Raw genomic sequence first — 65,409 nt, 5'->3', positions numbered from 1 at the left:
CATTCTTTCATGTCAAATTAGATACCTCTGTTCATTCAATTTTGCGTTTTTTGCACAGATTTTAAACCTCCACACAGCATTTTTTTTATTGATATTATTGTTGCCGTTGCAGAGTCAAACCCCCTGTTCAGCAGTTCAAAACCATGATTAGGGGTTTAGCGAATTTGGCAACACATGGCTTTCCATACATGGCTTCAAAAGAAAAAGAGAAAAAAAAAAGCAACCTCGCACCCCATAATCGACAAATCATTAATTATCAGTGTTTTATGGACTTCCACGATCACGTATTTATGGTTGCCAGCTTTCCTGTTAAACTCGGCCGATATTTGCGCGTGAGCATTGTTTTTAACCCCGATGTAACCTATAGGCCATGGGGTGAGCTGGTTTTTTCGCTTGTTTCGTTCCGACAACTGCGGCACTAAAATTTCTCCACAGCTACGTATAAACAAATAACCAAAAAGGCTACAGGAAAAAGTTCGACACAAACCCTCCTGCAGTATTTTGGTAATTTAGGGGGAAACAGTGAACTTTTTTGTCACTGAGGAGCTGAATATGTACACTTTGCCATGTACGATATTCATTCGCGAACGCTCATGTGATGTATGTTATCCAATCCGAATCGAGAATTATTGTTTACGAGTCAAAATGGCCGCCCCCTGTGAGCCTGTCGACGCGTCTACGTCGTCTGCTCAGCCGAAACTTATTATGCGTTATTATGCATGTAACATCGATGAAGTTTGAAAATTTCACGGCTATGACAAACCGAAGATAGACGAAACCTATTTTGTGTGCCAAAGAGTGGATCAAATTGAGTGGGGGAGACCGTGAAATCGCAGACCAGAACGAAGTGATTCAGCTGCTCAGGGGGACTGACTGCAACCTACGTAGTAGGATAAGTTACAGGTTAGTTTACGTGCGTACAGTCGAGTCGTAGCAGTCGACACCGCAGTGCAGTCTCACTCATAATGTTAATGACCATGATGACTACAAGTACAATTGTACAACGTTTAATAGCTATGTTATGAACGTTGCTTGTGTAAATCTTCATGTTATAATGGGCGCTAATGCAGTAGCTTAGCCGTTAGCGTGTCTGTTACTTAGATAAATTATCTTGAATTTCACCTTGGCATGGCATAGCGCCGTTATAATGTCGCCTAGATGTAATTTTACATGTTGTTCTATGTAACAGTTACAGCCCAGGTTAGGTTGATGTAGCTGATCGGTGATATTGTTTTGTAAAAGTCTTGACACACAGGACTGGATTGAAAAAGGTCTAAACTGCATGTAAATTTATATTTTCATAATCATGGCCATGGAGTATTAATATTAAAAATCCATCCTGTTTCTCTCACCCCGAAATTGGCGAATCCTCCCTCAAAACACAGATTTAGCATCTCATTAAATTAACTTATTAATATTGGATATAAATAGATCTAAAAGACCAACAATGACAATAACATAATTGCAACAATTAAACTCCCTAAAACATATGATTACCATTATGTTGTGCCAAACTATAAAGCAGTGGGTGGTGGTGATAGTGAAAGGCCAAGGATTACTAGTATTAATGATGATAAGGCAGTTGTATTCATAATTATGATAATTGATATTGCATGTGATCAGGTGCTGAAAGCTGTAGATGTAATTTAAAATCAGTAATTGCACTGCAAGTACAAGTTGAAGTAGTTGATGATGACAATGATCATGAGGTGTTAATGATTACCTGGCATAGTACTAGGGCCTGTGTATTGGTAATTACAAGATTCAAATATTGGCAGTCAATAGTCTACCGTACATTTAATGATGTATTGAGTGTAATGTTCAACCCCTCCCTCTAGCATTTAGCCTTTTTTCCCCCTAACAAAATCCAACGGCTAATCATTGCTGTTCATTTCTCCATTGTATTAAATAGGATTCCATGAAACGTGCTACAAGAGGATTATAGATAGCAAACGCCTGAATCTCGCTAGGAAACGAAAGCTGAAGGAGGAGCCTGGTCCGTCAGCAGGAGCATCTGTTTCCTCCCCTAAGACGCTCACATCAAGATCAAGATTTTCTTCTGGAAGCTCTTCAGGTTCTGCTGTGTTGACTGTGAAATGCATCATTTGCAACAGAGTCAACCTGCTCATTACTTGCCAAGGGAAATAGGTTAATATGATTGATATTGAAGCATGAAAACATTGTCATGTTACTATAAGTTGTCCTTGATAAAATGGAGCAATATATAGGCCTATGCACCACTGAAACATTCACACACATACACAAAGAACTTCAGTGCAAAGTTCAGAAACAACAGAATGTACTGTATATGCACCAATGCTTTGGTCAATGTGATTGATATTCAAGAATTGACATCTTACCAAAGTTGTGCATGATAAAATGTCTTTGTAATACAGATTGCTTCCTGTATTTTGAATGCCAATGTTTATGCAACATGTTTTGACTCCTTGCCTCAGTATGTGATTGTTCGCCCTTTAGCAAACATTTCTGCCCACTATTATGATTTGATTAGGGCTGAATTATTCTAAGAACAAAGATGTTTTCCTAAGTGTGTTTTTTTTTCATAAAACTGAATGAGTACGATTAAAATTTGTTTCTCCCACTCTGGGGAAAAAAATATGTAACTATTATTAATACTGAAACAGAATGTTCATGTAGAAAGGTCAGTACAATGTAGGTGTGAGTACAAAATCAGTTTGCTAAAACTACTACACACCAGCCAAATGAAAATTGTGCATAAGTTGAGTCAGGTTTGCACAGATCCTCTGATATTGGATGTTAATTGCAATGTTATCATAATTTTTAATGCCAAACCTGTTTTATTCTCTCCAAGATTTTCAGGTACACATTGCCTCCAATGCAGAATCCAACAGTTTTCACTCATGAATGGGTAAACTATAATTTTGCCTTTATTTTATATATTGGCATTTTTCAAAACTTTTACACCCTTTCAAGGATATTTGGACCATGGAATGTTCCAGGAAATTTATTAAAACTAGAAAATTTGACTGATTATCATTTTGAGCAATCTGACATGAAAGGAGGTAGTGTCCCACCATGTTGTAACCTAATGATAGCAATGAAAACTTCAGGAAATTTTATGAAGATTAAATTTTCTAGTGCTAAAGTAATGTATAATATTTCATGAACAACGTGATTGCTATGTGATCTAAGTATATTAAAGCTTCTTAAGAAGAAGAAGAAGAAGAAGAAAAGAAAAACATGTTTACTGATAAACAATATGATCTGTTTAATAGTAATGTCTCATGTGTGTAAATGAGTTTGTATGTGTGCGTGTGAGTGTATATAATATGTCAGCGTTTTTATGCACCTGTGTATGTGTAATGCACTGATCAGCACATGTATTATGTCATTGTGTGTGTTCATGTTTATGATAATCTTTTTTATGATGCTGATGTGATAAATGGCCAAGGCATGTAGAATAATATTTTAATACACTTGGGTATATTGAATCTTCATAACTATGTGTGTGCGTATGTGTGTGTGCATGTGAGGGTGTGTGTGTGTGTGTGTGTGTGTACAATAAGATTCTCCCACATGCACGCGGACACACACAAAAACAAACACACTGATTTTTTTTCTTTTTTTTTTGCCTTGAATGATTAGTCATTTGATTAATAACATGTCTTTGAACAGAATATAAGGCATTTGCCTTGACCAGCTGACGGTCAGTCAGTGCTCTCTCTCATATGGTCTTGAACCACTTTGCTGAGGCTCTTGTCCTCCTTTGCATAGCCAGCATCAGGAAAAGCTGAAACATGAGATATAATGCAACTATTAAACCAAAACTTCACTTTTTTTTCTAGGTATATGGCTAAAAGCAGTGCTTTACAAATGTGTATAAACTGATATGCATTTCAGCTTAGAAACACTATGGGAACTATACTGCGGCTAGCAGCCCCATACGCATAACTGCGGCTAGCAGCCCCATACGCATAACTGCGGCCAGCAGCCCCATACGTATAGCGTCATGGGGCTGTGAACTGTAGCATACAGGATCATGACGGATATTTTATCGCGGACAAATATCAACTTAAAATCGGGAAAAAACCTTCAATTTGAAGACTTATTAATAAATTTGAAGTATTGATAACAGAGTTCGTGCAAGGTTTGCTTCTGCAAATAGTTCCTTTCTGTTCAAATTGATGACTAAATGTAACTCGGTCGAGAGGAAACTGGGAGAGCTACACTGAATTGACGGCCAGCGCATGCACACACAGACATCTAATATCCAGTCAATGGATACAAATTTGTGCGCAGTGATGTGTGCGCCTGCGCTGACCGTCAATTCAGCGTAGCTCTCCCAGATTCCTCTCGACCTAGTCATATTAAGTCATCAAATCGAACAGAAAATGACTAATGTAGAACCAAACCTTGCACGAACCCTGTTGTCAATACTTCAACCTTACTTGCAAGTCTTCAAATTGAAGAATTTTTGTTCGATTCAAGGTTGACATTTGTCCGCGATACTTCCCTGTCATGATCCTATATGCTACAATCCGCAGCCCCATTACGATATGTGTATTGGGCTGCTGGTCGCAGTTTATAAAATATGGATTTTCGCAAAAACTGCAGGATATTTCGAGGAGAACTTTTTACAGTATATTTAGGATGTACAAAACATCACATTTCCGCATTCAGAAAGTAGTGCCAGTGTTGCTGGAACGAAACCCATTTTCTAAGCCTCTTTTTCAGCTTCACCCCATGGCCTACTACAAGGAAACTGGGGCAGAGCAAGTTGAGGCGGAAGCGATGATGCAGTAGCTGATCTGTGTGCTGTGCACGTGTTTGTGTCTGATCCCGCCATCATATCGGGTTCTTCGATAATGATCCATGTGTAGACGTGTCGTCTGCTAACACTCGGAGTGTCTTTACACCTGTGTCGTCGTCAGTGACCGCCCTCCCCCATCTACTAGTACTTCAATATTTTGTCACAACATGTATAATCACAACTGACAGTGTCACTTCAGCTCAAACACGTCTTGCAGTGAAGGTGGAAAATGGCGTTTCGCATGATAGAGTGGCGCCTTCACAAGACTTTTAGCCAAACGCTTCGAGGTCCAGGCCGCAGTGGATTGCTGCCTGCAACGGTAAACTGCGCCAGGTCGTTTTGTGGTAGCAGCAGGCATCGCAGCGATACAAACAAATTGTAAGGCGCCTGTTGAATGTTTTATAGATATTATATGATATAAAAGCCTTTTTATGTTCGAAAACTAGTAAAGCACAAGTGCGACGGTGCATGCTGAGACCGCTTATTGTCATGTTCTGATGTCTCTTGTACATAATGTTACGCCAATAGCAATAATGCTTTAGGTTCAGGATGTCCCTTAAGCTACAGTTCTCTGCAGGTCGAAGAAACCGTCCCGAGTACCCTATAGTCGTCTAGAAACTGTGTGTATGTGCATTTTGTTTAGTAGGGCCTATTCATGCAGGTATCGCAGGGATAAATTCATAAGTGTATAGATCCCTAAATACATTAATACTTCTAGTTGCAGAGGGTTCCCCCATGCATGTATACTAATGGAGATGGTCGACAGGTGGTATGAATCTCTGAAAGACATTCCGAGCCTTGGTGTATAACAGCCATCGGTTCCAATTATCCTCTGAGTCATAGACGGAGAAGTTATATGTGTGGTTATTTCATAACATTATGACATGTATGACGAACCACCAAGGAAAATAGCGATACATCGCAAAGACACGGGGATGCGCGAAAAGAAATTGCGCTAATATTAATGAAATAAAGTTTAAATTACTGGATTGAGCATGTCCGAGCACTAATCAGACATAATTATGGATTCAAGAAAGACTTATATGCTCTAAGATTATACCTTATCAGTTTTAATTGTCGGAATCAAGCGGAAAAGTGATATTTCCGGTGAGGGTTCAAATTCGAAACTTCACAGCATACAATTTTAATTTCCACTTTTGCATATACTGGACGGGATTGACTTTGGTTCTTTTTTTTTTTATTTCGTGATTAGGGGAAATTTGAAATAATGATATATGAAAGGAATAAACACGCAAACTATTTATGTCAGAGTGCCATATAAATCTTTAGATTGCAGAGAAAGATGGCGGACGTCGAACATCAAAAGCACAAATGCACCTGTGGAGTTCTTTTGGGCATCAACAGCAAATTGACGGCTGCTTGAATAATAGCCACTTGGAACTCGAGCTCTTGAATCTCCTTGGTTATGGAAAAATCTGTGTCACATTCGATTATCATTATTATTATACAAACAGTTTTGTTTGCTAAATGTCTTATGATCCACAGAGCCACGTCAGGTAGCTTGAACAAGAGATGGAAGGACAAAGCAGAAACTTTGATCATTGGGGGTGGGGCTGTAGGTACAGCCATTGCCTACAACCTGGCCAAGGCTGGTATGAAAGACGTGGTGCTGCTGGAAAAGACAGAACTCACTGCAGGATCAACTTGGCACGCTGTGAGTCGGTTTAACATTCAATAAACTTTTTATGGTGTTAATTTCTGGCTTTATAGGGGAACAACACTCTATCAAATTAAGGTTACATTGATTACCAGAGCAAGGCCATGTGAAACAACAATAAGAGCTTCATTTACTTTACCGTCAGATGAAAAAATGAGAGCTGAAGGTGTTGTGTGTGTGTGTGTGTGTGTGTGTGTGTGTGTGGTTTTTTTTTTTTTTTGGTTTCGTAGAACTTTTGTAAATTTGTAAACTAATATTTGATTTGTTGTGAATTCATAAATCTTGATACGTCAAGTAAGAAACAGTGTGAAATGGTCACATATATTTTGTTCACATTTTAAAGAAACTTTCACTCTATAATATTTTTCTCAGTCAATTCTTTAATGTACAGCAAAGGAGCTTTGTTTCCCTATACAGTTAAGCATGTCACCTGCCTATCATGTCCTTGTTGCTGCATGGTTGGCACACTCTGCTCAATGATAATTTTGATAATAATGATAATGGTAATACTGTTAGGTGGTCTTATTCATCCAGGGTAGCCTCTTTAGTGTTAGCTCTGTTCTCCAAGAGGGCCGTGCCATTATTATTACCCCGGTATTGTGTACCACGTACTCATTATTATACCCCTGAGTCGAAAGAGACATTCTGAGTCAAAACATTTTGTACAGAGACGGTAAAGCACTTGATGGACTTGAGACTTAATCAAATTTCAAAGGCAAGAGTCTTCGCACAGCCACCACACCAAACTACTCCCAGCCTTATTTTGCTAATTTCTGATTCGTGCACAGTTAGTGAAGGAGATGTAGTCTCCTATATCTTGTATATATAGATTTCAGAAGGGTAATTTGAATGTCAAACGTGGACTCTGACAGAAGAGAAAAACTTGCGAGAAAAGTTTTTGTTTTTTCTTCGAAAAGAACAGCAGATAGCCACGTTGTGAAGTTATAACTGATACGTACAGATGATTAACTTTTAACCTGGATAATATTATATAGAATTACGTATTGCGGTCATATGGATGATGTCGCCCACTATCACACAAAGTTCTCATAGACGTGTAGACATACAGTGTATCACATGTAAAACTACAAATTCTTGTATACGTGCCCGAATGCTTGCATGTTGATACGTCATATAAAGTAAAACGATGTTTTGAGCATTGTTCTTAAGATCAATGTTTACTCATACAAGGTCTTTTAATGTCTCAATACTCGCCTTAATTGTGGAACATTATTTTGTATGATCACACAAGCTCGTTTATGTCTGCCAGGGATTGTTTCTACTTGTGTGTATAGTGATCTGAAGGTCACACACCATTATGGCAATTGAGCTATGTTCAAACATGTCCTCCATTATCCTGCTTGAGGTACAAAGGTCACAATTAAAAAAAAAAACTTCATTCGAACGCCATTCTATATTGTATCATTGCATTAATGAATGAATATTCACATACCCATATAAAATTTACTTGCTCATGAATTCTTTTCTACATGCGCTCAGGAGAATGATATAGTGTCAACTCTGTTCATCGTACTCGCGAAGAGAGGTACATTTATGGTCCAGTTCATACTTGAACAATCTTTCATAGCAAACTAACTTACGTGCATACTTAAACAGCAAAAAGAAATAAATAAATAAACAAACAAAAACAAACAAAAACAAAAACAAAAATATATAGGCTGTCACTAAAACGTGCACCAACTTCCACACGCAAACCCCAAATTCCACACTAGAGAAAAAAAAAATGCAAAATGTGACCAGGTTTGAGGAAATCTTTCGATCCTATCTGATTAAGGCCGTGTTAGATACAGTGGTTATCGATATCGTCCTTTTATTCACTCAGATCAATAGTGTCCACACAGATATCGAATATGGGAAATATAGCCCCATCCATGACTAGGAAGAAGCCTTAATCATTTACACCAAACACGTATACTTGACAATGCAGAATTTTTGAACATCATCAAACTTTTGTATCGAAACTACCTGTTTTCAGCGACCACCTTGTCAAAAAAAAGTATTATGAACTATTTCCCCCAACATCAGACCGGTTCTATAGTGTAGATAGCCCTATTGCTATTCGAACACAATGACTCTTTGTTAAAAGTTGAAATATCACTCGCCATTTGTTGTTGTTTTTGTACTTTGTGAATGTGATTTGGAAAATACCCCAGCACATTATAACGCCCAAGAACAGGGACCTAGTAGATGAATTGCTAGTCTTTGAGCCTGTATCCTATACATGCACCTTTAATCGGGTTCAGGTATAACAGAGAAGGGGGGAACGCTGTTTGTGAAAGGTCCACGCCTGTCACGCTCCGAAGATTATTTTGAATTGTGCTATTATGTCTGTGAGTTCATTCTCACATCGTCATGCTGAGTGATTGTCTGACGTATGTATTTAGAACGGCGTAAGAGTAGGAAGGTTAAAAAAAAAAGCTTAAGCGGGGTTCCCACTATCACGATTGGCGCCACGATAGAAATCGTGGTCTTAATCGTGCAGCAAGCGGGATGATCTTATCAGATTGTATCAGATCTTAAGGTCAATCGTGGTAATCGCGTTAATCGTAGGAAAATTTTGGACGGTTCAAAAATTTTCTACGATTATCACGATTAGTTTTTGATCGTGATCGTCGCATCAGATCGTCTAGGATCGTATCCAAACGCAGCAAATCTCTTCTAATCGTGCTTCTTAATCGTGTTGATCGGGATCGACTTTTCCCCTTTACTTCCGCTTATCATTATTATTATTTTTTGCCCATTTGCCCTTATTTTACTCATAAATTGATTTATTTTGTATTCTGATAGGTGGTAGCCTGCATCTTTAGATTATTATTTCCAAACGGTAAATTGTATGACAGTGTGGGGTTTAATTGTCGTAATTTTTAAGGTACATTATCAAAATCTTTTTTTTTTAATGATTTCATAAAATGAAAGTTGTATTACAGATTTTTAGATGTTTTCATACATTATGTTAATGATGTTTTTATTAGAACTAATGAGTTGCTATTACCATTATGCAGACACAGGATAACAGAATATGGGATAACTTTTGTTACGAAAACAAAAAATGAGCAAAAATAAACTGGCAATTGTATGTCTGCACGTATTGACTAACGTCAGTACAAAGATGAGAATAATTTAATGAATCGTGCTTGAATGGGTACATATCAAAGGCAAATGGTTATTTTTTAAAAGTATATTACATAGTGTTGTTTTTTTTTTTTGGGGGGGGGGGGGGAGGTGAGTATCCTGCTGTTTGTGTATTGTGCATAGTAATTAAGAGTTGTTTCATCAGCCGTCGTTTGACCCCATTACATCTATTTTGACACTTTTCAATGTCTTTTTTTGTACGTTTGGTAGAGCATAATTTTAGAGGAAAATGGTTATTTTCAACTCTCATTATTACTGCAGATGTAAAAGTGACCATTGTCGTGGATGTGAGATCACTCGTATGATTATGACAATGAAGATCACTCTTATTATTTTTCACAGTTAGTTATTCAATAAGTGTAGCAATATACCCCTGCGAAATAATTTTGCGTAAAACCTCCTTTTTTGTTAAAAAGTGACATCATTTTGATTAGGGAGTCACTTTTCTGTTATGTGTGTGTATCAGTTATGTTAAACATTGTTAAGTAAAACACTAAATCAAGCCGAATAAACCAAACTTTGAATAACCCATGAAATAACTACATTTTGAAATAAAAAGGCATATGATACATACACTTTGCGAATATGAAATCGAACACATAAGCAACACTATCCATTCGGAAAACTTTCTTATATCGAGCGTATTTATCACATAATACTATGTTACATAACATTCAAAACGATCCCATCCTCTTTCTTAGCGCTCATTTCATTATATAATTATTTTCTTCATGTATTGGAGAGAAAGGTCATTTTGTCTTGCTGGTTTTTTTTTTCTGGGGAAGAGGGGCAATCATCTGATCTTATGTATTTGGGTTCGTTGTTTCATTCTTTTTTGTTAGGGGGAGGGTGAGCATGTCGATTTAATAATCTATTAATTTCTTTACGTTTAATATCAGACGAGGGAATAACTGAGGTTATGGCTGGCCTAGGTGCTGCTTTCTCTCTGATAACATAATCGTCATTAGCAATACTGCAAAGGTTACGTTGTCATCATCGTCAACCTGTCAAGCCTTGCCATCATCAATGGTTGTGGATAAAATTAATAGGCCTAATCACTCTGCATAATTTAAGGGAAACAATGAAATCCATCGTCAGCCAGACTATAATATTCCCATTCGGGTCCAATCGCGCCTTAAATGGGGGTCGCTTCTGATCCCGATCGTAAAAGATATCGTATCTTATCTCAGCAGCCCGTATTGGTTCGCGATATTCGTATTCGAACGTATCAGTACGTTGCTGCACGTACCAGATTGGGGATCCTGATCGTAATGGTCATGTTAGATCGGTACCAATCGTGAACTCATTAAGGACAGGCCTGTCAGATCGTATTTGAACGGCAGACCAGATCGTGACAGATCGTATCGCTTGAAATAGACCAATCGTGACCATATCGCATCCAAGCGTACCAACACGTATTGACTCGCATAACCTCGTATCCAAACGTGAAATTTCAGACGAGTTCAACAAATTTTCCACGATCAGTTACGAATGTCTAATCGTGGCGTTCGTAATGGATCGCACGATAGTGGGAACCCCGCTTTATCGTAGACACTACGGTACAATGATTACAATTATTCGTATTCTGTGTATCAGTGCGAGCTTGAACTGATTACGGCAACTTACAGAAAGTTCGCATGAGCCTATTCAGAGCGCATGCGAGCGTATGCCTATGCCCTGACATGTCGGCTAGCCCGCACTTATATAGTGATTAATCGTTTTAAACTCGCTTTAATCTCAGTGGCAACTTAGTCTGATTTGCAATAGAGTCTCGGAAATCCTCTCCTCAGTTCAACGAAGGAAACTTATCCGCATCATTTTCAGAATGGATGATCGGATTTCGCCAAATTTGCAGGCTGTGTTTCTAATGAAGTAAGAAAGAAATGGTGACATTTTGGGGTCACGCCGTCAAAGGTTAACGGTCGTAGGTGTCATAAATGACATTAAAAAATCTTAATCTCCCAATAACTCAAGAACGGGTGATCGGATTTTAACCTACTTGCAGACTGTGTTTGTAATGAGCTAAGATAGAACGAATTTCATTATGAGTTCACGATCGAGGTCAAAAGTCGTGGGGTCATAAAGGACATAAGATAAACTTTATCACCCACTAACGCAAAAAACGGATGATTGGGATTTCACCCAACTCACAGGATGTGTTCATTATAATGAAGTAAGAAAGAAACAACATTTGTATTCATGAGGTTGAGGGTCGTAGGGGTCATAAAGGACATGAAATTAGCTGAGTCTCCCAATGACTCAGCAATAGATGATACAAAATTTCACCAAATGTAATGTGTATATGTCCTCTATACCTCTATGTCTACCTCTATCTCCCATTGCCACAACTGATGAGTAGACTTTACCGAACCAGCAGGCTGTGTCCATAATGAGCTAAAGCTAAATTATGATGATTATGGGGTCATGAGGTCAAAGTCATGGGGTCATGAAGGAAAAAAAAACCCAATTTAATCACCCCAGACCCCAGGAACAAATTTTTGGATTTTCACCCAACTTACAGGGTGTATTCAAAATAAAGTAAGAAAGAAAACATTCATGAAGTTAAAGGTCATAGGGGTCATAAAGGACATGAAATCGGATGAATCTCTCAATGACTCAGCAATAGATAAGTAATTTTTCACTAAGTGTTTTGTGTAGATGTCCCACTATACCTCTATGTTTGTGTTGATAATATTGCCTATAAATGTTTGCTCTCTCGGATAGCTCCTCTAGTTAAGATGAAGTGTTTGACCAAAACGTCATGGTCAAATTTAGAGACAATTAATAACAGACTGTCAGATGTCAAAATCAGTGTCACATCTACAAAGGTCACCTCTTATGCTTTGTGTTTTTTATTCACTACTTTGTTCACAGGCTGGACTCACCACGGCATTTCATGGTGTTATCAACATCAAGAAACTTCATTTTGACAGTCTCAAGACTTTTAGCCAGCTGGAAGAAGAAACGGGACAGGTAAGAATAAGAGGCTGTTTTGTGCTCTGTTTCCGACACGTGTGTAAAAAAGATACGGGTTCTTCTAGCGAGGGGTGAGCTGTTTGCAATCCCTGCACAGGCTTTCCCGTAATATTCTGTAAAACAATCTTTTGATGGACAACAGTGGACCAGTATAATTTCTGCTTTGCACATGAAGATGTACGATTGTAATATTGTATATAAACGAGTCACAAGATTTTTTAATGATAATCATATCTTAAATGAATAACAACGGCTGGATGGCCCATATTCACTGATGCCAACATGGCATCGCTGGTCTTTAATGATCATCAATATATAGATTCAGGAATAATTATTCAACTTCTTTAGCTCTTATGAACATTTCGAATTGTTGATGTCTTTGAGGAAATTCATTTGAAGCTGATGTATTTATCGACCTCAAAGGTATTTGACACCATTACTCATGCTATCTTGTTATATATGAATTTAACCATTATGTAATACGCGGAGTTGTCAATAGTTACGTTCAGACGGGAGCCCTTAACCTCGAAGTTAGGAAACTTCGAGGTTAGAGCTTGTAGTTAGGGACCGTGAAGACGCACTCGTAGTTAGCAAACCTCGAGGTTTGCTCGATGTTTTGAGCCACGAGAAATCTTATGGTTAGCGCTCTAACCACGAGCCGCGGGGGGTCCCCACTCGTAGTTAAGCGCCGTGTGGACACAACAAACAACGAACTCGAAGTTAAGAGTGACCTCGCCGTAAACTCCATCCCCCACAATTTCCCTCTGCTTCCGGGTCAACCTCCCAAACGTACACCACAAATACACTACACGTGAAAAACCTCTGACGCACGACACAACATCATCTCTTCTTCCCATGCGCTGTGGCTTGATCTCTGAAACTGAACACGTCGAACTCGCTACTGTATTCTATATTCTTCTCCGACGCTAAAAAAAAAAAAAAAAAAAAAATGTTTTCGACGAATATCTTCATAAAGGCATAAAGTCATCAGTGCAGTGCTATCTCTGCATACCATGACAGAGAAAAAGAGTACCTGTAAGCGAGTCCGACAGGGTTGGACTAAAGAATAAATAGACGCCTTGTTGGCAGTGTGGGCTGAAACTTCCGGTTCCGTGGTTTTAACATCGAGTAGGACCCACTCGTAGTTACGGGGGCGTAACCTCGAGGTTAAGATTCGTCGTGTGGACACACGTCGTAGTTAGGGTGCAAGAGCTAAACCTCGAGGTTTCCTAACCTCGAGGTGAGGGCCCGCCGTCTGAACGTAACTAATGACTGGTTTCGCACTTATCTGTCAAAACGCCTTCGGTACACCCATTTTTTATCGGATTTTACCGAAATTGTTTGCTGGTGTCCCGAAGGGGTCCTTATTAAGACCACTCCTCTTTTATGTCAATGACATTAGTAATGTCACTGACGCATTTTCTTATATCTTATGTGCAGATGACACACATCCTCTGCTCTGACCATGATCTACTCTCATTATGGCATAATGCGATACTGTAAATCATAATTTCGTTAAAATGAATACTGTTGAATGCTAACAGGCTCTCTGTTAGTGTTGATAAATGTAATTATGTGGTAGTAATTTTCTCGATCTGCGCCTATGTAACGAAATTCAGTGTTATTGAAAATGGTGTTAATCTTCCACGTGTTGATGTAAAAAAACAAACAAATCTTGAGTGTATACCTCGATTCTAGACTATCGTGGGAGAATAATCTATATGAGGTTCAAAGTCTAAAAATACCCGTCCGATACTATATAAGCAATTTTAACATAACTATATTGCCGAGTAATGTCTTACGAATATGATGTTGTACTCGTCTTCCGAATAATTTCAATAGCGCAGCCAGGATCACTACATGTTAAACCACTTTATCAGGGATTGAAACTTCTTAATGTTACTGAGCTAAAGAATGCAGTAACAATTGAGTGCCATTATTCATCAAAGGGTCAGTGGCACTCTACCGACTCAATTCTCTAATCTGTTTTCATTTACTCACCCTCATTGTCAATACAGTACCCGTTCCCCTCTATCTTCGCACCTGCACATTATACCACGTCACAGTCACAGAATGCTTTCACATAAACATAATGTCAAATTTACTGCCCCCAACCAGGAACTATAGTTTTAAGAATCATCTTATTTCATAAAATTGTTTAATTCTATAGACTACGCGTGTGGCGTTGTTAAAGGACAAGTTCACCTTCATAGACATGTGGGTTGAGTGAATGCAGCAATAATAGTAAAAGACATCAGTGAGAGTTTGAGGAAAATCGGACAATCCTTTCAAAAGTTATGAATTTTTGAAGTTTCTGCTCAGTCACGGCTGCATGAAAAGACTAATATAGCTTGTGATGTCACATGAGTACAACCACATAAAGACAGAATAAAGAAAAATCAACATATTTCCGTTTTTCTCGCATAACAAAAGAACACTCGACTTCTCTCTTTCAGAAGGCAGGGGGAATAATATCATCCTTATCATACATCAGTAATAAGTCAAAGAAATTTGCACTTTATTAAAAAAGTAAAGTTTTGTGAAATTCTCTTTATATTTTCCTTATATCGTTGTACGCATGTGACATCATACACTGTAGTTGTCTTCTCATCCAGCAGTGTCTGCACAGACACTTAAAAAATTCATAACTTTTGAACGGATTGTCCGATTTTCCTCAAACTTTCACTGATGTGTTCTACTAATATTGCTGCATTCTCTCAATCCTTATGTATATGAAGGTGAACTTTTCCTTTAATGTATGTCTCTTTTTTATTTCTTGCTGTCACTTTATAGCTGCATGTATCGCTTTACTACCTGATGGCTGTCCCCCATTTTCCATTCTCTACATACTCTCGACAATCACCCTGTATAACAAGTTTGTGGGGTTCATCATTGTTGTATTAGTCGAAATTGATGTCCCTGTCAATGTCAATGTCCGTATGTATATCCCTGTCGTTGCTTCTGATCTGTCCGTGTTTATCTCTGTCTTTGTCCCTTCTTACCTTCGGTTTTGGTTTTCGGCAACCAGGAATCTTTCAAGTTAAAGTTAAAGTAATGATTCTTTTCATTGATAAATTTGCTCAGAGAATTAACTTTGATATGAGTATATGTATTTTGCCGTGTTCCTTCTACTACGTGATCGATGATGGCTAAGCAAGTAGAATTATTGGAAAGATCTTAGCATTGTGGTTATATGTGCAAGTAATACGTGATTTATTTAGTCTCCTTGGATCTACTTTTCCCACCTGCAAAAAAAAAAAAAGAGAAGAAGCAGATAGATCGAGCACTCCAGTTGTAATATTATTACATGGGAAAACACAGTCATAACATTGTTCAGTGAGTGTGTAGGCCTTATGATTTTACCAAAAATATCTGTATCAATATTGTAGTTAATTAGTGACCAGATGTTGAATTGTCATTTTCAACTGCGTTATGAATGGTTGTAGACTGAGAGACATTAAACTTTATCATAAATGTTGGATATTTACATTTATTCGTATCACTTTCTTCCAATGTGTTTAATTGTGGTGAGAGCAGGCAATTGGGTTCCACACTCCCGGCAGCATCCGGATTCTATCGACACCTACACGAATGGATGAGGCAAAATACCAGCTGACCAGACAGCACTGGAACCAAGCCTATTTGGCACTGCTTACGCCAGAAGAAGTCCTGGAGAAATGCCCCATCATCAACATTGACAAAGTGAGTGGCAGCTGCCTCTTTGAGACCTCCAGATGATTTTCAGACTTTTACATTAATTGAACAACTAGTTATACTGAGTACAGAGGTTCAGATGTCATAGTGATTGGGATGAGGAATGAGAATGTTTTCAAAGTTTATAACAAACTGCAATGAACAAGGATATGACATGGCAGCCCCATGATTTGCTTTGGTACAATTATTCGCTAAAGTGCAGTTTTGTTCTAACCGGGTCTTTAAAAGTATCGAACTTTTTTGGAATACTCGGTTTAGAGCCAACTCCCGCCCCACTTGTTTTTTTTTTTTTTTTTTTTTTGGGGGGGGGGGGGGGGTAATGTGGTAGAAACCCTTTCCCTTGTGATGTATGTTTTATAGCATGGTTATATATGTCATTCAGCAAAAGCAAACAAAAACATCTTTTCATGCTGCGTGGAACCCTTTAAAGTTTAATGGATGTTCATCAGTGTACGCGACATGTCCCACTCATTTAGTCAGTCCAAATTAGCAGTTCAGACAGTTATGGGCCAGACGTTAACTACTTTATGAATTCTGGCCATTGCGAATTACCTACCAGACCCACGCCCTTCTAACCGCAGTTAACATTATTGGTCATGTTACTTGCCCCCCTCTCCCGCCCCAACATCTAGGTACTTGGAGGACTCCATACCATTGATGATGGTCACATCGACCCATACTCTTTGACCCAAGCATTTGCCATTGGAGCCCGCAAGTATGGAGCAGACATCTACATGCCTGCAGATGTGACGGGGTTGGAGCAGCGTGCTGATGGGACGTGGAATGTGACCACCAAACAGGGAACCATTCATGCGCAGAGGGTTGTCAATGCCGCAGGTTGGTAATGTTAAAACATCTCCCCTTCAATGTTTGTGCATTAAAATACTGTGTGAGCCTACATAGGTGGCACACTTTTTTAAAAATCACATCAGAGAATTGCTTAGATAGACATAATAATGATGAATGAATCTTGCAAAATGAACAATAAATGAAAAAAAAGTATTACTCAGAGTAACGGGTGTGATTATGAAAGGTGTTGGAAAACCTCAGCCCCCTCCCCCTCCCAGCAAGCAATATGTTCCACCTCTCCACTATGTCTTAAATGTATTGGGTGTGAAACTTAAGGCAGATTTCCATTTTGTACTTAAAGGTTTTCCCGGTCAATTTCATACTTATGCCATTCATATTCATTGATATGCATTCAAATTCACACAGCGCACGCACGGGAAAATATTCGGGCATTCACATTCAGAATTCGAGCGATCAATTTCATTTTTAGACGATCAAGTTCCTACATCGTGCAATCAATTTAACGATGAAAATGGAGTGGACTTTTTAAGAAAGGAAAAAGGGCCAACACAACCAATGAAGGCTTGCATATAGTGTAATTATGATTGTTTACAGGTTCTACATTGTTCTCTGTTCATGTATTCTTTGTTTTTCATCCCAATAAATTTCAAACTGTAAGGTCCAATCAGCAGTGCATCAAAACAACACAACGAAAATCTAATCACATTAAACATGCTAACAACAACCCAACACCAACCACATAATGGCAATTCATCAATATTTAAAGACAAACTGACACACAACGATCTCACATAGTCCCGCAAAAGTAAACCGATAAGATAGCAATACACAGATTTGCTACTACCCAGTATATCGAAAATCGTATAAAAACAAGACAGTAGAACAAAGCCGCCCCAAAACTCTCTCTTTTCGATTAACGTCCATAATATACATCTGCGTGCCTATTTTGTGTTTGCTCATTAGTTTGTTTGAATTAGAATTAATGTTCGTTTTTCGTATATATTTTGGATGATTATCATGGCACTATCTATCCTATTTCCTGTCACTTTATCCTTTCCATTAGGTGTCGAAGTAAATTTGCTCTGAAGAGTGTTTCGTATATTTAATAACATTAACTCACCCGTTTTGCAGAATCATAAGTATTAAGAAGGATGTTTTGCTATCTCTCGTTGCGCTCTTAATTTTGCTGAATATGTAGATATCTCGCTATTGACGTTTTTGGTACTTGGGAATTGTTTGTTGAGGTGTCTATGTCAAAATGATATCGAAATGTTGGTTATTTGGAGTGGTACAGAATTATTTGATTACGAATATAGTAATCATGATTTTGACAAAAGGTGACAGACACAATTTCGCCATTGATAGTGTCCTTTGAAATGCCGTGTTTTTTTCACTCTTTTCCCCTAAATATTCTCCAAAGTGTTGATCGCATAGTTCAACTAGAGAGGGGCCGTCAAAGGCGGCAGACCCACGCCTAAGTACAAAGTCGGGGTAAACATAATGTGCATTCGGTCATCTACCAGAATTCGGCCACTTAATTGCCAGTGTGCTTTATCACCAGCCAGTGAGTTCTACCAAAGATCGTACACTGAAGTGTACGATCTTTGGTTCTACAGTCACATCACACGCAAATCACATCATTACACATACGGTATTAACACTCATTCACGTACAGGAAAGTCCTCAAGTCTCCTCCAAAAATCCATCGAAAATCCCAAATTCCACAGTCAAAAGTGCAGAATCGGAACTTTTCCAAGCGCGCGCGAATTAAGTCCAGTTTTAAGAGTATTGTCTACGCGACGGGTCGCGGAAAAAGCGCTAAAAATCGAGAAATACGCCGTTTTCTTTCGGGATATTTTGATTATAGCAAGCCGAGAGTGTGATGATATCAAAGGTCGTATGAGTGTACGATCTTTGATGGTACGATTGTATCCACAAAAGCGCAAAAGAAAAACAAAATTTACGTACCCCCTAGGCAATTACCCCTATGATTAGTGTCTACGGGAATTATTTAATGCAAGGGTTGAATGCAAATGTCTAATGCACCAGTATTCGGCCACCAACGAGCGCCGCAACGTCCCCGATGCAATTTTGCACCAACAGTGTAGAGCGCGATGCATTTTCAGCGGCCTTGCACACGCATTGACATTGAGCACGCATATCGTGCAGAATGACTGCGACCGAGCAAATGCTCCTCCAACGAAAAAAACAATCAATGTTAATTTGAAAAATCATCAAAATACGGGCCAGTTTGTGATGACGGAGAACGAACTTTCATAAATCTAGAAGGACATCTATAGTCCCTCAAATAGGCCTAAACGTAAATTTCGGAATTCTTACGAACATTTGAGCAGCGAAGTCGGATCGTTACGGGGTTAATGTTTTCGTATGGTAGCGGAAAATCGCAAAGTGAGAAACGGGAAATTTTCGGAGTGGTCACTATACCATGGGGTCAAAACTTCAAGGTCACACAGAATTTGCAAGGGTCAACCGATTATCACCAAAATCTAATCGATTCTTTCCTGCCATTATCCAAACATCCCCATAACATTTCGTGCAAATCCGTTTACCCGTTCTCTTGTTATCTTGTACACAAACAAACAAACAAACAAAAACAAAAAACAAAAAACAAACAAAACAAACAAACAAACAAACCCTTTACATAACCCCCTGCCGATTTTCATCGGCGTGGGTAAAAAGAAAAACAAAATTTACGTACCCCCTGGGCAATTACCCCCCTACGGCAATTATTCAATGCAAGGGTTGAATGCAAATATCTACTGCACCAGTATTCGGTCACCAACGAGCGCCGCAACGTCCGCGATGCAATTTTGCGCCAACAGGGTAGAGCGCGATGCATTTTCACCGGCCTTGAACACGCATTGACAATGAGTGCGCATATCGTGCAGTGTGACTGGGACCGAGCAAAATTATTTCATGATTGAGGAATGCTCCTCCAACAAACAAACAAAAAAAGAATCAATGTTAATTTGAAAAATCACCAAATACGGGACAGTTTGTGACGACGGAGAGCGAACCCCGAACTTTCATAAATCAAGAAGGACACAGTTCCTCAAATAAACGTAAATTTCGAAATTCTTACGAATGGCGTTGAGCAGCGAAGTTGGATCGTCTTACGAACAGAGTTGCATGCAGCGAAGTCGGATCGTTTGGGAGATACGCTTTTGTATATGGCGCGCCGATCGACCAACAACACTGTTTATCGGCGATAAACACTTTATCGAGCGATAAACTCTGTTTATCGAGCGATAAACTCTGTTTATCAAGATGAAGCTCTGTTTATCACACCTTTATCAACTGATAAACTGAATTTTTCTCGATAAACACCGTTTATCGGCGGTCGATAAACAGTGTTTATCACAAAAAACTCTGTTTATCGGTCGATCGATAAACATAGTTTTTCCTCGATAAACACTGTTTATCACTTGGTCGATAAACATAGTTTTTCTCGATAAACACTGTTTATCACTTGATAAACAGTGTTTTCGTTCGATAAACACTGTTTATCGCCGATAAACAGTGTTTTTTCAGTGTTTATCGCCGATAAACAGTGTTTTTCGGCGATGAACAGTTAATCGGCATTATTGATCAAATGGCGCGCCATATTTGTATGGTAGCGGAAAATCGCAAAGAAACGGAAAATGTTCGGAGTGGTCACTATACCATGGGGTCAAAACTTCAAGGTCACACAGAATTTGCAAGGGTCAACCGATTATCACCAAAATCTAATCGATTCTTTCCTGTCATTATCCAAACATTCCCTGAACATTTCGTGAAAATCCGTTTACCCGTTCTCTTGTTATCTTGTACACAAACAAACAAACAAACAAACATACAAACAAACAAACAAACAAACAAAAAAACAAACAAACAAACAAAAAAACAAACAAACAAACAAACAAACATGCGGAACCCTTTACATAACCCCCTGCCGATTACATCGGCGTGGGTAATAACAACTCTAAGAACACGAAGAATGCAACAGCTCGCGTGTGTGGAATGGGGATTCCCTCGCATTTGTTTATGTGACAGTGGATGAATTGTTATTATATCCCTCATGTAAAGCTTCTTGCCATAGGATTGTACAGAGCACGAACATGGTGTAGTTTTACTAGCTAGCTACGAGCAGCTGGATGCGGTGCAATTGGTTATTATACAACACCTCAGAATGATGTCGAATTGTGATTGGCCAAGAACATGTCACATGACATTCAATAGAAAATACCTATCAAACTCATTGAGAGTGACAGCCATACAATAGGCCCCTGGCATGGGCCTATTGCATGGCTCGAAGGTACTATAGCACGGCTTCGCGGGGGGCTACTAATGCATGGCCGCTCACAGAGCTGAGTTCTGTGGCTCACACCCACCCGTAGCAAAGCTCCAGCAAACTACATTGTGTACGTTGTACGTGATGGCCGGCTGCGCTGATGCGCTGCCGGTAAGTCTCACATAACCAGGCGCGGCGGAGTACTGCATGTTGCAACGTTAACGTGTACGCGCAGCTACTTTACCTAGCTAGTTGCATGTATCGCGACCCTACACCTACTGCTGTGTTTTTACTTTTGACTCTGATCTGCTACGTGGACCACAGTGATCCCAAAATCTAGACTTCATTTCAAGTTGAGAAACCGTAATTTGATGACTTTTCTGTGTTTTTATACAAAATCATTTTCGGAAATAGACAAAGTCTAGACCTAGGCCTACTACTAGATCTACCGACATCTCAGATCGACCTAACAGTCAGGCCTAACTCGATCTAACGTAAGCGTATAATGGGTATAGACCCTGCGGAGTTTGTGATTCCTGTGACTGTGTGGTCGAATCATGACGAGTGTTTGAAAGCAGTACACAGGGTGGTTTACAATTCTCTGCCTGATTGTTACATTTATTTTTGGGCCTTCCTGAGTTGGCGGTCACTAATTTAGTACTGTGATTGTGGACAAGGTGTTGTATAAAACGAATAATTTATGATTTTGTTCGTGCATTGGGGCACGTAATACCGCACTCGGCGCGAGATTCGCCACTGGTCTATTCAACGCGGCGCTACGCGCCTTGTTGAATAGACCAGTGGCTCATCTCGCGCCTCGTGCGATATTCGTGCCCTATGCACTCACAACTCATAAATTATTCGTATACTAGCCAGCGTGATATAGTACTTTTGGGAATCCACGATTTGCACCCATCGTGATCGTGTGATCGATATCTACATTTCTCACTTAAGAATGTACGCAGTGCGCGTAGTAGCGATACTTTTGAGCGGCAGTCCTGTGAATTATAGCTAGCTAGCTAGCGCTAAGAGAGCGCGCGGTGTGATGTGCGACAGCATTACAGAAATCTGTGTGGTGCGATGGCGTGGCCGGTCGGTGTGTAACGTGTGGACGTGTGATACGTGATCAATGCATTCAGCTCAATTGACAAAGTGACTGCTTCCAGTAACGGAAGAATGATCGCAGGAGGACACCATATCAGGTACGAATTAGGAATAAACTAAAACCGATTTTGAAGATGATCTGGGTAACGAAGCCGCTTTAGGCCTACTTCTAACGTAGTCCTGGACCTCGATCTTTCGGAGTTTTGCACGCTGTAGTGTAGCTCGTGTGTAGGAATCAACAACAGCGCAGCGGTGTCGTTCGCTACGCGCTGCACGCACTGCTGCTGCACTGCTACAGCCTAACGTTAGATTTATCGTTCACGAAACCTGCACACTTTTCCAAAAGGGAACCGTCATTACTCTAGTAAAATGCTCGAGAGGGATATAAAACAAATATCGACTGCTTTCTTTCGGGCCATGGTAAAACTATTTGACCTCGGTGATGTCTCAACAGTGCCATGTCCCTCGACTTCGTCTCGGGACATAGCACTGTTGAGACATCACCTCGGTGCAAATAGTTTTACCATCTCCCTCTGCAGCAGTCGATATTTGTATATTATCTCCAACATAGCAAAAATTTGGAGAGAGAGGTGCTCCGCTGATACTGAAAATTTTAAATTTTGCTCACTATAAGTTTGATATATTGTCTGATCACCTCCAAATTTGATGTCGTTTCCCGAAACTTATTACGCATATACGTTGTATATTATGTTTAATTCGTGTTAACGTATTTTGGTTACCATGGCTACAAATAAACATAAGCAAGTTCCGTTTCACATTTTGACCCTTTTTTAGCTTCTTGTTACTTATTGTCTTATGTATTCACAACATAAAATAATAAAATTTTATACTTTTAAAGGAAGTATTCAATTATGTTTGAAAAAACTACAGCGCCCTCTTGTGTTTTGTCTTGATTTTTTCTGTGGTAAACACCATTTTCTTAAGATTTGGACCTGTAAATGCTCTGAAAAGATTAAAATGAAGTTCAAATGTGTCTTTATATGTCTAGATAGAAATCAACAGCAAAAACTATTTGCAATTTCGCCTTGACTGCCCGACATATGTCTTAAAATTAGTTAATTTAATATTTAATGGAATTCTCTTTGTTTTCTTTGTATTTTGACAAATTGCTCCCTCTTTGTGGTTTCCAAGAAAAGTTTTGATGGTGCCATTTTGTAGAGTATGTCTAGAGTTACATTTGTGCCATATTTCAGAGCAATTGATAGAAAAATATTGAAATGATAGAGGGAGCGGATTGTGCCCTCCATGGTTTACCGAGCTTAAAAAAAAGAAGGTATTTGGAGTTATGAGGGTTAACGGCTGATACTGAGACTAAGCTACTTCTCTGGAATTGCTATCATAGCAAAATATCATCTACAGATACATACCATTTCAAAATGCATAAGCAGAATTTGTCCCTTTAAGTGGTACCAATATCGTAAAAATCTGGTCTTGGCCCATGGACTATTATGTCCAGTCCGAGGGACATGTGCCTGTATATTCCTTTTCGCTAATCACGAGTTCAAAATTGTCAATGAACAGGTGGACCTCTACTGCAAAATAAATAATCACCATAAAACCCAATATATTCAAAGCTAAATGAAAAACACACGCAAACACGGCCCCAAACTATCTAAATTCAGGACTTCTTTTGGATTGAATTGAGTTATTTGGAACATGGTTGCCTATTCTCGAAATTGAATGACCGACGAGATTCCGTCGCCAGCTTGACATGAATTTGAATGCTTATTGATGAAATGCGTGCTCCTCTCTTAAATTTGAATGTTCCGACAATGAATTTGAATGCTCCGACAGTGAATTTGAATGCTCGGATAGTGAATTCGAATGACCGGATTTTGAATTTGATTGCTGATTCAGTGCTGCGAGCGTGGAATGCGTGAAATCGAATGCTCGGAATAGGAACTTGAATGACAAAAGTATGAATTTGACCGGGAAAACCTATATCAAAGAGCAGTTGTGGAGTTGGGAGAGGCATGCGTGAAATGATGGGTAGGCCTAAATCGACAAGACGACTCTTTTATTTCATTTAATGATGTTCCCAAGTGATTTTATGTTTATGATTAAACCAAAGGACTATAGCGTGTAGGCACTAATACATATGTTTAGCCGCGTCAGAGGTTCTTTTGAGAGATTGTGCGTACCTCCATAGTTACTAGTATACAAATGATGCAAAGGACAGAATGGATAGGTGAGAATTGGATGCACGAGTTTAACTTTGGAACTGTGTAAACCCACGAGAGCAGCGAGTGGGTTTTAGATTGTTCCAAAGTTAAACGAAATAGGCCTGTGCATCATTTCGCTGGTGTTTTCACGAACCGGCACAGCCGGCCCCGGAGCCGCGAAAGTAAGTTTTGAGATAATCGCGTTTGAAGTTTTTGCCTTTGCAAAATCCATGATTGCGCCTATATTTCACGTCCAGTTACCTAAATATCACACTGCACGACAGATTAGGAGTTGTTCGTGTGTTTCATGTTCTTGGTTCATCGTGAAAAACAAAAGTTTCGTTGAAATATCGGGCAAAGTCCGTCGTGCCGGTTCGTGAAAACACAAAAACACGTAAACAACGCTTCCAATATTTTCACGAACCGGCACCGTCGGCCGTGCCGCTTCGATTCTTCGCGCATGGTGCGGATTTCATTTTTCACGAAGTGACACCATCGGCGCGCACGCGCTGCGCGTTAGGTTATCTTCATCATTTCTCATAGCCGCGCGCGCACATAATCGAGCGCGCGCATTAGCGATGCTCCTTTGTATACTAGTGATATGAATTGGGTATCAAGATTTTGTTTGATACTTTTTTTTTTTCTTTCCCCCTTCTAAATCTCTCATCCATTCGCAGAAAGGCATTATTATTGAGTTGTTCTTCATTATATTACACATTGATCATTGCTCTCAGCTCATTGCATCGGTCTTTCTGCACATTATTTCGAATCATAATTTTCAAGATTCACTCTCTTCCTCGGAGCATTACTGTATCTCGTGCTATGTTGTTTTCGAATATGAAATGTAATCAGTTTGCTATTGCTTTGTGAATGTGTCATTCTTGTAAAGAAAATAATTCTGTGCTGGTAATACTCTCTTTCACTCTCTTTTCCACCCTTTCTTTCGCTTTCTTTCTCTCTTTCTCCCTCACACACACGCAAACACACACATACACACAAACAAACACACAATCCCTCTCTCTATTTATTTCCTACACGTGACACCTTACAAAACTTTTTAAATTACATAAAAACTAAATGAGCTTTACTTGGGTATCTTTTCTCATTCATAGATTTATTACCACGTGCGTACACGAGTTTTAAATATGGCTTTTCAATAAACTATACGTGGATCATACTACTCATATAATGCAGATTCCAACTTGAATGAAGTTAGGTACAGTACATTACCTTTCATTTATTTTTCAGATGTAACGAAGGTTTCTGTTATGTTCTAACATTTATACCAAGCTCTGTATGTATCATCCACCTTGATGATATCTTTATTTCATGGCATTCGGGGTACTACAATATTTTTTTTTTTTTTTGTAGATTCAAAAATGTTATTCAGACGTATGAGACTAGACTGACTCTTGCCTTTAAAGCCCCAAAATCTTACAAAATAATGACCAAAATGTTCCACCTCCTTCCATATCCCATCACCTAACTTCAACCTGGTCAAATGCTGTTTACCAAACATTGACTTTATAATCAAACTAGAATTTGATGATATGAATACAAGTACATAATTACAAAGACACTAGCTGATTTGGTATGGATAACCTTCATCATATTAAAGGCAATACAATCTCGTAGACAGTGACTGATCTAATTGATGTTTAAATTGCTGTGACAGTTCACAAAGTGTATTATAAATCTTCTGCAAACAGTCTTGATCTTCCCTCATTTTGTAAAAGTTTGTAAGCACTCATATTATGCACAGTATGTGCCTGAAATTTTATTCATTACCATACCATGTTATTTTGCAAGATATAAAAATCCTCATGTTTCCCTTTCTTTTCTCTCACTGCTAGAGGATACCATATACAAAGTTCCTTATCTAAGCTCAGTAAGAAGTGGCTATCAGATCTGCATTTACTCATTATTGTTTCAAAAGTAAAACCCACAAAAATATACAATATAAGAAGACATAGATAATGATGTCTAGGCCATAATTTCTGATGTAGACACAGACTGCAATAATATGGCTATGTATTGCAGTACATCTATCATCCAAGAAATCATTTTCTGTCAAAGTTTATTAGGCATTTTTTAGTTGCAGAGAGAGAGCAAGCAGAGGAAATGTAAGCATCCGATTTCTTATATCCCTCTTGCAGTCTACTAATACCTTTCTAACTTGCACAACTTGACTTGACTTGGTCCTGACTTTAGTTTATGTCTGCTGTGGGTGTCACAGGTGCTTGGGTAGGCATAATTCAAAAATACTGAAAATTGTTTATGGGTTTGGCCTAATGGTGGCTGGGCTAAGGGAGACAAAATGAATAGTGTGATGGGAGAGCTGGTTCATAAACAAAGTAAAAGAAGAGACATCAATATGGTATTTGACATTGCTATGGTTTTGTTGTGAAAAGCACTGTTTAAAGTCAGAGAGGGGAAGCATAATACAGTGGAAATTGAGGATGGCATCATTGTGACAAAGCAGTATAGAGAGACCCGTGGATTGATGGTTATCAAGAGTAATGTCAGTGAATAAGGTGACAGTGAGAGATACAGTATGTAGGATTAATGTCCCTTAATATCTCCTTGATTCTTTCACATACAATATTTTGAAAATTTGAGACTTTACTGATAAACGCACAACAGTACTTCATGGTTTCTTAATGTGACATGTTGATCTTGTCATTAATTACTTTGTGGATTGTCAGTCAAACAGATACAGAGATTACAAGCTATTCCAAACTCTGCTGCAAGAGTAGTGTCCAAATTAAAAAAAAAAATGAACAAAAATTTCACCAGTGCTAAGAAGCTTGCACTAGTTTCCAGTCAAAATTCATACACAGATCAAAATGTTGATATTTGAATCCACACTATTTGAAAGAACTACTTTAAATAGAAAATACACCAGAGAGAAACCTTCGTTCAAAAGGTAGTGACTTACTTGTTATCCTGAATAAAAAAACAATGGCATACATTTGCTTGTAATGTCTCTACCATTACAGTCTAAACGTGAAAAAAGGTATCACTGTAATTGCAATTGTATGTTTTTGTTCAATCATTTCTATCCTTGAGCACAAATGGCATAATACAGAATGTTTCCATATGCTATATATTAAAGCACTGTTGATTATTATAATTATTACTATTTTTATTGTTATGATTATGATTATGATGATGATGATGATTATCATCATCATTATTATTATTATTATTATTATTATTATTATTATTATCATTATTAAAAATGATGTCCTACTTTATGACACCACTACCCCCCCCCCCCATTTCTGCACACATACAAACCCAAAGTCATTAAATAGAAAATCAAAAAGAACATCGAAATAATGTTCTGCTAGAACCTGCCTGTCCATTCATAGAGCACACACTCTTGTGAAAAGTTTGATGCTGCTGTGTGGAGCAACTCTGTGATTGTGGTGAAATATTGCTATGATCTCCTTCCACAATGATCCCATGGCTTGGATTTTAGTGCAGATGTTCAGCTCAGCCACCCTAGTCATTTGTAGCTGTTTCGGGTTTCTCTTGGCTTTCTCCAGTAGACAGTTGTTATCTGCTTCTCTCCCTATGCAAAGAGGAACAATTGTTTTTCACAGACAATGTTACTTCTCCATTGCAGAGGAGAATGATGACATTTGATACAACAGTCATAATATACTTCTTAATTAATTTCACACATTTCTAAAACTACACCGATTTCCCTAAGAAAATAATTGTATGATAATGTTCCTTTCATATCAACACTTTGGTAATGTTTTACTCAAAAGTGCTAATACATCTTTTTTTTTATCATAAAGTTTAAATCAATGTGATAATGTGCATAACAAGACTGTAGTAGGATTACACCTAATTGTCCATTGACACTGGATTTTCTTAGTAATTGTCTATGACAAAATAAAACCAAATACTACATGAAAAGGTGTTATGCTGTTTATTGATCTTGCTCACCTTTAGCATGGTGCACAATGTAACCTTTGAGTGCAGTAAAAAGAGGATGCTACGCCAGACGAAATGGTGAATGAACATATTGTTGACTAGAATCAGGAGCAGAACTAAAGTAAAGAATAAAGAAAGCAGGACATCACAAGTGAAAATCAGTGACACAGTCAATTCCATGTAAGTAATGTCTCAGACATTTGACTTCTGAGTGAACAAAGAAAAAAACACATTGACATGAGTAAAACTATAAATGTATATTGAGACAGTTCATTTTCATCTTCTCTGCCAAGAATTTGTCATACAGTATGTGCCATTGACTTTTGCAAAGTTGATGGTATCTCATATCAGTACAGAGTGTGTAACTGTTCTTCCTCATCTCCCTTGCCCCCCCCCCCCCCCATAAAAAAATAAAAACACAACAATAATCAAACTAACAATAAAAAACTACAGTTACAACAGTCCTGAAAGATACATGACACTGAAGAAATGCACACTGCTACCACATCAAAATCAGACTGAGGGACAACATTGCCTTTATACCAAAATGCAACATGACTACAGATAATTAGATGTCAAAATGTTGGATTCCATGTTATGTCAGTGCTTCACATTCATAAAACTACAAATACAGTTGTAATTAAAGAAAGAGTAAGACAAAACAATTATTTCAGTATGTGGCAAATCATATTAGGAATATTATTATTATAAGTAGTGTGCCTGCACTGTCTATTACACACTGGTCTGTCTAATTTACTCTAAGTCCTTGACAGATAGCAATGTAACTTACGGTTCTTGTTCAAGCTTGAGATGATAGGAGAAATCTGCAGGAATGTGGTATGGAGTACAATACTGTAAAGTAGCCCATCATCGAAGGACAGCACTCATTTCATTCCAGTCTGCAAGTTGTTGGGTTGTCCACACAAATGCCTCAATATCTGTTTGTAATGGAAGATGAATAAAAGATGTCAGTCACATGAAACTCCATCACTACCAGTTCTGTAAGATCATAACATTGATGCACAGATTTGCAAAACATCACACTGCCCCCCCCCCCCCATCCCTTTCAGGTCTATATTCTACAGCTTACCAGAATCTGAAGTTTATGAATGTCTCTCTGGTTTAATTTTACAATTTGCCTAGCTCTGAATCCCTAGCCTCCATCCCCCCCCCCAAAAAAAAACCCCTCTGTGTTTCAAAGAACCATAGATTGTAGAAAATCAAAACAAACAAAATGAAAACTCGCAACCTAAGGCAAAAGTACTTGCCACGTATAGGCCAATTACGTCTACATTGAGGCTTTTAGGCTCATAATATAGCATGATAGAACAATTTATGAATTCATGTGCTGAGCATAAACGTTGCACAGGAGTTTTTTGTTTTTCTTTCTTGTTGTCTATCCATTATTCCAAATCAAATTTGCTGGTACGGTATTCTTGACAACATTATCAAACTCTTCATTGCTGTTGGTAACGCCTCAATTAGACAGGGAGGTGGGAAGAGGACCTCCCTGATTTAACGTTAGACTTTTAGCAGAAGTAACTCTAAAATCATTTTTTTTTTCATGGAGAATTCAAAGGTAATCAAAACAATTATTTTAGTATGTGGCAAATCATATTAGTGTGGCAAATCATATGAGTAATATTATTACCAGTAGTGTGCCTGCACTGTCTATTACACACTGGTCTGTCTAATTTACTCTAAATCCTTGACAGATAGCAATGTAACTTACGGGTCTTGTTCAAGCTTGAGATGATAGGAGAAATCTGCAGGAATGCGGTATGGAGTACAATACTGTAAAGTAGCCCATCATCGAAGGACAGCACTCATTTCATTCCAGTCTGCAAGTTGTTGGGTTGTCCACACAAAGGCCTCAATATCTGTTTGTAAAGGAAGATGAATGAAAGATGTCAGTCACATGAAACTCCATCACTACCAGTTCTGTAAGATCATAAAATTGATGCACAGATTTGCAAAACATCACACTGCCCCCCCCCCCCCCCCCCATCCCTTTCAGGTCTATATTCTCCGGCTTACCAGAATCTGAAGTTTATGAACAATGAACATCTCTTTGGTTTAATTTTACAATTTGCCCAGCTCCGAATCCCCAGCCTCCACCCCCCCCCCCCCGAAAAAAAACCCTAGTGTTTCAAAGAACCATAGATTGTAGAAAATCAAAACAAACAAAACGAAAAATTGCAAACTAAGGCAAAAGTACTTGCCACGTATAGGCCAATTACGACCACATTGAGGCTTTTAGGCTCATAATATAGCATGATAGAACAATTTATGAATTCAGGTGCTGAGCATAAACGTTGCATTTTGCTTGTTGTCTATCCAAATCAAATTTGCTGTTACGGTATTCTCGACAACATTATCAAAGTCTCCATTGTTGTTGGTAACGCCTGAATTTAGACAGGGAGATGGGAAGAGGACCTCCCTGATTTAACGTTAGACTTTTAGCAGAAGTAACTCTAAAATCATTTTTTTTTTCATTGAGAATTCAAAGGTAGTCAGCGAAATAACATCACTTTTAGAGTAACCTAGACAGGTAACCTGGACAGGTCAAGAACACTATTAACATTGTAACACTGTTAACTATCTTAATTAGATGTTGAAGTTGTAGGCCTAGATATAGACTCCCTTAAATGGATCTAAATTCCTGGAAGATTCAGACATAATCAAGTAAGATAAGAGAGTTAAATCAGTCTACCTGCCACCTGGGAAGTAGGTCGTTGCATTACGTATTTGAGCTCGTAATACAGGAAACAATAAAACTTCACAATATATCACCAGTTAGTGCGTTTAAGATTCGATGCAGATGTGAGACGTGTTCATTTGACTTTAGTTCGAATCACTTTCCCTGCCTATTCTCCACTTACACCGAATAATAGATGTGGGACTGCACACGTAGATAACGAACCTAGGACAGCGCCAAACGAAGTCAATGTGATCTGCAAGAATACATATTTACGCTGTTTTGATATTCTAATTCCTCATTCATAAATCTACATTCAAGAATGTGAAAAATGAACAATTAAAGTGTCAATACAGAGCGAAATGTAACTTTACCGATTTCATCTGTCTAGCTTCCGTTGCTCTGAGCGCAGCCATTTTAGACGCGCGCGTACGAGGACGTTTGGCAGATGAATGACTTATGATGACGTCCGGCGTATACGCACCGTCAACCCGCGATCGTGCCACTTCGTGAAAATCGTAGACCGACCAGTCGAAGTTTTCACGAAGTGACACGGTCGTTATTATTACGTAATTATTTGAGATTGAGGTTCAAAAATTTGTCAGGTTGTAGATCTCGGTATTTACTATCATAATATGCAAAAATCTTAAAATCGAAAATTTACTCGATTTTGGCCGGTCGTGCCACTTCGTGAAAACACCGACGATTTGTGTTATAAAATGGGCCCGTAAATTCATGAAATACGACCATTTTCCCCATCATATGTCCTTTACACCTATATATACTACAAAATACAAAACGTAAATGTCCCTGTCACACTTTGCCGGATATGGCAAACGCATTAAAAATGAATGTCGAATTTTGGCATCCGTTGATATCCGTTAAAATGCGTTTCAGGTCTTTTTTATCCTTTGGATGGACATTTCTTCCGGTGATTTCCGTGAGAGCGGCCAGAAAACTTTGTGCATGCACAAAGTTTTCTCTCGCCAAAAACGGATAGCGCGATCTGATCCTTGTCCGATGGTAATAAGTTTTCTCCTGTATCTATATTGTACTTTGTCGTTTTCCGCGCGTTTCCATCCGTTCGGCTTCCTGTAGAGTCCGTTGCTGCAAAAAATGGAACGGATGGAACGGCTATGTACAGCACGTAAAACGCGTACACACGGTTCTCTGACGTTCGGTGTACGTCTCATGTGTCACTCATTTGTTCTTCGTGCGTTCTGTCCTGTGAGCATGCGGTTCTTATTCGTTTCTCATGCGTTTGAGTGCGTTCCACTGTGCTGTACAGAGTCGCCAAAGGTGCGTTTTGTTCGGCCGCTAGACCGTGTATGTACGCTCCTCTAAACGAAAAATTTACACTTTGTCCACCGGATTGACGATTTCTTGAACAACGGTGAGCAAAATCTCGCCCGTTTCTTTTACGGTGGGCATATCCGGCAAAGTGTGACAGGGGCTTAGCCATGCGTACGGATTTTACCGGACGCATGGCCATGCGTTCGGACTTGGCTCAGTGTGGATCAGTAAAAGTCAGTGCATGACAACTGACCAATCAGATTGCAGAGATTCTAAAGCCCATTTTATAATAGTTGATAATATCCCCTTCTCCCGTGTAAATAATTCGTTTCCTTTATCTTTCTCTTATATGTTCTTGTGGAACGTTTTTGGTGCTGTTCAAGCAACTTCGTGCAAACTTAGTGTCATCTCTGTGATTTACATTAGATTTCTCCTTTTCCATGTTTTTCTTCTTTTCTGTAAACTCTTGTCTCTTTGACATTGCCGTATTGAACATCTATCCTTTGACAATTCCATTGGAATGCTTCCAGTCTCTGTCGTGTTTGGTTTTTTCCCCCAAGGATTTTGGGGCAAGGAGGTTGCACAGATGGCAGGCCTCGACATACCAGTGATTTCGGTCCACCATCAATACATGGTGACTTCCACCATCCCAGAGGTGGCCGCCCTGAAGCAGGAGATTCCTGTCATGCGTGACCTGGAGGGGTCGTACTATATGCGCATGGAACGTGATGGGCTGCTGTGTGGACCCTACGAGACGGCACACAAGATGGTCCTGCAAGATGACTGGGCAGTCAGCGGCATCCCTCCAGGTTAGTGACCATTCTCTCCGTTCTTGCGTGTGCTTGCCCAGATTGTGGCACGTTTGCCTGTGGGCGAGCTCATAACGCAGCATTCGTTATCTTCGAGTTAACATACTTGTTCATATACAAGAGACACATCTTAGCTTTCCTCAAATTTATGAAATTCTTCCGTCGAGATGTTCTCATTGCAACTGATGACGCTTGTCCGGAGATCAGGAGGTCGTAGGTTCGAATCCTGCTCGAGTGTGTAAGCCCTACGCCCATGAATTTCTATCATGGCTACCACTAAAATACTGATCTATTCAGTGCTTATTTACGTCGATGTAGGGCAATTTGTCAATCAGTTGCAATGAAGACGTCTCGACGGAAGAATTTCATGAATTTGAATAATTACGCAGTGCCCGCTGCATGCTGTAAGGATTAGAACCATCACTTGCTGTCGGGCGAAAGCTCGGTGGTCTAGTGGAGATGACGCCTGTCCGGAGATCAGGAGGTCGTAGGTTCGAATCCTGCTCGAGTATGTACGCCCATGATTTTTTATCATGTCTACTCCTAAAACGCTGATCAATACAGTGCTTATTTACGTCGATGTAGGGCAATTTGTCAATAAGTTGCACATCATATAGCTCACACAAACCACCTTCCGGTATTGTTAAATTGCTATAAGACGAGACTTATACGGGACGTAAACACACACGACGACAGTCTCACACCAATTGCCGTGTATCAGGTCAAAGAAAGAGAAAAAACGTGAGTTGATGATTGACTGTTGCAGGCAAAGCTTATTTTTGAGCAAGGCGCCCTCCCTCCCCCCCCCCCCCCCCGACACACACACACACAAACACGCATATAGGAATTTCTTTTTATTACATATCAGAACTTCGGACCTATATGTGCAGAGGTATTACTTCCCGTAACCTATACATCACACTTTATCCAAGTGTGGATATTAAAATACATCAGCCTTTGTTTTATTTAAAGGACAAAGTTATGTTTACCACAGTCTATTTTCATTTTCAGTTATGTTTACTCTATGATGCCATGTTGGTTTATAAAACAAAGTTAAACAGTGGTTGTAGAAAAATGAAGTAAAAATCAAATTGATAAAGAAACACATTTTCACGACGAAAAAGGATTATGTTTATGAGAAAACTCATGTCATATTCCAGCCAAACTTTTGTCACTCTCACGCTGGATTTGTGGCAGGCCTACATCAGTTTTATATGATAACAAAGAACTTGATTACTTCAAAAACTCTTCAGAAAGAAATGAGGTCATTGCACTTTCACATCTGTGGGACAATTCACAGGTACCTCCTGAAAAAGAACCCTCAAACATATTCCTATTACAGGGATGGCTTTCATCAAAAATTTCTTGTCATTTAGAGTATTAAACCATACATTTTGAAAGCCCTGCATAAGCCAGTCATAATAATCGTCTTTAGATTTTCTTTGTGGCCATTTCACTTAATATTGTATTTCCTTTCCATCTCTGGCTTTTTATTAAAATGGTGATTCATGACACAGATGACACCATTTGCATAGTGACAGCAATATTATGTGCACACGCTTTGCACATTCTTTATTGACAGTAAAATGACATAACTGTGAAGACTTGCTCCTTTGTTTATTACTTGATTGATTGCACGTGACATTGATCGTACATGCGTAGAATAAAATCAGTTTAAAGGGATCGTACATTATTGGGTGAGACCTAATTTCAGGTTTCTTACATTTTTTAGGTGAGAAAATGACAAATCTCATATAAAATATGAAAGAGCATGCAATTTTATGAGGAATTCAACTTTTATTTGATAAAAATTGGTTATGAAATGGCTGAGTAAGTGTGGGACCCACACTTTGCAACGATTGCTTTGTTTTACTTTGTTTTTTAATGTTTCAGTTATTCCAAACCCGATTTTCATCAAATAAACTTTGAATTCCTCTTAAAATGGTATGCTCTGTACTATATCATAAGTGTTTTCTTGGTATCTTGCAAAAAATTAAAAGTCAAATTCTCATCTCAACCAATACTGTGCTATCCCTTTAAAAAAAAAAGATTTTCTGGACATCATCCTCATCACCAGAACTTTCTTGCTGCCATAAAGCAAGCTGCAATGTCGTCATGTTGGTCTAACCATTTCACAGGTACATACTGTAGGGTGTAAAAGCAATGAACAAATGTTTACTTCATGTAGAATTTGGACTTTGACATTGACTTTGATTGCCAAACTCCAACTCTGTGTAAATTTATGTGTTTACGATAATCTCTTTGACTTCCGCTGAAAGACTGAATTGAAATTAGATTGTGTTATCATGGGTATCAAAAGGATGTAGACTCTAAACTTTGACCAAGAGTGTGGGATGAGACCTTTGTTTGTGTTATGGTACAAGTGAATTTACTGAACACTTTATCTACTCTCAGCCTAATGAGATTGGTAAATGTTATATGCGACTGCCAATGCTCATCCCCGGGTCTCAAATTTGACAAGTCAGCATTTTTCAACGAGTCTCTCCTAAAATCTGCTGACGCAGCAAAGTGGAAGGAAACATGTCAGGAAGCACTTTAAAAAGAACGAGGGCAGCTGAGAACCACTGCCATCTAGGGGTCGGGGCACCAGCAGGACTGTGGGTGTTTGTTTTATCATTTTTTTGTACAGCCCGTTACATTTTAGCGCTCTCATTCAATATTCCCATCATACAAAATATAGCGCTCATTTTCAGGGGTGTAAACAGGCTTGTTCTAGCCCTGCCGATGCCAGCAAAGCCAGCTTTGTGTATTTTAATTGATAAAATGAAAACACACAAACAATGTTATATTGGGATATTAATATAATATGTCAGACTCATGGGTTGTAGTTATGCTGCCATGCTAGTCTTGTTTTTGTTTTTTGCAACAATGTTGCGATTGCATGCCCAGTATTAATTTTCAATTGTTTTATTCATTCTTTGGATTTGCTTTTGAAATTTTGTCATTTACTTATGATTTTAACCCCATGTAAATAAGTATATACAGTTGTATATGCTATCCGTATTAGTTAATAATATCTTATTTTTTTCGATTTTGTAACAACTCATAACATCTGAAATTTTGAATCAGCTTTCCAACTTATTCCATATTACAAAATATTTCTTTAAACTCTTTACAAATTGTACCTGTTTTTTATCCATTGAATTATCATTCTTTGATTTCGATACAATCATTATATACCTCACCTTTAGTTTTCCGTAATTGACATATCACTTGCCACGAATTTTACTTTTCTTAAATTGTCATAGATTCATCTAAGCATTTTACACAAGTCTCCAGTTACTTTTTGTTTCGTTACTACGTATTTTTATCTAAATTTATCAAAGTAATTATTTTACAACAATCTGTTTTTTTTTTCACTGCATAGATATGTTTGAGGATGTTGTTTTCAAACACTCCATTTTATATCTAAACATATTCTGATTTGGTCATTGTTATATCTAATTGCCTTTAAGACTTTTCTATTATCGGTTGTTCTTTTTTCTCTCCCTCATTTTACTGTATGTGTTTCCACCTGTATGTTTGTATAATTCGTTTTGTACGTGTCCATATTGTACTCATTGTATATGGACCCCATGGAAGAACAGCGTTGCCATGTTGGCAACGCTGAATATGGGCAATCTACCCGTTTTTTTATTTTTATACGGAAATAGATACCATACCATACCATACCCCTGAGAAATTTAACACATTTTGAAAAAACAATCTTTAACATTCATGGCATATAAGATATTAATTTTTCTTTGGTTTGAGTACTGAAATCCCGTTTTGAACACACATTAAAGAAAATCTATCCACGTATTATAGTGATGACAGCTCACCTGAGATGAGGAGGGGGCAGTCTGTATCGAGAAAGGGGATATATATATATATATATATATATATATATATATACCGTATACTCAGTAAGCAGTGTTCCGGAGTGTTCTGATCTCGGAGAGACATAAAACACAGCTTGACATTGTGCCTTTAATCTCATATAACTTAACTGCTAATTAGTGTAACAAGTAGGCTACCCTCTTAAAACAAGATAACTCTTACGTTCTTCATTTTTCACCCTCCCTTTTCTCTCTTCCTCTCTCTGACAATGATGGTAGGCTTTGGCAAGGAGCTGTTTGAGAGTGACTTGGACCGGTTGCAAGAGCCCGTGGAAGCTGCCATGGAGATGTTTCCCTGCTTCGCCAAGGGCAACATCCAGAGTGTAGTGTCCGGCCCCATCCCGTACACTCCCGACGCCATTGAGTTGCTTGGACCATCGCACGGCTTGAAGAACTTTTGGATGGCAGCCCCCTTATCGTAAGCCATTTCCTATACCATATCCATTTTGTGGAGGAAGTTACCAATTCTGATATTTCACCTCTCCGTTCACACTGCCACAAGACCTTCGTAGGTTTTGTTCCCGTAATGCGCATTTGTCTCGGCAGCCTTTTTTTTTTAACGATATGACAACAATATTGTAGCATAACATTCTACTTTGAAGATGATGTATAGTGCAGAACCAGAAATGGTCCCAAAGTCTCTTCCGAAACAATGCTTGCCTAATGACTGTGTATATCAACTCAGATCAATATTAACAGGAAACTGGATGCCCCGCAATAGTTCGGTAGGTAATTATACGTGCAATATCACTGAAGCAATCGCCTACGAAATTCAACTGGTACAGTCCAATATAGAAAAGGAAGATTGAGAGCGCTTACTTTTAGAGTCTGCGAAAGTCGTGCATAGGATCGAAGTAAATATTGCTCAAGAAAGTTTAGCTGCATTGAAGCATTTTGAAGATGAAGCTCTATTATATACATTTTATTAGGTCAGGATATCATTTTTTTTTCAAATCTTGGATTAGGGTGTGTTCCGTTGTATGAAAAAAAAATCCAAACGAAGTCTTCAAGATGCTTTAATTGGATTGTTTGGTTGATGACTGACATTATTTGCACTCAAAGGGAAATTCCAACTTAATAGTATGTTGCCTTTTTATGAAAAAAAAAGAAAAATCAGAGAAGTAGATCAGTGAAGGTTTAAGGAAATAGGACACATCAAAAAGTTATTGTAAACTTTCAGAGGGTAATACAAATTGGCAATTTTGGGTGATCTGGGTATTGAGCAGCTGTTCAATTGGTTCGTATACAAAAAATTAACCAATTTCCATATTTCACCAGAGGAAAAAAAAATCATACCTTTTCGTGTTGTGTAAATAAAGAAATAAGTTTTTGCACGTCATCAACGGATATGTTTTGTCTGCGCCCAAATATGTGATGGGGGGGGGGGGGGGGGGGGAGAAAAATAGTGAAATTGGGTGTGCAAAACAATTGGACAGCTGCTCAACACACATATGAAATGGAGCTGCCAATAGGCGTTACTCTATATGAACTTTAATAATCAACTTTGTGTGTGTGTGTGTGTGTGTGTGTGTTCCGATATTTTCCCCCAACTTCCACTGATATTTCCTTCTGTGATTATTCTTTTTTTTTTCGTACAAGGCAACATATAGATATCACGATGGATCTTCAGAATTATCATATGAATTTTGTAACGTACTTTATATACTTTAATGATTTGATTGGGAAGTTGGAGATCGCAATGACAATCCCTTCAAATGTGGACTTCTCCTGGGAAAAGTATTGGAATAGTATGTGGTCTCCTTTATTTTTTTTCTCCATTCTCAGATACGGTATCATACATTCTGCAGCGATAGGGAGGTACCTGAAAGACTGGATCATGGATGGCGAGCCACCCCATGACCTCATAGAAGCCGATCCGGACCGGTATGGCAAGTGGTGCACATTGGAGTACCAGCGTGCGAAAGTCTCGGAGACGTATGGTTTGAATAACTCTGTAGCCTTCCCGAAAGAAGAGCGCTTCGCTGGACGGCCGACATCGCGCATGTCTGGCGCCTACGGGCTGATGAAGGAACGTGGGGCCCAGTTTGGTTTCCATTCTGGTATGTCCTTTGCTTTTTGGATTTAGAGTGTCTTCCCCTCGTTTGAATCGTCTAAGAACCTGGTTGTCATTTTAGCTAGAAGAGCGTATCATTCTTACCGTTTTGTCAAAAATGAGACATTGACCTAAGTCTCACAGGGAATTTCCATATGATAGGCCAGAAATGGTGGGCAAACACTTTAGGGGTCAAACTTGTAAAATAACGGATTATTATTCTTCGATGTTTATCTGCCTGTGCTAAAATTTCAGAGAGAAAAAAAAAATGGTTGCGAGTTCCAGAAATCTCCGCACTTACCGTCTCATTTTTTTTCTGTGATTTTTTAATTTTTTTTTTGGCCAACCCTGGCTTTCGCACTTCCCTACGTACCTATTCATTTACTCAGCGTGAGACTCCGCCCTCGTTGCCACGGCTTACGCTAGTCAGCCATTTATACAGCACCTGACCCAAGTCTACTGATTGGATAACAAAAGGGTGACACGCAAGAGAGCGAGAAGCATTTCCAGAAAGCGAATGTATAATTTAAATGTAAATAATTTATAAATAAAATGTCATTTAACCGCAAAAAATGCAACTTTTAAAATCAGTCATCGCAGTAGATCCTGTGATTTCGTTGCATTTGAAATGAATGTAAATTGCGTAAGAATACTCATGGTTAAGTATGCCAAGTTCTTTGTAGGGTCTATGTTGACTCGAAGTTATGTTGGAAGTATCATATTATGAGAAGTCATAGAAACAGAACGGTATCAAAATCATTATCCATAGACTTGTGTAATTATGTGTTGCGAATGTTGTACTGTACACTTTCCTTCCCTACTTATACTGCAACTTAAAGCCCGGTCACACAGCGCTTTACGGCTTAATCACGACCAAAACACGTCAAAAAGTGGTCTCCCGTGAAGCAGACGATGTTGTTCGCATTGATGTCGAGTTTAAGACGAGCTACGGTCGATTTATAGACGTGGCAGGACGCGGGGAAAAATCGGATCGCAATTGGACGGGGCTATAGATGATGCATCTGCAAGGAGTAATACTGAACAATGTAATTATGAAATGAAACTAATGAAAAACAACTGCTTTCCAACTAGGTGCTTTTGTGTACAGTGTTATGGAGAAAATTACACCCTCCTCTTTTATAGAATTTGTCCCCTTGCAACAAGAGTTCCATAATTACAGCACGTGATCATCGTCTTGTCTACACCTTGCAAGTCACAGAACAATGTCATAAGAGTTAATGTTCATTATACTGGCTTAAACTGTATAACTCTCTATAGGTACCCCTACTACGTACTTACAGCGTACTTGCAGCCAAGGCGTACAAGATGAGGAAGGACGAGAACCTCTCCACAAAAATAACCCTTGTTGGAACTAAAGTGGTCTTGTTCAGCAAAGCGAAAAATACCACCGCCTGGCAAGCTTATAAGGAATAGCTGCACTTCATTCTGTTCTTCATTTCCATATCATATCAGATCAACGGTGTTTTTCGGCTTGTGACATGCCATCTGCTCCAGGTAACACTCTTCTATCTATATCTTTCAAAGTAATACTGACATTGATAATGAAACATGCTATAATATTACCAATACAATTTTGAAAATTGAAATGAATTGTCAAACTAGACAGTTTGAAGTAATATAGAACAAACGTTGTTCACTAAATTTTGTCCTAAATAGTGTTTTTTTTTCTTTTCTTTTCCTTTTCTGGCACAAAGGACAATTTTGTAAGAACACGATGAAAATATAATGAGTTCTTACCTGTTAGACCGATTTTTACGAAGTGTATGCCACGGCTGACCATAAATAGGGCTATTTGTTACAAGTTTGTATGTTTTCAGCTAATTTTGCTCCAATGCATATATATAAAGGAAGCTCTGGTTTTCTTTTTTATTGTTCTCCTCATCTCCATCTTGGAATTAAAAAAAAGAAGAAAGCAGCATGGAAAAAATGTATTCATACTTACCTCTTATAGTGACAATGAATTGCAGATCAATGCTGCTTATACACAGTAGTGACCATTTCTTCTTGTACATTATTTCCTCACTGATTGAACAAGTAAAGCCTTCACTTTCCTATTTCATTTTCACAAGAAGACAATGAGGAGAGAGAGGAGGAGGATGAGGAGAAGGGTATAATGAAAGTAAAAGGTTGAAGAAATGAATATTGGTATTCTGTTGCTTTTTAAGGTTTTTTGTTGTTGTTTTCCCTAGTAGAAAATACGGTGATATGATAGAAAATTTGATTATTTGTTTTATTTTCTCCTCATTTCCATTTAGTAATGAAAAAGAAAGAAGAACAAAAAATATTTGTATATACTAACCTTTTATACTGATTGTGAATATTGTATATCAGTGCGGCCTATACACAGCAATGACTTTATACTTCTCCGTGTATATCCTTTCTTCATTGATTAGATAAGTTAAGCCTTCACAGACCCACTCTTAATTGCACCAAAAAAAAAAAAGCAATGAGGAGAAGGAGGAGATGAAGGTAAATTGGATTTAGCTTTTACCTTACCTGTTATACTTACAATTGTATTATGAAATAGGTCTATAGTGACAGTAAACTTAAAGCAGGTTATTTGCTGCGTGACATCATTTCACACCTTTTCTTCTTTGAATTATTTCCACTTTGTAATAAACAAGGAAGAGGAGAATGAAGAAAGAAAAATCCTTTTATTTGTTAAAATGACTGAAACCTGTGTTAAAGCTGACTTTAAAGTTTAATACATTTTGTTTTTGTATGTGTGTGAAAATTCTCCAAGCATAATACGCATAATATGAAGTTTTTTTTCTTTTTCCCTTTTCATTTCCATTTTCTAGTCAAGACAAAGTAATACATACAGTACGCATTTATTCATAATATCTATTCCACAATGTATGTCCATGTTGACATCAAGTTCTTTATTTTTCGTGTGGAATGCTGATTCTCATGTATGACCTTCAGATCAAACCCAGTATTGAAAAAAAAAATAATCAGATGATAAGGAAGAAAGGGAATAGGAAAACGATCTACATAAACCCCATTTGTTTGTTTGTGTAATGGATAAAGTTGATCACAAATTAAGATATATATGTATTTGTTGTACGAGCCCCCCTTTTCCAGTACCAACCAGGTTTAAATACATGTTTGTATTTGTAATACATGTAGTTTCTCGGTAATCAGAATTATCATTTTATGTTTTGTTTTTGGTAACAGTTCCAGGGAAAGTTAACTCATATAATCATTTTTATATATAATTATACTTAACAAAGATAAAATGTTTGTTAGTATAATGTAATACGATAAGATTGATTTAAAGCTCTGCTACACGAAGCTGTCTCAGTAATTTGTCTTATGTTGTGTTTGTTACTTGTACACCGCCGGAAAATATGCATCCGTTTAACACTAAAGAAGTAATGATTGACAAAATTTGTTACATTTCTGGAATGTTGTTATTATGAACTTTGCGGTAGCTGGAGGGGGGGGGGGGGGACACGGATCACCTGTTTTGGGACACCGTCGCCCAGCAACCTTCGTTGCTGTACTACTTGGGCTTGTTTATAGGTGCTGTTTATACTCATGGATAGTTATGGCAATTTGTTGTATCATATCAGGTGATGTTGGCCCCTTGACTGCCGTTGGTCGTCTTAATGTATTAGTTATTTAAAATTCAAAGCCATAACATATTTAAAATAACTGGAGATTGGGAGGCGTTCTGTTGTCAGAACGTTATTTTTATGCAAGAGTGTAATGACGTAATAATTGTGCAAACATTTTTCCCAGGTGACAACACGCCTTTATTTTTTTCATCTATTCTCGGCTTTGCTTTTGCCTTCTTATGCACACACACACACCTGTAGACACATGTATACCCACGAATGTTATAAGTTAATTGCATAGCCGTTTTGTTCAGTTCGTCAAGATTTGTTGTCTAGATTCTCTTTTCATTCCCCCTCTCACTCACTTTTTTCTTTCTCTCTCTCTCTCTCTCTCTCCCTCCCTCCCTCGCTCTTTTATCTAGGGTACTCACTCAGTGAGACAGATTGGGCTATCTATTATTTTATGTATTTACACATTGTGTACTCGTATTTTGGGCAATTTTGTTTGTACACTGTATTTGCATATCAGTTTGATGAAAATTTTAACAACAATGGAATTGCATTTTTGTGTGTATGTGTTTTTGCATTACTTTGATATAATTGTTCGTACTGATTATAAATCCCAATGGTATAAGAATTAGTTATTTTGGATAGGCGATCCGACTACCAAAAAAACCCACAACAATAACTGGTTCCTTATTTTGTCATTAAGTGGTCGAGAAGTTTAATATGCTCGTGGACGCTGCCTAGTACTTTGCCTACTCTGCCTAGTCTTTGTTTGTTAAATAAGTTCATGTTAGGTATTGTATACGAGCCCATGGCCTTGTGTACCATCCGCAACGATGTTGATTCTGTGTCATCTGTGTTCATGTTCGTTTCCTTGTTTTGTCTGTGTTTCATGTTTCTCTGTACGCATTTCGGTTTCCTTTCTTCTTTTAGGTCTGCATACCCCCACGTAGCTGCTGAGTTAGGACCAGGCGGGAGGCCAGTTATTAATTCCCGAATGTTTTATATTCTAACCCATGGCTGACACAATAAACTTTGCTTTTAATTCTTTGAATAATGATGAATTCTATAACACAGTAAGGCACTCTGAATCTGATCATGCAAATATGATCTCCAGTTTATATGAAGATTACATATCCGATAAATACAATACCTCAGCACAAGAATTTGAATATAGATTTGACTCAAATGATCCAGTCCAGAGTCCATCGTGTGTTTATTTGACCGAAAATCAGTATAAAAATCGGATCACGAATACAGTTGATGAAACATTTTTGTTAGCTCACTTTAACATACGCAGTATCAATAAAAATTTTGATAAGTTGCGCTTACTCTTAGAAAACCCAGATCATAAATCTTGCTCCATCATAGGGCTAACAGAAACATGGTTGAACTCTAATATCAGTCATTTATTTCCTTTACCCGGATTCGAATTTGTATTTAGAAATAGAAATGAGAGAGTTGGTGGAGGAGTTGGTTTGTACATCTCGAAAAAATTTAAATATATTATACATGAGGAGATTAGTGTTATGAGCGATGTTCTCGAATCCCTTTTTATTGAATTGATAAATCCACATGGAAAAAACATTATGATTGGTGTAATTTACAGGCCCCCTCGGTCAAATTTGAATGATTTTTTGACAGTTTTGCAGGATTTAGTACAAAATCCCATGATATCTATTAAAGATACATTTCTGATGGGCGATTTTAATATCGATCTCATGAAATGTAACTCCCAAAACAGTTCAAAAGAATTTATAGAAACATTAATGTCTGCTTCGTTTTTACCATTAATTTCCAAGCCTACCCGTGTCACCAGCCAATCGGCTACCCTCATAGACAACATTTTTTGTAATGTTCTTCCACTTCCTGAGTCTGGTATCGTCCTCTCAGACATCACTGACCATTTTCCTATATTTGCTCAGGTTCCAATTAAACTGAATAAACAAAATAATTATTATAAGCGTCGTAAGATTACTGCAGATAATCTTACAAGTCTCCAAAACAGTTTAAAAGAACTCGATTGGTCTTCTGTATACAACACTACCGATGTCAATTTGTCTTATGATTATTTCATATCTACTCTTACCTCCGAAATCGATAACCATATTCCCCTGCGTAACATAAAAAATAGATATAAGCAAATTCCAAGACTCCCGTGGATAACCCAGTCTATATTACGATCTATAAATAGGAAAAATAATTTGTTTTATAAATATAGATGTCATCCCACTGAAAAAAATAAGAAAAAATATGTTTCATACAAAAACACACTCACCAAATTATTGCGTACGCAGAAGAAACTTTTTTATGTTAATCAGATAAGCAAATATAAAAATGACATTAAAAACACATGGAAAACATTAAAGAATGCTATGAATACACCTAACAATTCATCTAATATTTCTGAAGTTCGGTGGGGCAATGCCTCCAGCAACACTCCCGCTGGCATGGCTGAAATTTTTAATGACTTCTTTTCTTCAATTGGAAAAAATCTTTCTCAAAATATTCCTCTTTCTAGTAAATCTTTTAGTGATTTTTTAGATACACCTAACTCTAAAACTATATTTTTTGACCCAACATATAAAGAAGAAATAATAAAGATTGTTGCCAATTTGAAAGAAGGTAAAAGTCCTGGCCATGACGGAATTGACAACCATTTGATAAAAAACATAATTCCTCAAATAGTGGATCCCTTAGTACATATTATCAACTCATCGCTTGCAACTGGCCATGTGCCAAATAGCATGAAAATTGCGAAAGTAATTCCTATTTATAAGAAAGGGGAGAAGGATGATGTCAATAACTATAGACCCATATCTTTATTATCTTCTATTTCTAAGATTCTTGAAAGAATAGTCTACATCAGGACACTACGTTTTCTTAAAACCTGCGACATATTTTCAAACTTTCAATTTGGATTCAGGGAAAATCACAGCACAACACACGCACTACTTGCCCTCATCGACAAAGTCACACACGCACTCGACACACTTTCACACACAATAGGTATCTTCTTGGACTTCTCCAAGGCCTTTGACACGATTAACCACGGAATACTTCTCGCCAAACTGTCTCATTATGGAATACGTGGAAAGGCCTTGGAGTGGTTCACGAGTTACCTATCAGAAAGATCCCAATTTGTACATGTCAACGGCTTTGACTCTCAAAGTAAAACAATTGCAAGTGGTGTTCCACAAGGGAGTTTATTAGGCCCATTGTTATTCATTATTTATATTAATGATTTTCATAGATCCTCGGAGAAACTATCATTCATATTATTCGCGGATGACTCTAATCTTTTTTTTTTCCCACCCTGACCCAAATATCTTAATAAGAACAGTCAATGAAGAATTGATAAAGGTTATACAATGGATATACGCAAACAAATTGTCATTAAATATTCAAAAAACAAAAGTTATGCTTTTTAGTAATTCTTTAGATAGCCTCCCAGGCAATATAACATTTGATACTACTCCCTTAGAAGAAGTTTCTTCTTTTAAATTTCTTGGTGTTTGCGTTGATAACAAGCTTTCATGGAGGAATCATATTGATAACATATGTAAAATTATTTCACGTAACATTGGCGTAATGAATAGATTGAAATATTATCTTCCTTCATCTGCATTATTAACTCTTTATTCTAGTTTGATACTCCCTTATTTAAACTACGGGATTCTTGCTTGGGGTAATACATATCAGATGTTACTTGATAAACTTCTTTTATTGCAAAAGAAAGCGCTTAGAATTGTTTTTAATTTACATACCCGAGAACATACAGATGCTTTGTTTTCTGACCATAAAATATTAAAAGTAAATGATTTGTATGTGTTTCAACTTGGTCAGTTTATGTTTAATTACAATAGTACCTTTTTACCTAAAATATTCCACGATTTATTTCATCGAAACAGTCATGTTCATAACTATCCCACGCGACGATCCGACGAATTCCATCTTCCGTTAATGAGAACCGCACATGCCCAAAATACATTTCTTTATACCGGACCCAGACTTTGGAATAATTTAGATAATAGTTTAAAAGATTCCCCCAAATTTGTCACATTTAAATATAAACTCAAAAAACATTTACTTTCTACTTATAATCTTAGATAATTTAAATTGCTATAATTTATGTTTGAGCTTTCACCTGTCCTGATGTCGCAGCACTTGGCGTGTTCTGTGTGCAGACCTCTCTTCTTTCTTCTCTCCTTTTCCTTTCCCGTCTATTGTTCTTCGTAGACTTGTATATTGTTACCGTCTTCTCTCCTCTCGGTACTGTCTCGCGTCCAACAGTGTATATGCGTGTGGGTAATTGAATGTGTGTACGAATGTATTGTCCTTGTCATATTTCCCCGGTACACGTGGTTCAATGAACAGTGTCCGGGCACTATAGCATTGGTATTCTATATTTTTTTCCCGACCTGTGTATCTCAAAATAACTACATGTATATTGTTATAGAATAGTATATCATTCACTCATTATTTATCTAGCGATCCACGTCAGACAAGCTTTGCTTTTTAGTGGATCACTATTTTCCATGATCGAATTTATTTTCCGCTCGCCCACGTAGTATTTGTACAGTGTTCCTCTTTATCATTGTACATATATGTTGTTCTATAATTTGTCTCGTATATTACATGAATCTTTTGCAAGCGTTTGAACAATATCATTTAATGACATGTATACATTGTACTATGTTTTTGATTTTCGTTGATTGGAAATAAACTATGATTGATTGATTGATTGATTGACTACCTGTGTGTACCATCTTTGAATGTTTCAAAGCAGATCTGAGAAATACCTGTTATCAATGCACTTCAAAAAGTGAGATAAGCCAGTACTGTTGAGTGAAAGTATACTAAATATACATTCATGTAAATAATTTCTTGGAAGTTTGTGAACATGTATCGTTTTTCCTTGTTCCTTTTTCTTCTGTATGTGTGTGGGTGTGTGCCGTTTTCTTGTATCAAATGTATTCCAACAGTTGATTTGATATCGGGCAATCCAACAAATGTCACATTTCTACTCGAGACATGCAGTCCTTTTCAGATCATCATGTGGATTATTGTTTGTTAGCTACTATGTACCTTGTAAATGAACCCCTATATTTTGATTGATCTGATTGGAATAAAGTATCTTGAATTAAAAAAAAAAATCCGAACTTATAGAGTTAACATTTTGGATTATGTCTGCTACTTCCATGTGATTCTTTTTTTGTTACAACTAAGAAACACGAATCAAGATGCTAACTTAAACGCATACTTCCTACTTGATAGGTTAAGAGTGATAAGAAATCTTTAATTAGTTCTTAATTGGTGTTATCAACCAATAACAACTACTGATTGCATATACAAACTTGTTTTTGTGTGTCAAATACTGAATTCTTGTGATGATCTCGGGGATTTTCCAGCTCTGTGCGGGTTACTTTATTGCCTAGAAATGAGCGGTGAAAATTAGTATTTGGTAAACACTGTTTGAACCTTATCGGTTGAAAAGAGCAAGATTACAACTTTTTTTTTTGTGACTGGTAGCATTGCGACATAATTGTGGGGGAATCGTCCTATGAGGTAGGCGTACAGGGAGGTCGTCGTCGACAGTAATCTTGTCGCAGTAACCGATATCCATTTCGTTTAGCTGAAACTTGTCAAGGTGCTTATGGTCTAGTTTTTCTACTACCATATGTTTCTCTGGGGACGTCCTGAGCTCTGTATTTATCTCAATCCCCTCCATCATCTCCTGAATATCCTCAGTCGAGGAGGACGAACCGAATGACTTCTCCAAAACAGCATTATGCTCATCAGGCGATGAATCGAGATTGATTGGAAATGGTTCCAGCAGACCTAATATTGGCGTCCTTGGAGCTAAATAGACGTCACTGTTGCTGACGTTCATAATCTGGATAGGAACTCTTCCCGAGGAGGGCACCTTGATAAGTGTATAGGTAGGAGGACGAGTCCATGTGGCAAAATCAAGATATCCCGCTCCTCAACAACAGCGACGGAAGGTTGCCTTGGCTTTATTGTGTAGTGCAGTCTACATATATGTATATGTATAATACCTTGCTGGCAGAAGGACGGGCTTCTTACCATCAGATCGGACTTGATAGCGCTTTTCGTATTCGTTTTGGGTGTTCCCCGGCCATCACCTCTTCAGACAGGGCAAGGACACGGGCCTTAGTAGTTCCCTCACTGGACTCCGCTAATGTCTGCTGAAACCTGCTCTCCGACTTGGACTTCAGCGATTGTTGACATCTCGAAGAACGTTAGATCCGATGACAGCAGGGACAAGCTCCTTAAGCTCGGCCATGGGTGGGTTAATAAGATCACGCACGATGAGGAAACCCATCTCCTGAAACCTCCTCCCTTTGACATTCAGTGATAACTTGACATAGCTGCGATAGGTATCTGTCAGGCCTTTAGCCCCTGCCAAAGAGATGAACTCAGAAGCGTCAAAAATTTCACCATGAGCAAGGTGCTCATTTAAAGAAAGACTCTGTAATTGTGGGCACCTGGGCACCAGTGTCAAGCAAACACCTTTAGCCCTCAGAGATTCACCCACACTTTCGGACAGCTTCCCACAGCCTTCTCGAAAACTGCTGAGGCGTGGAAATTCCTTGCCATTCGTTTGGCTCTCAACGGCGGACCTACTCTTTTGGCGCCTCGGATTGGGTTTGAGGCGCTGGCTGCTTGTTGATAGCTTGATTCTCATTTGCCCGACTGAAATTTGCCAGTGTTTAGTTTGTAGTTTGTTAGTTGGTTTGTTTTTTGTTTTTGTTTCACTGCAGTGACCCTGCATGTGACCCGTGCATCTTAATTCTTGCAGAAGAAGCACTATCTTTGGTCACCTAGAACATTCAGAGGTCAACGTCTCAATCTGACGTTTCTGCTTCTCCAGGAGGTCACCCTGCTTCTTCATGATATCTAGGATTGCTTGCCTTGTCACTAGTCGAGGATTCATGCAAGGTGGCAGCCTTCGGCCTTCTCGACAGCCCAAACCAATCCAGGACTCGGTCTCGGAGTTCAATGAAATCGAGGTCAGGACACTCAGTGTTCAGCAGTCGGAGTTTTCGCCGTAACCCCTCATATCATCATAGTCAGTCACCGTTAGGGTTCCATTCGCAATTGCTGTCTTGCTGCCCCCTGTAGGATCCGTCCAGGAGACAGATCCTGTTGTAGAAGGTCATCAGCAATCCCTCTTTTTGACCCTGCTGGTAGCTGAAAACTTTTGGAGGACCGGAAGTGTGTTCCTACTCTTGAAGACCTCCAGAGTAGCGAGGATCTCCTTCACGTCCTCGGCTACCGTCTTCCCACGACTCATGATCTCCCATCGGACGCTCCCACCTAATGGGTCAAAAAGGAACAAAGGCAACTTGCTTTGAAGTATCGAGGTCGGACAGCAAGTTGGCTGTTCATGGCTATGATCCCGTTGTGAACGGTCGGATCCTCAAGTTTAACCGGCTTCCCTTTGAAGACTTTCAGCCACTTTCCTTGGGACAAGAAGATAGGCTGGATGCTGTTATTTGCAAGGCATGGGCCTTGGTGTCGTCTCGACCAACCCCCTGCTGAAGATGAAGAGAGCTGTGTCTCACGAACTCTGCTCTCACAATATCTTGATGCTTGTCAATAAGATGTCAATATGAAATGACGAGAGGAAAATTATCCTATTCATCGGCTCTAAGACCCTCCAAAGATGCATTTTTACTTTCATGTCCAATCCACCCACCAAACGTTTCACGTCGTTCGTATGACCGCCTTGTTGGGTGGAGCCTATAAGGTCATAGCTTGACCGAAGGAGGGATGTGGAGGGAGTGGACCCAAGTCTGTATTTGGCTAGTATAAGTGGAGGACCAGACCGGAAGGTTTGGACTTCCCGAAATCACCTAAAAGACTCTTTTCAGGAAAACTTATTTACTTTTCGTTTGAATATTATATTCTAAGAAATCTTAACTTTCCTTATGTTTTCTCAAAACACAGCGGCATACACCCCCCCCCCCCCCACACACAAAAAAAAAAGGCCGGGTTTCGCGGCCCCTGATCTGTTCTGTATTCTCGCTCTTATATGAGACATTGACCAGTCATAATAGTGCGTATATATTGTAATGGTGAGTGTGACGGACATGGGTAAGATTGAGTTTGGAGGGGGTGAGGGTTGTCACTTGACAATTTTTTTAGCAAATATAGGAGGACTAATTGAGGTCATCTTGTCCTATGTATACCAGGTTGGGAGCAACCTCACTGGTTTGCCCTGGATGGCGATGAGGCTGGATATCGACCCAGCTTTCGCCGAACCAACTGGCACGGCCCCGTTCGGCGAGAGTATGAAACCGTCATGGATCGAGCTGGGGTCATTGACCTAACTCCTTTCGCCAAGTTTGAGATCAGTGGTTCAGATGCAACCAAACTCCTAGACCTTGTCCTAGCCAACAGATTACCTTCAGCAGTAAGACATTATGAGGGAATGCGAACGTACAAGGCATAATTCGGTGTAGAGCTGGCAATTTCTAAAAATTATTGCTGAGATGCATTCTTTATTATTCATCTCGTATAGCTTCTAAATATTCATCATGAATTATGATATCCATATTATTCATCATAAAGTGTGATATCCACATTTCCTGTTCTACAAACGAGTTTTATCAATTGTTTAGCTGTTTTATTTATACAGATTTTCAATCAAGCGGAATCAAAGGGATGGTATACTTTCGGTTGAGATGGGACTTCAGGATTCCAACTTTTTTTTTATAATGATTTCTAAGATAGTGAGAAACCTCTTGTGAAATATGAAATAGCATATGATTCTTAGAGGAATTTTAAGTTTATTTCATGAAAATTGGTATTGAAATGGCTGAGATTTCCAAAACAAAGCGATTCTAACAAAGGGTGTGATCCAGCTTTTATTAGGATCACTTTGTTTTATTTTGTTTTTGTATATCTCAGCCATTTCAAAACCAATTATCGTCAAATAAATTTTGAATTCCGTTTATAATTGTTTGCTCTGGAACATTTCATAAAGTGTTTTCTGTATATCTCACAAAAAGCTAAAAGCTGAATCCTCACCTCAACGAATACTACACCACCCATTTAAAGAGATGAGCAATTCCCGGTTGAATAATTTGATTTTGTCCACTAAATTGCCATTTACACTGGTAGGAATTCAGTAACATTGTAAGATTTGTTTTTTTCTGGGGGTGACTTTTTGTTTGTATTTTTGTTTCATTGATTTTCTTTTTGCTTTGCTACAAGTTCTGATGTGCAAAATCCTTTTTTTTATTATTTTTTTTTTGGCGCAGATTGGTGGCTGTGTTGTAGGTCACATGTTGACCCCAAGAGGTAAAGTTTACGCAGAGATCACGGTCACAAAGACAGGTGAAAACCAGTTCTTCTGCATCACAAGTTCTGGCTCTGAAATACATGATTTGAGGTGAGTACTTTCATGGAGGGTCGATGAATGATTGGTTGTTTGGGTAAACTTAGGTGCATGACAGAGATGTGCATATCACACGTTATTATGTGCATTGCATACAGTCTCGGAAGAGAAGACATTGTGAGAGATCCATGGTTCGCCAGGTTCTTGCATCACCAAAGTGGGTCGTCAATTCCAGTGATGTACGTCAAAATAGTGAGGATCGAAGTTTCCAGATATATAGTATTTCACACATTGGTCATGAGCTTTCGAAACTGCTTAGAGAGGCCACTTCTCTATAAAGTTATGTTTTGCGAGCTAAGCAATCTCTGTGTGTGATATAAGGTAATCTTCACGCTAAAAAAGAAAGAAAGAAAGAATCCGATTACCAACAATACAGAGCTGTCATAAAAACAAACCTGCACTGATGAAAGAGTCTCGAATGGATTTTCATTTCAGCTAGAATATTTGTTATGTCATTGCCTACGCTATGTATGTAAATGTCACGTACCACTTTGGGAAGAAGTAGCCTAAATAGAAAAAAAAAATCAAAGTGGGTCTATATACGGCAAATAGCCGTATCGCAGGTTCACCAAGAACGTAGCAGCATTGGGACTTTGTTGCGGGGGGGGGGGGGGGGGGGGGGGGAGTGGGGGAGGGGGAGGGTACCAGGGCATGGTGTTCATATTGTATATTCTGTCACACTGGCAATGATACCTGCTAAGCTTGTTTAGAAAATTTGACCATGAGTTTGAAAGAGATTATTTCAAATGTGGAAACTGGCCCCCAATTTGGTCCCCGCCCCAAGGGAGCCACCCTGTAAGCATATCTGTCATAAACAACATGAAAGTATATACCCACTGATAGTGATGTATCTACTCAAAGCACTTCTCTGGGGTGCCTCTAGGAATGGGGGCGGGGAGTTAGAGCTCATTGTGCCCTAGTAACCCTCGTAATCAACCTAGTAATAATGTCAGTCAATTTTTTTTATTTTCTTTTTACAAACTTGTATGCATTCTCGAAAGGAAGATGAAAGTGTACAATTTAGATCCCAATTTAGTCCCTCCCCCTACGGGGCCTGGGGGAGGGGATACCCCAAATTTGCCATAAACAAACATGAAACTACAATGACCAAGGTAATTGCTCACATCACTTACTTAGCTCTATCACTTACTGGTTCTGGAGGAGATTTGTAACGATTCCTCAACTCTGGCGGGGGGAGGGGGCGGTTGCACCCCTTGGGTCCCAAGTGGGGAATGGTGCCCAGATATATTTTCAACTTCTTGCCATAATACTAAACAAATTTAGTGAATGACCATGCATTTTAAAGAAGTAAATGAAAGTGATAAGTTGAGTTATAAGAAAATGATGAATATGAAAAATGTGGGTCCCTTGTAATTACAGAATGCAATGTAGGGCCTACTTATCCAACACTCAGCTCTATTTCCTGTGGTTCTATTGAAGACTGTGTTTTGTTCTTCTTCTTAATTTGGGGGGTTTGGATCCCTTGGGACGGGACGGGGTAGGGTGTCCATTTGAGCAATCGAGATCCGGTAACTACCTGCAAAGTTGTGTTCGCCATAGACTTTCTACACCCCCCTTTTTTAGCTCACCTGAGCCAAAGGCTCAAGTGAGGTATTGCGATCGCCCTTCGTCCGGCGTCCGTCGTGCGTCGTTCGTCGTCCGTCGTCCGTCGTCCGTCGTGCGTCGTGCGTCGTGCGTAAACTTTTTACATTTTCATCTTCTTCTTGAAAACCCCATGACCGATTTTCATCAAACTTGGCAGGTAGCATCCCTAGGGGGTTAGGAACTCAATTTGTTAAAATGGGCACCATGCCCCACCCAGGGGGCCCCCAGGGGGGCCCAAACCCCCCAAAATTAAGGAATCTGTAAAAATCTTCTTCTCTAGAACCAGAAGTGATAGAGCGAAGTTGATACTATGAGTTAGTACATTGATGACTGTAGTTTCAAGTTTGTTCATGGCAGAATCAGGGGTGCCCCCCTTGGGACCCAGGGGAGGGGGGTGGGGAAGGGTTCTAATGGGGCCTAAATTGTACATTTTCATCTTCTTCCTGAAAACCTCATGATGGATTTTTGTCAAACTTGGCAGGTAGCATCCCTAGGTGGTCAGGATCTCAATTTATCAAACTGGGCACCATGCCCCACCCAGAGGGCCCCACGGGGCCCCAATTCCCCCAAATTAAGGAATCTTGAAAAAATTGGGCCCTTATTGTACATTTTCATCTTCAACTTGAGAATGCCTCGTCAAATTTTGGTAGAGCTGTGAATAATTTAGATTAGTGACTGCGTGAAAGGTGAACTTGCGATACTCAGGTGAGCGCTAGACCCGCGGGTCTCTTGTTTCTTTTTAGGTGATCCGAGTATCCTCTCGGATCACCTTCTGTTTTTGTACGGATTCTTTCTTCTTCTTCTTCTTTTTCTTCGTATTTCTCCCCAAAAGTTGTGCATCGATTAGCTCAGAAAGTCCTCTTCCTATCAATTTCAAACTTATACCATATATGTATCGTCTCCCAAAGACGGCAATCGAACTAAAATCAAAGTGGTCAGTCGACCGTGACGTCACTATGACGTCATTATATGAAAACACATTCTCAATCATATCTCATTAATGGAATGGAATTTTTCAATGAAATTTACGTCACACATATTTCAAGTCAGGCGCATTCTACTCATATTCTCAAAATTCATATTTTCTCTGAAAACGTGCGCGTACGCGCGCGTTGAAATATTTGTATGCTTAAATCGAGCTCAAATTTTTTTTGCACACGTTTCAGACCATTTAGAGCATTTTTTGAAAAAAAATTGAAAAAATTGGACGGACGCGTACGCGCGCGCACATATTCGCACACGCAGCTCATATGCAATGGAAATTTCCCGTTTTTTTACACTTATCGGATGCCTAAAATGTCAAGGAATATTTCTACCAAGTTTCAAGTCAATCCGACTCAAAATGACGTCATACGGGCCCGTCAAAGTTGAAATTCCGCGCGCGCGTCAATGGCGATATACAGTGCAACAATGCCAAAAAAACCCGCCAATTTTAAATCCGGTTTTACTCGTCAGGATGGATGGTACCCTCCCATTTTCTTTACATATTCTGAAAGCTGATGAGTTGGATATGTTATTTCATGGGTTGGCGATGCTGGCAAACTGATTGAAAGATATCAAATTTCTTAATAAAGTAAAAAAAGTAAATTTTCAAAATGACGTCATCAAATTTCAAGTTCACTCGAGCGTATCTCACTTATCCTTTGCCAATTTACACCCAAATTTCAGTATGTTGTAGCTTATTAAATGATCTTTCATTAATATAATTACAACATTTTGATTGGAGGACGGCATCACCTCGTAAAAATGGATTGAAAGTAATATTGTCAAATTTGACCAGTTTACGTGTTATCTCTATGGGAGAGCAGTTTTTCTGGCAGTGAAAATTGACATGACTCTCTTTTTCGAGCACTAGGTCACTTATGCTTCTGTGAATTTCTTCCAGATTTTAGTATGTTGTAGTTGAGACTTCGGGCTATCGTAATGTGCCCTCCATTTTTTCATACGATGTCGGCATCACGTCGAAAAACTTGGTTGAAAATGGCACGAGGCTTCGATGCAGCGTCATTTTGCTTAATACACAGGGCCTATGGAGAATGAAATAGGTCATTGCGTAGCGCATCCGACTCGTAATCCTAAGGTCCCTGGTTCGAGGCTCACTCCTGCCAATTTTTTTTTTATTTTTTTAAACACTTTTTTCTTCTTTTTCTTTAGTTAATCTTAATCTCCCTTTCCTTACTTTATTTTTTTCTGATTTTTTTATGCTTCTCCTTCAAATTTCTATAAAATAACATAATTTTTTCTTTATTTTTCTTTCTTTCTACTACTTTCTGTGCAATAGATGAACAACAACAATGGCTTTCAATCCCATATTTTGCACATGTTTAGTACATGTCACGTACATTATTTCATAAAATAACAACTACTTGATCGGACACCATCTTGGGTATGTAAATTAGGGTCAAAGGTCATAAATGTTTCATCCTGTATCTTGGTGAATACATGTCCTATCTTTCCCATATTTTGCACACGCAAAGACCATGTTACAAGAATCATTTCATAAAATAATCACTTTTTGCTTAGACGCCATCTTGGGTGTGCAAAGAGTGAGGTCAAAGGTCAAATATACTTCATTCTGTATTTCCGTTAGTGTATACGGAATTCGGTACCAAAGATGGCAGGTCTCACTCCCTTTTCTAAATGAGAATCCAAACATCACACGGCCAATGTCCCGTCAACACAGATGAAACCTGTATGGTCATGAATATTTGGATCAGGACTCAAATCATTGATTTTCGAAGAGATCGGATCACCTAATTTGTCAGCGTTGACAAATTCCGGTTCTAGTTTTCTTTTTTTTTTTTGTCGTGGCAGATGGATGGAACAAAAGGCGTACGAAAGCAACCTGGATGTCCATTTCCTGAATTTGACAGAGGAGAAGGGCTGCCTTGGCCTAGTCGGTCCATCATCCCGCGACATTCTGGCTTCCCTGACCGATGAAGATGTGAGCGAGGAAGGGTTCAAGTTCATGACAGCCAAGAATGTGGTGATCGGTGGTGTCAAGTGCATGGCATTGAGAATCACGTATACAGGTGGGCCTGCATGATGTTTTGGTTGAGTATCGATACGATTAGATTAAAGCAGAGTCTGCGAATAAATTTGACTGGCCACATGTCACAAACCTTACTAAGACACGGGTTCAAAGTTTTCAAACACAATATGGGAACTACCAGTATCATCATGTTGATATTATCACTCGAGGAAAGATCGCTTACTCAACACACAGCTACTTTGCTAGGTCAACTAGTCATTTGCTTGTAACGTATTGTGAAGTTTACAGGCTGTCAAGTTTGGTTCTCTGTTCCTATGGGTTTATTGTGAATTGATAGTTTGGAAAGCGATGTTGCATACACCTTTTAAAATCTGGGCTTTCCAGTTTCATGGTTCTTTGCTGGTTTACTGAAGTCTTGACATTGCGTTAGAAATTGGAATTTGTAAGTGATGCATGGAATTTAGATTTTCACTATAAATTTCCATTGAAAAGCCACATGCAGTGCCAGCTTTTGTGCGCCCTGTGGGATACAGGTTGATTTTAAATTACATTTTCGTGCTATATAGGTGAGCTTGGCTGGGAAATCTACCATGCCCGGTCAGACACGGCAGACTTGTACAAGGCCCTGCTGGCTGGAGGAGAGGAATACGGCATTGGTGACTTTGGGTTGTATTGCATGAATGTACTGCGAATAGAAAAGGGCTTTCGTGCCTGGGGTGCAGAGGTAAATAGAATTTTGTCAGTAAGACACATGCACTGAATAGTATGGGTTACAATTCCGCCATAGACATTTTTGTAGAGAGCTTTATTTTTTTTTCTAATGGAGGGGAAATGGGTCGTCCCATCTCGATTTCTAAAGCTTGATAATTATGTTTCTTTTTCAATTCTGTTAGCATTTTGGAAGAATTTATTTCTGCAAACGTGTTCATTTTTTTTTTCAAAAAACTTTTCAAACACTCCACCAAGGTGTGCACCAGATCATTGAATCAAATCTGAAAATGCAAAAGCTCTCTTGTGTGGAAGGGAACACCCCCTCCCTCCAACATTGTCCAACCCGTCGGTCCATCTCCATAAATGTATATAGCATATGCAGTGATGGGGGGGGGGGGGTGCATAAGCTTAAAGCTTAATAGCAAAATCTTGTTTCGTTAGCGTTCTATAATGCAGTAGGTAATGACGAAATTGTTAAGAAAAGATTATAAAGCTTTCATTAAATAATAGGCCTAAGCTTGACAATATGTAGACCTACATGAAGCCTCGTGATGTAATGTCAAGTAGTAGGACCTTTTTTGCCTGGTTTCGAGCTCATGGACCGCATTGCTCATGGGTCTATAAGATTGACCTTTTGGGCCTTAATCATTTATTGTCTCGTGGGCAATTTGACTCGAAGGCTGTATGACTCTTGGGCTGTATGACTGGTTGGTTTCGAGCTCGTCACGTGCACCCGGCAGGATAGCTTGCTTTTATGAGTAGGCCTAACTCATCAGGAGGAATAAAGCAAGCGGATAAACATTGGTTAAAAGTGTAGAGATACACCCCAACGTGGGGATGGACCTTTTACAAAATTTGAAACTTTCATGGAAATTAGTTCCTCATCCATAGCTAATTGAATGCAGACCAAATTTACTGAGACCAGACCGGAACAGAACAGAACAGAACAAAAATTTTGGAGCAGAACAGAACAAAACAGAACTGAACAGAAAAGAGCACTTCATCTTCCACAGTATATAGCAATCATGGGATTATGGAAGGATGTCTCAAGCATGTGCAATAACAGTCCTTGTAGAGGTCGGAGAATCCAAAGAACGCACACGCACAAACACACACACACACACACGCACACACACACAAACACACACAAACGAACAAATGCTACAGGTTTTCAGGGACTCAGGTGATAGCACTTCTAGCCAACACATGGTAATGAGGTTGGAGTTGAAGGGGGCCTCCAGGCTAAGGAAGATCTTTGTTTATCTGGTTTTGCCTCCAAAACACATGCCATACTAGCTGTTCAACATGGCTATACGACTCCGCTTCAGAGGAAAAAAAAAATCAAATGATGACGTTGTGAAATTTAAAGTACATAAATTCTGTGAGTGACTGTCTTCTGTTTTTGCTTCTTTATAATTTGTGTCCAGTTCAGCCAGTGCTTACTTCTTCTGGTCACTAACAGCTTTAGAGTCGTGCTTATAAAACACATCGTCCCATCTCAAAGCCCTTTCACATCGACAATAGAGGCGAAACGCAAGTGAAAGAAAAAGAAACAAAAATGTTTGCTCTTCTTTCGTTGTCGAACCTCAGACTTTCATCTATGAATATTAACATGAATAGAAACGAAGTACTATTATGGCATTTTTTTTCTTTTCTTTTTGAATGACTGAGCAATGTGTATTGTTCCAGTGAGGCGCCAAGACCTACATACTGTTGCGATATGACACGACAATGAACAAAGTTCATAGTTATAATTCGTGAGTACGGTCTTAAATCTAAAAGCAAATAATCTTGAACCTGATAACATTGATTTCAAATTTCAAATATGGGAACAAAAATACCCATGTAGGGGTTATTTGAAGTGAAATATTCTCTTACTTTCAGTGACATATGGGAATTCGACGTGCAGGCACAGATAGTGCCTCAAACATCGATAGCAGATCTGGCATGGACGTACCGTAAATTAAAGTATCAGGCATTTCATCGCGAGGGTTGCGACTGTGTAAATGCAGGAGCCAGCGATTATATCGATGCATGATACAAAATCATGCGTGCACGAATGCGTTGGGGATGTATCGTCACAGTGCGTGAACCCAGCATAAGGTTTTGTCCTTTATTTGTGAAAACGGTAGGGACTTTTGAGATAAAATGCATTGTGAAATGCTCTTGTGAGTAGTGTCTGACGCATGGCAAAATCATAATCCTTACTTGGCGTTACCCTTTATTTAAAGTCAGTCACAATGTTTGCCTTACTGTAGTGATGAGATCCAGTATGGTAAGACAGTGACTTTGATATACCCAGATAAAAAGTGTGATTTCATACCCCTCCTCTCCTTCCCCAGATGATACTTGATAACAACCCTATTGAGGCAGGTCTTTCCCCCTTCATCAAGATGAAGAAAGAAGCCAACTTTATTGGGAAAGATGCGATTCAAAAGATCAAGACAGAGGGTGTGAGTAGGAAGGTCACACTTTTGAAGGTCGATGCCGAGGACGTTGACCCGGAAGGAAATGAAACCATTTGGCAAGATGGGAAGGTGAGATGTTAGCAACTTTATCTCATTATCTCACTGTCCAAAGTATATTCATCTTTCTGCATAAAATACGAATGACAATGACGAGAGTAGAAACTTTTGCACTAATTCTGCTATTTTTTTAATTAGTCAACTTTATTTTAACCATATGTCCGTGAACTTCACTACTTATAGTCTGAGGTACTGCTTTCCTTTCTCACCAGGTCGTGGGGAGCACCACATCCGGCTGCTACAGCTACCACCTCAACCAACCCATTGCCTATGCCTACCTCCCCATGCATCTACAGGAAGAAGGGTCAAAGGTTGAGGTGGAATTGCTGGGCAAGAAGTGGCCAGCAACAGTCATGAAAGAGCCTCTCGTGTTGTCTGAGCCTGCTCGCAGGAAAATAAAGTGCTAGAGGCCACGGGATGATTCTTGGACATTTTTCTGCGGACAAGTTCCGTTTTCTTACCGTACAATCTGCATGGGTTACATAATACAAGTCGATCGCTTCCCTAAATATCAAGTATTTGTATACATAGTGTATTTCTTCCATGAAATTTGTTACTTGACAAGATATATAACATAATCATAGACCTATATTAGGGCATATGAAATAACATACAGTACCGGGATGTCAAATATGAGAGTGAGTGGCAAAAATCACACTAAAAAAGTGTTCAGACAGTCATACTGTTGGCTTCAATATTATTGTAATGATGAAGTTACATTAAGTACACGTTATACCTTACTGAACATCATCCTTATCATTCCTGTGTGGCTATTGTATACAGAGTAAGAACAAAAATGGAGGCTGGCAAGATTCATTATCATTTATGATTTAAGAGACTTTCACTTTTCAATGAAGGTATGGCCAGTAAAGCTGGGATGATTTAGTGGGATCAATGATAAATTGAATAGTATACACCATATTCAGACACTGACAGACTGCAGCGGATATCAATAATTAGATTACGTTCTTATTGGCCTACATGCTGCTGGTTAGCAAGGTTCACTTTCGGGTGAAGTGATGCCAGCTTCTGCTATCCATGTGCTTTGGTTTCTTGCTAGCTGGCTCACACCGTACCCATCCTGTGTAATCGCCCTCTTTTTAATAAAAAAGTTGGGTGTTTCTATTTTCTTTAGCAGGAGCTTGTCAATCTTTGGGACATAATAAGGGAAATTGAGAATATATAGCGTACTTGCTTGATGTGAGACTAGAATGCGAATATGATGCTACAGTGTGAAAATACATGTGATATCATCGGTGCAATTATTTGGTGTGTGCCTGTCTCTGCTGATTCAAATTTGGGGTAGACTTGTTGTAAGTGTAGACATTATTTAAAGATTGATCTGAGTAGGAGAGAACATAAAGAATGATCCGTCCGCAGTGTCTAAAAAGCATATTGAGGGAGATATTGCATGTCAAAGTGAATTCAAGAAACTTAAAACCTTTCCAAAATACCGTTTTTAAACCCACAGATGAGAATAAACTTGTTATATTTCTGACATTAATGTCATTACAGGTTTTATCATAGGGCCTATGTGTTTTATCATGTTTTATATTCTATCATTACTGTCCTCAAGTAGGTTTTCTTTCTTTGGATTGTAATCTTCTTCTTTTTTTTGCATCAACTGTGAAACCACATTTTAAGAGTTCTATGCAGAGCTATGTTTATTAAAGTAGGAACTTGCTGCTCTGTCACATCAACATTGTAACCCAAGATTTGTGTGATGCCTTCATTTCTTTTTTTTCAATGGTGCAATTCCTTGAATTTTGTTGTTTCATGGCAGCACTGTATTTTATAATTACACGATGCCATTCTATAATTTGTGTCGATTTATTGCCAAAATGTATATTGACAGAGATGAACACATTCAATCTATGCTGCAGTATGCCAAGGATTTGGAAAAATTCCGTCTTTCTCTATGAGCAGTCGGTAAGCCAAACGGCTGCAGAGCATCTTTAATATCGTTCACGGGTTTCTTCATGGCTCCGTCCCAAAGTGTGCAGTTTCATGTTATTTGTCAGTTCATCTCATCATCACATACAATTTACAATGATTTCAACCCCTCACCCCCAAACACACGCACACACGCACATACACAAACAAACACCCAGAACAAAACAAGTGTTTATTGAGCTCTTGGCTACGGATACAGTGGCGGATCCAGAGGGGGGCGCAACCGGCGCACGCCTCCCCCCTTTATTTTTCGTGAAAACCAAAGAAATAAAAAGAAAAAAATGAAATGAAACCCGGAAGTGCCACCAGAAATATTAGTCACGCCCCCCCCCCCCCTTTACAGAATTCCTGGATCCGCCCCTGGGATATGCTTCTTGAAATGCTGGATGGCTGTTCAGATGATGGGCCTAATGCATCATCCATGACTCCTGGTCATACTGTTCAATTTTCTGGAAAGGGCAAGCCCAAATGAAGCTAAAGCAGACTATGAAAAGAAATATCCAAACATTCTGTGCTCCCCGTTTTGTAATTTGTAGTTGAGAGTCAGCGCATGATATTACTATGGAGCTACTGTAGCTCCATGATATTACAACGCCTGGAGCAGTCTCTCTGATTGTAATTAAATGAAATATTCTAAATATCTCAGACATGCTAGAGAATCATTTAAAAAAAAGAAACCCTTCCTGCTCGTAATGCTCGTATCTCCCATACAAATATCTCAGTTATCTTGTTTTGGAACCTCCCTGTGAACGTGTGAATGTCCGGAACTCTGCCAACTCTATCTGTAGGCAAAGCTTGTAGGATATTGCATTGGCTCATGAAAGAATGAAAGAAGTTCGACTTGTATCTCCACCTTTCTCTCATGGAATGTCAACAGCCTCACTTCCTTTGTCTTCCCCCCAAACGAATAAACCAAACCAATAAGCTTGGCTCACTTATGCTCTAAGTATGTCACACTATAACTCCTTGACATGCTGTTTAACAGTTCATACCAAATAACTGGTTTTGTGGTATGAATCCAATTTGCAAGAATTCTTTGTTACCATGTTGGTCAATATGCGTGAAAGCTTTGTAGTCGGAATGAATAGCCACACACAACAGTAATTCTGTATAGCATCAATATTTTGGTTGACCTGTCTATTGCATAATACAAGTGAAGTTGTAATACCAAAAGACATAGAGACATGCATTAAATCTTATTATGTTCCTGAACTTGTTTACTTGTTCTTGGCGTTTGTTCATTTATTTATTATCACACATATAGTGAATCTGTGCATAAGTTGCAGTCATAGAAGAGGATGATTCGCATAGTGTATAATAGTATTCGTGGGATAAATACATGGACACATATTCCGTGTTTTTTATTATTATCAAGATGAGGCAATTTAGATTTTGCTTCTCTCCTATTGCTTGAAAGGAAATGTTTGCATTTGATTTGTTCAGTTATTATTATATCTAGTGACTTTGTGTGTCCATGTGATGTGTATTTGATGCAATAATCCCATATGGATGCTCATGGAGGAATCCATGCAGAGATGCTGGAAGGCCAGGTGGTATATTGGAAGAGTGCAACAAGGTGTTAAAGGGGAAAATCCAGTCCAAATATAAGTTAGTCTGATAAAAAAAAGAGTTAAATATTATGAGTTTAACAGTAAAATTTTGATCAAAATCGGGTGAAAATTAAGGAAGTTATGACATTTTGAAGTTTCGCTAATTTTTCAGGAAACAGTTCTTGAATAGTCAATATGAATATGCAAATAGCAAAGTGAGCATGTCTTCCCCTCGCAGCTTGCCATATAGTTTGTACGTACTTGTGAAATTTCACTTTTTTTTTACTCAAACGCAATTATGCCCGAGGCTCAAATCCTAGTACATTGTACAACGTACACTCTAAATTGACTGATCACTAATTAATTCTGAAGTTATTCAAGGAGGAATAGTCTGTTTCAGACTTCAAAGACAGAAACATTGAATTTTCGTCATTTTTTTTTGTACATGCTCAACGAAAAATTGTGAGGTTATGACATGGTTAGCTCAATCATTTGCATATTCATATCCACTGTACAAGAACTGCTTTGCAGAAATTAGCAAATTTAAAAAAATGTCATAACTTATTTTTCCTCTGATTTCAGTCAAATCTTTACCGTTCAACTCATAGGATTTTACTCTTTTTTATCACACTAACTTATATTTGGACTGGATTTCCCCTTTTAAATGCCGAATTATTTTATGTATACATTATGCAGGGTACATATTCCTACACCAATACACAATGCTCACAAATGCACAAGATTAATGAGCTCTCAAGTATATGTTTGGAACAATCACATGACTGATCAGGAGAGAGATTTGAAGGTAAATACACATTTTATTACTTGGATGAATGACGTTTTAATCAACAACTGACATCTAGAAAGTCCATACATATGACAGCACACATTATGACATGTTTTGCAAAGTAATTTATAGGAAGGAAGAAGGGGATGGCGACTATATAAAATGGATGAAAACAATTATCAATATAGGAGGATTTTCAGCAAGATTCCAACATTCGTGCCATATAGATGAGGCAGACTGGCGTGGTGAATGTGAATGTGAATGTAAATGTCATTAATAAGTGTATAGTGTTTCAGAGATGCAGAGAGGTGGAATATTAGAAGACCGGACAATAATGATAAAAAAGTAAGATACTATCAAACAAAAAGAAGGTGGGAAGGGTTAACAATGACAAGATTGGAAGGGAATGAAAGAACTGTAATACTGATCGGGAAAGAATTGTGGGTTTTGCGGGTTTTTTTTTCTTCTAAGTATACAAAGATGCACCGCCCTTCACAACATTTTATCATTAGATCCAATAATACATTGAGATGTAAATAACAAGACTTTATCCGTACATGAATGACAGTAACAAAGCCGAGAGTCCATAACGAGAGCAGCTGTGAGATAATTATATGGGCACTAGCTACACGTAATGCTTGCAAACACCAGTTGAATTGGTTCCTATGGTAAACAGGTGGAGTGTGTCCTTAAATTATATCATTAAAAAACAGCAATTCTTGAAACATTATGCATAAAGATGATATTCAGTTTTACTCGTATCAACTGGTATCGCGAAAGAAACTGAAGTTTTGAATATGTCCCGTTACACTTTCATGTCGTGATCATGATGGAAGACAGATTAATTAGGCCTCTCAATGTGTTGCTAACG

At 38.7% G+C, this 65,409-nt stretch overlaps 1 protein-coding gene, 1 long non-coding RNA gene and 1 other non-coding gene across 3 annotated transcripts; 2 read left to right on the top strand and 1 right to left on the bottom strand.

Moving 5' to 3' along the window:
- The first annotated feature begins 6,392 nt into the window (after positions 1 to 6,392).
- On the top strand, positions 6,393 to 60,759 carry LOC139744976 (dimethylglycine dehydrogenase, mitochondrial-like). The gene is made up of 13 exons (XM_071655385.1): positions 6,393 to 6,467; positions 12,498 to 12,596; positions 16,137 to 16,301; positions 16,946 to 17,150; positions 33,201 to 33,449; positions 37,568 to 37,766; positions 39,134 to 39,408; positions 51,208 to 51,425; positions 52,279 to 52,409; positions 56,835 to 57,052; positions 57,579 to 57,736; positions 60,066 to 60,260; positions 60,461 to 60,759. Exons 1-13 carry the CDS (start codon positions 6,408 to 6,410, stop codon positions 60,653 to 60,655), a joined length of 2,367 nt encoding a protein of 788 aa, XP_071511486.1. The 5' UTR covers positions 6,393 to 6,407; the 3' UTR covers positions 60,656 to 60,759.
- On the bottom strand, positions 27,984 to 30,550 carry LOC139744975 (uncharacterized). Its single transcript, XR_011711854.1, has 4 exons — positions 30,382 to 30,550; positions 29,440 to 29,587; positions 28,662 to 28,765; positions 27,984 to 28,278 (listed from the first exon to the last, which is right to left on the bottom strand). It is a non-coding gene; the product is annotated as an uncharacterized lncRNA (long non-coding RNA).
- Positions 33,889 to 33,961, top strand: Trnas-gga (transfer RNA serine (anticodon GGA)). Its single transcript has one exon. It is a non-coding gene; the product is annotated as a tRNA-Ser (tRNA).
- Positions 60,760 to 65,409: the final 4,650 nt, after the last annotated feature.

Source organism: Diadema antillarum, unplaced genomic scaffold, assembly GCF_040938485.1.
Source record: "Diadema antillarum isolate AM-2024a unplaced genomic scaffold, OU_Dant_1.0 seq00001224_RagTag, whole genome shotgun sequence".
NCBI lineage: Eukaryota > Metazoa > Echinodermata > Echinoidea > Diadematoida > Diadematidae > Diadema > Diadema antillarum.
Note: the sequence above shows the minus strand (reverse complement) of the source record. Positions and strands in the feature narration are given on the sequence as shown.

Excerpts from the sequence above, each read along its gene's own strand:
- LOC139744976 (XM_071655385.1), top strand. The coding sequence starts at position 6,408 with ATGAAAGACGTGGTGCTGCTGGAAAAGACAGAACTCACTGCAGGATCA. Across the intron at positions 51,426-52,278 it reads TAGCCAACAGATTACCTTCA|ATTGGTGGCTGTGTTGTAGG; the intron begins GCAGTAAGACAT and ends TTTTTGGCGCAG. Across the intron at positions 60,261-60,460 it reads CCATTTGGCAAGATGGGAAG|GTCGTGGGGAGCACCACATC; the intron begins GTGAGATGTTAG and ends CTTTCTCACCAG.